The sequence below is a fragment of the Chenopodium quinoa genome, unplaced genomic scaffold, assembly GCF_001683475.1.
Source record: "Chenopodium quinoa cultivar QQ74 unplaced genomic scaffold, ASM168347v1, whole genome shotgun sequence".
Classification (NCBI taxonomy): domain Eukaryota; kingdom Viridiplantae; phylum Streptophyta; class Magnoliopsida; order Caryophyllales; family Amaranthaceae; genus Chenopodium; species Chenopodium quinoa.
In genome coordinates this window covers 2,173,250-2,245,338 of record NW_018743955.1, presented here as the reverse complement: position 1 = coordinate 2,245,338, position 72,089 = coordinate 2,173,250, and the positions used below count along the sequence as shown (strand labels likewise).

General features: G+C 35.4%; 6 protein-coding genes across 10 annotated transcripts; 3 read left to right on the top strand and 3 right to left on the bottom strand.

The window, feature by feature from the left end:
* Positions 1-1,648: 1,648 nt before the first annotated feature.
* LOC110689111 lies at positions 1,649-2,684 on the top strand. The gene is made up of 2 exons (XM_021865840.1): positions 1,649-1,828; positions 2,184-2,684. The coding sequence occupies exons 1-2, from the start codon at positions 1,649-1,651 to the stop codon at positions 2,682-2,684; spliced, it is 681 nt and encodes a 226-aa protein (XP_021721532.1).
* A 13,831-nt stretch (positions 2,685-16,515) lies between these two features.
* LOC110689173 (splicing factor 3B subunit 3-like) lies at positions 16,516-30,651 on the top strand. Its single transcript, XM_021865903.1, has 15 exons — positions 16,516-17,559; positions 18,360-18,494; positions 18,584-18,663; positions 18,808-18,891; positions 19,495-19,582; positions 19,721-19,953; positions 20,097-22,083; positions 22,635-22,945; positions 23,152-23,467; positions 23,553-23,708; positions 23,890-24,031; positions 24,181-24,257; positions 27,201-27,340; positions 28,915-29,023; positions 30,002-30,651. The coding sequence occupies exons 1-15, from the start codon at positions 17,383-17,385 to the stop codon at positions 30,194-30,196; spliced, it is 4,230 nt and encodes a 1,409-aa protein (XP_021721595.1). The 5' UTR covers positions 16,516-17,382; the 3' UTR covers positions 30,197-30,651.
* A 5,714-nt stretch (positions 30,652-36,365) lies between these two features.
* Positions 36,366-37,959, bottom strand: LOC110689110 (protein FAR-RED IMPAIRED RESPONSE 1-like). The gene is made up of 3 exons (XM_021865839.1): positions 37,891-37,959; positions 36,847-37,697; positions 36,366-36,702 (listed from the first exon to the last, which is right to left on the bottom strand). Exons 1-3 carry the CDS (start codon positions 37,957-37,959, stop codon positions 36,366-36,368), a joined length of 1,257 nt encoding a protein of 418 aa, XP_021721531.1.
* Positions 37,960-37,995: 36 nt separating this feature from the next.
* On the bottom strand, positions 37,996-38,550 carry LOC110689109 (protein FAR1-RELATED SEQUENCE 5-like). Its single transcript, XM_021865838.1, has one exon. The coding sequence runs from the start codon at positions 38,548-38,550 to the stop codon at positions 37,996-37,998; it is 555 nt and encodes a 184-aa protein (XP_021721530.1).
* A 5,464-nt stretch (positions 38,551-44,014) lies between these two features.
* On the top strand, positions 44,015-58,000 carry LOC110689172 (mediator of RNA polymerase II transcription subunit 7a-like). Of its 5 annotated transcripts, none has more exons than XM_021865902.1 (6): positions 44,015-44,218; positions 48,354-48,514; positions 48,675-48,744; positions 49,656-49,822; positions 49,916-49,989; positions 57,460-58,000. In XM_021865902.1, exons 2-6 carry the CDS (start codon positions 48,380-48,382, stop codon positions 57,518-57,520), a joined length of 507 nt encoding a protein of 168 aa, XP_021721594.1. In that variant the 5' UTR covers positions 44,015-44,218; positions 48,354-48,379; the 3' UTR covers positions 57,521-58,000. The 5 variants fall into 5 exon arrangements, with proteins under 5 accessions (XP_021721594.1, XP_021721593.1, XP_021721592.1 ...); XM_021865901.1 differs by lacking the exon at positions 44,015-44,218 and adding an exon at positions 47,215-47,560 and having other exon boundaries at positions 48,351-48,514; XM_021865900.1 differs by lacking the exon at positions 44,015-44,218 and adding an exon at positions 47,228-47,560.
* A 2,932-nt stretch (positions 58,001-60,932) lies between these two features.
* On the bottom strand, positions 60,933-61,445 carry LOC110689108. The gene has a single exon (XM_021865837.1). The coding sequence runs from the start codon at positions 61,443-61,445 to the stop codon at positions 60,933-60,935; it is 513 nt and encodes a 170-aa protein (XP_021721529.1).
* Between the last annotated feature and the right edge of the window lie 10,644 nt (positions 61,446-72,089).

Sequence of the window (72,089 nt, the reverse complement as noted above, 5' to 3'; positions counted from 1 at the left end):
ATAGATTTATCATTCCTAATGCTATTAGAAATGGTTTTAATCTTCTAGATTCTTCTAGAAGGTTCTTTTCATTCCTAATTCAATTAGCATTGATAAACTAATTTTTGTTGACTTTTAGAGTTTTAATCAGAATAAAAGAATGTTTTTGAGAAAAATACGATTTTAATCCTCCTGTATGACAATTTCTATCTGGTTTTAGAAAACGCGTCAATTTCTTAGTCAGCGTCAAACGCCAGCATTAGCGCCTGACGCTAAGCTTGGCGCCTGGCGCTAGCGTTAGCGTCTGGCGCTAATTTCGTTTTACGCGTCAGAACATTGTTTTGATTTTTTATCTTTTTGGCTGATTTTCTTTATAAATAACTTCCTAAAAACTCCGTTTTCATTCACCAATTCTCTCGATTCATTCACCAACTCTCATCAAGATTCTCTTGATTATCCTCTCTCTCTCTCTCTCTTTTCTAAACTAGCCTTCTCTCAAATACAAAAATTTCGCATTCGCAAGACTTAGAAACACCTAGCCATATTCGAAGTTGCCTTCGCCCTAGACATGAAAGGTTTTAATTTCTGAGGGTTTGGTCCCAAATCTCTCTTTCAATTATTTAGTTATTTAATTTAATTGTTGTTTATTATTTTCCTTGAAGTTACTAACGTGTGTATTTTGTTATTAGAAAGAGGTACGAGGCATCCAAGTAAGTACTTTAATGGTTTAATTAATATTATGATATAGAAATCATGCTTAGATTGTTATTTTGATTCCTAGTATCATGTTAGGATGTTTTCCTTAATTTGATGTTTAGGGTGACAACAATAAATTCCTGGTATCATGTCTAGGGTAACTTTAATATCAAGTATGATTAAAAGTATGATGTCTTTTATGTTCTTCCTAATATTCATGTTAGTATCATGTTAGGGCTATATATTTGATTTTTGATGTTTAGTGACATGCTAGGGTTTGTTATTAATCTTGTTATTATCATGCCTAGGATCTTACTATTATTATGCTTTAACATGATTATGATTACTTTTTTAATTATTATTATTATAATTATTATTATTGTTATAATTTGATTATTATTATGTTGCTTGATATTTATTGTTATTGCTTGATCACACCTTTTATGCATGTTTAAAGGGAATTGGTACTTGTAATCACGCTTATATAAGATAATTAATAATCTTGTTTAGGGTTAATTTGATTATAATTCAAGTGATCGCCAATAATAGATTTATTTGTGCATTAATATTCAACCAACATAGGTAAACAGGTTTAATTAGGGTAATCCTATTGATTGCATGTTAATCAGAAAGCGCACATGAGTACGATCAGAATAAAGTAGAGGCCTATTATTAGGGTAGGTTCAATCTCTTTTAGATTGGATTTGTACCTTCATCCCCGAACTACCAGTCTTGGTTCCAGACCTGTTGGAGTTGACGATCTCTTGGATCGTTAAGGGGTGTAACCTTCACCTCGTGAACGGTTTACAAGTTCCTAAAACTTGTTGGCGACACTTTTGCTCTATCTTCTTTCCCTTTGGACGCCACTGTACTTTAGTGTATGATCACAGTGGGGTTCAAGCTAGGGGTTAATGCTTGAAATATTCCCTACAGGCGCTATGAGGTAATTGATGAACATTTCAACGAGAGGAATATGCGCAACATTTTAGCTATTCCTCTTTGTGAAATTGGGCAGGAAGATAAATTAACATGGGTGTTCTCGAAGGGTGGGGAGTACACTGTAAAAACCACATATCTCCTAGGTAAAGGGTGTGATCTTGATAACTTCCACCAAGCTTGGGTGGAAATTTGGAAGGCTGCAGTTACACCAAAGGTGAAGCACTTTTTCTGGCGCCTATGTACAGGTACACTCCCTACCCGTAGTCTGTTACTTCATAGACATTTGGTTGAGGACGCATCTTGTCCTTGGTGTGGGCATGAGGTTGAATTTGTCGAGCACACCTTTGTTGTTTGCGCTCATTTTAAGGATTTGTGGGTGGACTGTGAATGTGAGCAAATGGCATATTAGGGCAGGGTTGTGTCAATTTGTGACTTGGTGGTAAGTTGGAAGGATCTTGATAAAAAAAAAAGTGCAGCAACGTGGTATGTTCTTGGCCTGGTGCATTTGGGGTGAGAGGAACCAAAAAGTATTTGAGAATAAAACAACACCAAATGCCATATTGTCCCAGAGAGTGTTCAGGTGGGTTGAGGATTTTGACAAATATGCTGCTAGAATATACAAAACTATTGGAATGTATACTAGCCGTAGCCCTTCTCGCTGGTGTGCTCCTCCAAATGAAATTGTCAAGATCAATACCGATGCTTCTCTTGCGATCGAAGGTTGGATTGGGCTGGGAATGGTTGCTAGGGACAATAAGGGTCAGGTAATTTGGGCAGCCTCTAGAAGAGTCAGAGCATTCTGGCCACCTGAGGTTGCAAAGGCTAAGGCCACACTTCGTGCTTTGGTGTTGGGAAGCAGATATAAGCTCAAGGATATCATTGTAGAGTCAGACTGCAAGCTAGTCATTGATCGATTGTCAACAGGAGCAAGGAACACAACATATATTGATATTGTTCTAGGAGATATTCTCTTCATGTGTACGAAGTTTAATTCGGTTAGTTGGTCCCATGTAAAGCGAGATGGTAATTGTGTCGCACATTCCCTCGCAAAAGAATGCAATATACTCTAATCTTGATTTCATTAAATTTATACCCATGTCCCGCATTAATTGATGAAGTCTTTTCAAAAATATCATTTTCCAAAAAATATTTTCTCTCCCTCCATAAATTCAGCTTCACATTTTTTTTTGACACAAAAGTTTAAGACGTGACACATATCATGGTTATGGGGGCTGCTAGAACGGTGGTGGTGGATTTGCGTGGGTGGGGCTTTTTATTAGTTTTCATTTTCATGTGGTGACACGTGTTAAATTAAAAAAAAAATTACATACCTCTTTAACAAGTTACTAGTCAATGGGACCAATAAAAGCAAATGACCCCCAAATTCAAATTATTTAAAAATAATTTATAGTTGGCATTATTTTGAGCGAACAAGCAAAAGTTGAGATCATTTTTACTATTTTTCGTAATAGAAAAAAAACACAAAGGATAAAACAAAAGAACATAAATACTCATACGAGCCAAATTCAAAGAGCATATGGGATAATTCAGTGGCATAACCAGAAATTTTACATTAAGAAGGCCAAGATCAAATACAAATCATTTATTAGTACATACTAGGAGTCGAACTTTGGTCTCCGGAATAAACCTCCTTCAATTTCCTCAAGGTAAACCAACTTAGCTACAATGTATAAGGTATAAATTCATGTATATTTAATTTTTAATTGAATCATAGGGGGCCATGGCCTACCCCAGCTACAATATACTTTTCAAAAATGCCCAAAAGAATATTAATATTGAAGAACATATAAAGCAATTGAAATGAACATCATTGTATTATTGGAAAAAACCTAGTTATTTTTTAATTATGTTTTTTTACACATCTTACAAAACATTTTTTGTAACGTAAAGAACATATAATTTAGACCTATAGAACATAATGGTCATACTCAAAGATTATATTCCATTCCGATTAAAAAAATGTGGATTGAAAAAATGATAAAACCCTTAAAAAAATTTAAATGAACATATACACTAAAATATGATGAACATTGATTTTACAACGTAACTAATAATTATAAGAAACATAATCACACTATATAAAGAACATCATCTTCAAGCTTAATTTGGCCCGGAAATTGATCTACAGGTCTCATAATAAATATACAAATCCAATAAATATCAAAATTGAAAGGAAACAATGACATTCACGATAATCATGCAAAACAATGTAATTATTATAACATATATAATGATAAAATTCTGAAAAACATAGTTAATCAAATTAAAAAGATTAATTGAATCAAAAAATTTCACTTTCATCTTTATCTATGAAATCCTCAAATTTAGATTGATATAATTTGCTCTGTAAATCTCTCTCTTTAAATATCTCTCTCTAATATAAAAAGGCGTGCCCATGTTGTAAAAATGGTGTCTAATACAAAAGTCAGCGAAAATAAACAAGAACAAGATAATAGAGGAAATTCGGTGTGGCGTGATAAATCACTGCCTTTGAAAACGAATTCCGGCGTAACCAGGGTGCACAATTGTGATCGTCAGATTGTCCCTTAAGGTTACACACCACTCTCACACTATGGCACTTTAGAGTAAGAGGTGGAGTCAATGTAAACTTATGTCCTAAGAACAAAATGTATTTAGCTATTTTTTGTGCGTTATTCTGATTTTTGCACCATGAATATACAGCATAATCATGGATAGATGAAAAGAGGAGGGAGATGAAAATGAAGAGAGTTTAATTAGAATTAAGGAAGTAGATTAAATTCCAAAACATCAATCTAGAACAAGAAAATAATCCGAGAAGAAGGCAAAAAGCCACTTAAGAACTTGTAATCCCATGTGCCCGACGGGGCGAGCAAGCCAGCAACACGTTGCTGCTCGCGCCCAACTAGGCGAGTGACAGGGTTAAGTCATATCCCCAAATCAAAAGTAATTCCTAAATCCTCTAACTAAAGTAGATAGAGAAGTAGGGTTGAATCCACAGAGAAACGGATCTTTCTATTCCTAATTAACTATTATAATCTAGATTATGAGGTAACCAAAATTTATATTTGAATAATAAACTAAACTACGGAGATCAAGAATAGGGAGAAAATAATATATAAAAAGATCTAGGGCATAGATTCACCAATAAATAATATTCCAGGGTTGAATATAATAATCATTCATCAATGCAAATATTAATCAGATTATAAAGGGCTTTTGCTACGTATTATAATCACACAATTAATTTACCGGTAATAAATCTCAACTTTCAAATCTCACCCTAACCATTTATAAATTAACCTGCCTATTGAAACTAGACCTAAACATCAATTCTCATCTGTCGAATCTCGAATCAATATTGTCAAACTCATGCATAAAAGATCTGTGCAAATCTAGTCACATAGCATTAAATCAATCAATAGGAAATTAATCTGGCATTGATAATCAACAACAATAAATTACCCCTTCATATTATTTATGGATCCCCACAAACCCTAGAAATAAAACTACTCACACATAATAGAAACTAAACTAATCAAAGCGATAAAGTAAGACATGATTAAAGAAATAAAATAAACAACTAAGATTAAGAGAAGAGAAATCGTTACCAAAATAAATCTGGAATTAAGAGTAGATTAAGAACAAAGGTTTAAGAGAAATAAAATCTAAAAGAACAATTAAGAGAGTAAAAGGAAAGAGAGAGAGAGAGAGAAAATCGTATTACAGAGGAGTATTTATACTCCGTACAAATCCTAAACTAGAACAAACTAAAACGACGCTAATCGTCTCCTAATAAATACACGCGCCCTATCGGGCGAGGCACCGCTCGATCGGGCGCGCCTTCTTGCTCTTCAATACGCTTCTCGCGCCCGGCCGGGCGCGTCACCGGGCGCCGACCTTAGCTTCTCCCGCCCGGCCGGGCGCGCCTCTGGGTGCCAGCCTCTTTGGCCGGGCGGCTCTCTTGGGCCATTATTTGGACTACAATTGGGCTCCAATTCTTCGGGCCAATCTGGGTTTCCTCTTTTGGTCTTGAATACTCGGTCCAAATACCCCGGTATCACCTATATCGAGCCCTTAATCACCGGTTCGATGGCTCTAACCGGCCCTGGGCTATAGAATCTGGTCGTGTTTCTCCAATGCTCGTGATTGCTCCAAAATAACTCGGGAAAATACTCCAAAAGCATAAATCCCTGCAAAAGTCAACCAAATCTACGAAAACACTATAAAACACCAATTAGTAATAAAAGTGGCTATAAAGATCCAAAAACACTACTAATTAAGACCAAGGGACGGGGGTAAAATACTATATAAAATAGACACATCAAACTCCCCTAAGCCAAACCTTTGCTTGTCCCTAAGCAAAGATCTCATCAATGAATCAATAAATATGCTTCACCCCAAAAGTAAAAACCAAGCACAAACGATCCAGGGTAAATCAAATAAACATGCTTCAAAATCAACCAATCAAATCCATCTAATTACCAATCTTCCCTAACAATTGTCAAACAGAGCAAACCACAAGAGCATATAGAATTCAAGACTAGTGCTCACACACTCAACTCTCATTTTTTTGTGGCGAGTAAAAGATGTACTCGATCGCTCTCCATCCAACCCCTTTATGTGAACAATGCCCTCCCAACTCACACTCTCGTGTGTATAAAACAATGAACGCTCAATCCTACTAGTCGACTCGAAATATGTCAAATCATAACTTGCATTGATAAGCAACACTTTCACATTCATACAATTCTATGCACAAAGGTCGGAAGGTCTTTAAAGCTTGTAATGTAGGCTAGGGTAAAGGGTAGGAATCATTTAGGAACAAGTGAGAGAAAAGCTATGCGTAAGGGAGAAAATCCTATCAAAACCCATGATCAAAATAAATAATGATCAACATCTCCTACATAACCAACTCTAACATCAACCAAATATACTTCAATCATAATAAACAATCCCAACTCTTACGTATCACTCATAAGATATAATAATGAAGAAGTGGAGTGAATAAACAAACTTTATTTCCAAACTTGAATTTCCTTTGAAGCTCTATCATTTTTCTTTTGATCAACCTCCAACTAGAACATTTGAACATTGAACAATTTTTTCCATTTTTTTTTATTTTTTTTTTTATTGAAGTTCACTTATTTTTCACTTTTTTTTCTTGAACTTCTCTTTTTTTTCATAACATCATGCTTTATTTTTTTCAAGAAAGTATAACTCTCAAACTCATAAATAATAAACATGATCAACAACAGAACAACTTCTCAAAAGCCCACCCAAGCTGTGCAAATAATAAGCACACTACAAGCTCCCTCACCTCACTCACTAATAGCTCCCCCAAGCCAAGCTTGGGACTAGTAACCAATGGGGAAAAATAGGCTTGTAATATGGCTAATAAAACAACAAAAAGTCAAGGCAACAACATGGGTAACAAGAAGGGAACAAATGTATCTACAATATTTGGAGGCTACCTAAAAAAACAAATGTCTTCGTCCTCCACAATGTGCATAATAATGAATCACATAAATATTACTAATAGATGCAAACCAATACTCAAATTCATTGACATACCAGGAACTATGGAACTATCACACATTCCTAACCAAATCAACTAGTCAAGCACTATATTCACAAGTAGTTGGACAAAATTGACGCATGTTTAGGTTTCAGGGCAATCAAACATCAAATCATGATCAACTAATCCACAATGTCTATCATCAAATACCAAGAATCAAAACAATAATTCATTGGAACGTATTTTTGTATTTTTGTATTTTTCAATTTTTTTTTTTATTTTCTCATATATAAGAAAGCAATAAAACTAACCTAAAAAGCAAGAAATCTAACCTAAGAAAACATACCAAAAATAAAAGAAAAGAGGAAAAGAAATATACCAAATCCAAAATCTCCCCCAAGCCAGAATCAGACAATGTCCTCATTGGCTCGGGAACTAGCCCAGCAATAGTCCTGATCATCCTCATCCATCGAGCCGAAGCCCGCACCTCCACTGCCACCTGCACCAGAAGAGCTACCACTAAAATAATCAGCATGAAAACTCCCCCCCCCCCCGCCGGTCCCCCAAAAGGAATATCCTGGTCGTACCCATAGAAGGAAGAATAGTCCGTGTAAATACCATGGGCAGTGGGATCCCTATCGTATCCCTGGGGTGGAGGCTGAAACCAGTCAGGGTGAATAGCGTCGTCGGGAATGTTGTCACGACGAGCATAATCATCATACATAGGATAGAGAGCTCTACCCTAGTTCCTCTCTAGGTACCCTAACCTATGGTCTATGGAGCTAACCATCCTCCTAAGGTCAGTATGGGAATGCTCAATACGTCCTAGGGCCTGACCTATACTCTGAAGGTCCCAAACTGGGTCAGAGTCAACATGAGGGACGGAGTGAGACATACGAGGTGGAGAGAATGCCACCTCGGGCTGAGGCTGGGGTGGTGGAACTGGTGGTGGTGGTGCCTCCCCCCTAGCATTGGCAACTAAAACATCATAAGTGTAAGATGGTTGCCCTGGGGGAAAGGCGGTCAAGTCAGGACTTGGTAGGGGAAAAATGGGCAAAGGTTGCTCGCTCCCAGTCCTAATACACCAAAAGGGTGTCTGCTCGCTATCCGGTCGAACCCACCCCAACTCCTCGAAATACCTAGCAGTCATATAGGTATCTGGTCCACAGTTGGTCAGCTGATGGGGTCCATCCACTGCAAAACCGACCTTTTTCACTGCTATCCGAGTGATAAGGCCTCCTAAACGGATGGGGGTTTTTGATGTGGTGCTAGCCGTGGCATGCCTACTCAAATAATGAACAATAAACCTACCTATGTTCAATTTCCCGAACCCATACACATAGTGCCCTATGACAGCTAGTTCGCTAGTTTGGGCATTATGGGGCTCGTTCCTACCTAAAAAACACAAACCCGCAAATCTTTGCCAGATTTTTGGGACAGGGTGGTGAATAGGTTTGGTACTAGCATGTTGGGGGTCGGGAGTAGGCAAGCCAGTCAAAGCATAATATATGTCACCCATTTTATAGTCCGCATACCATTAGTGAGATAGTTCAGAATTTAATTCAAATAATTTACAAAATTTTATAAAAGTTAAACTAATATTTCTATTGTTTAACCTAAAAAATAAATTTGGCCCATTTATACTACTAACAACATGTAAAGAAGACAAGAATTCACAAGTAAGTTCTCGGAATGTAGGATAGTGCATATCAACAAATTTTCTCATGCCAATGTCATTTAAAAATCGTTTTACAAAATTATACAAACCAAATGATTATAGAGTAGGGCAGTGTAACCACCGAGAAGGAATTACCTCCCGACCGATTAAGTGTTCTAGCCGCTCCTTTTGCTCTCGGCTAGCAATACGGATCGTCGGCCAGTACGGAAGTTGCAAATCCGGGTCGTATTCCTCCCTCGAACTGGAGCTCCTATCGAAAATGGACCTAGCCCTCTTTGAAGCCATGGTAGAAAATGGGTTTGAAACTTTATATGAATAAAATCTGAAAATTTTATATGGAAATGTAGAGGATGAAGAGAGAATTACAAATATGTAAAAAGTTTTGAATTTGGTTAAGGGATGAAGGAGAAATCTTAGAGAGAAGGTAGAGAGAATTTGAGTTTTAGAGAGAGAAAGTTATGGAGAAATAAGAGTGAAATGAGAAAAGCTGAAGAAAGAAGAAGAAAAGGAAGGGTCGGGTATGCCGCGCTCGGTTGGGCGGCAGATCGCCCGGTTGGGCGATCTAAATTGAAAATTGCGTTGTGCTCTCGCGCCCGGTCGGGCCGCATTCGCCCGATCGGGCGATCTAAATGCCCGATATTCTTCAATTCTCGCGCGCCCGGTCGGGCGCCTTTCGCCCGGTCGGGCGATCTATCGCTCCAAATTTTGCCCCTTCTCGCGCCCGGTCGGGCGGACAAAATTGTTCGTATATGACGCTTCTCGCGCCCGGTCGGGCGAAAATGCTCAACTTTTGGACCTAGGTCTCGCGCCCGATCAGGCGGACTTCGCCCGGTCGGGCCCGAGACTAATTGTCAGCTTTCGTATTTGCTTATTTTCTTCAAAATTTGTCTAACTCTTTTCCTTCAAACCTGAATAAAACTCATTAAATTCCCTCATCTCTCCTCTCATAAGAAAAAGAAAAGAAAAACTAGTCTAAAAAGCGTTAAAAATACGGGTTGCCTCCCGCAAAGCGCTGGTTTATCTAGGTCCCGCACGACCTTCTTACCAAGAATAATAACTAGGAACTTTGGCCTAACACTTGATCGGGTGGTTTCTCACCCGGTCTGGCGGTGTTTCAGCTGTGAAGCGGCTTCTTGACATGACCTATGGGATGCCAATTCACCTTATCTGGTGGATCCTCCTTGACTTGGACTGGGGGATCTTTAATGCTACGCACTTATGATCCGTCTTTGATCGAGGGTTGCTTCAAATTGTCATTGCATTCAACACTTGCAACTCGATCTGGCGGACCACTTACCGTAATTTGCACAACTTGCTTGATTGATTCCACCTTTTCGTCCTCAAAACCAAGACCAACATTGTAGAGTGCTCTTTCTATTGCATCAACTTCCTTCTGCCATTTATCTATCTCATCTGAAAAGGATGCAACACAAGATACCGCCTCCAAGGGACCTTTTTCAAGAGCTTGAGGCTCATTAGAATAATTCTCAACCACATTAACACTGAAACATTTCTCCTCGGTCATGGAGCTTTTAGGGGTATGATTAAGATTAAAAACAATTTTATCATCCCCTACTGAAAGTGTTAACTTACCACTTCTCACATATATGATTGCTCCTGCTGTGTTAAGGAATGGTCTACCCAAAATAATTGGGGTTTGCACATCCTCAGCCATATCAAGAACAACAAAATCAACAGGTATATAAAATTTACCTACTTTAACGGGGACATCCTCTAAAACACCTGAGGGGTATTTAAAAAAACGGTCGGCCATTTGTTGAGTAATATTAGTAGCTTTTAATTTACCCATATTCAGTTTGGAACACACGGATAATGGCATGACACTAGCACTAGCTCCCAAATCACATAATGCATTATCAATCATTAGATTGCCTATATAACAAGGGATAGAAAAACTACCCGGATCTTTTAATTTAGGTGGAGACTTATTTTGAATTACGGCACTACACTCTGCAGTGAAAGCTACTGTCTCTACCTCACTAATAGACCTTTTCCTCATCAATATTTCTTTCATAAATTTTGCATACGAAGGAATTTGTATGATTAATTCAGTGAAGGGAACTATTACCTTCAAATCTTTTACCATCTCCAGGAACTTACCAAACTGCTTATCCAAGCTTGTCTTCAATTGAAGATTGGGGAATGGAAGTTTGATAATTGGGTTTTAAGTATTGTTTCTCATGTCTGGAGTAGCCACCTTCTCTGGAGTCGTACCCTGCAATGTAGAATTAGATATGTTAGTATTATCCTTTAGCCCTGCAGGGCTATTAACTACATTGTTTGGTTTAACGGAATCAAGATTAGCATTGTTTAATAAAACAGGTTCATCAACTCTAGGCATAGGGGGCCCTTCATAGTTTGAACCACTCCTTAGAGTAATTTCAAACGCTTGATCCGTAGGCCTAGTCGACTGTGCCGGCAGAGCTCCCTGTTGGCGAGCTTGTAGAGTAGCGGAAAGTTGCGCAATTTGATTATCTACAATTTTATTATGTGCAAGAATTTGATCAATTGTCGCATCTCTACTCTCCATGCGCTTTTGCATATTAACCAACATTGCTCTAATTTCCACCAGAGAAGGGTCGGAAGATGAGGAGGATTGTTGTGGTTGGTTCTTCTGGCCAACATTGGGATGGTAATATTTTTGTTGCTGTTGTTATGGCGCCTGTGGTTCTTGTGGTGGTGGATTCTGAACATTAGTACTCCGATAGGAAAGGTATGGATGGTTCCGATACCCAGGATTGTAGGTGTTGGAGTATGGGTTATTCTGCCTATAAGCTTGAAAGGCATTAACTTGCTCCACGGAACTCCTGCAATCTTGCTCCCAATGACCTATAATACCACAATTTTCACAGAAGGCCTCATTAGAATTATTATTAATCGCAGAAACATTAGCTACATTAGCAGTGCTCAGATTATCTAATTTTTGGCATATAGAGGTCAGTTGAGCTTATAAAAAGGATACAGAGTCAACACTATGTTTCCCCTTGTTAGCAAATCCTCTAGGATTCCCATATTGGGAATTGTGTATCGCCATATCTTCAATAACCTGACCTGCATCTTCAACATCAAGATTCATAAATCTCCCACTAGCTGCAGCCTGCAGAATCTAAAATTATTCGAGAAGAATTTCCAAGGCCATTATAAAAGGCTTGGATTAGCTGCCATTGTGCTAAATTATGGTGGGGCAGTCTCTTTGTAGATCCTTGAACCTCTCCCAAGCCTCATATAAAGATTCATCGGCTTCTTGGGCAAAGTTCTGAATTGCACTCCGTAGTACGGTTGTTCTCTCTGCAGGATAATACTTGTTATAAAAATTCAAAACAAGAGTTTCCCAGTCAGTTATGCCAAGTGCAGTTCTATTTAAGCCATTAAACCACAATTTAGCTTTTCCAGTTAATGAGAAAGGAAAGAGAATCTCCCTGATTTGGTCTTGAGTGACCCCGGCTTGCCTGATGGTGTTGCAATATTGACAATAGTCGGCAATGTGAAGATTTGGGTCTTCACCCTTGGCTCCACTAAATTGCTTCCTCTCTATCATCGTTATAAATTGAGGTTTAATTTCGAATTGAACCCCATCAAGAGCCGGAGTAGGGGTGGGATGTGGAAAATCTTTAAGCTTGGGTTGTGAGTAATCACTAAGCTTCTTTGGAACCGCCATCTCTGATTCTGGATCTGATGATACCTCTGAATTGCTAGAACCAATTGGAGGACCGCGGTGATTATTATTATCACCAGAATCCGCCAGAATTTTCTTGTAGAGATTTTTCTGTCTATGGAAGGAACGTTCGATCTCAGGATCGAATGGGATGTACCCTGATCTGGAACACCTGGGGATAAACAAAAACTAGAAGCAAATATGAGATTTGCCTCAGAGAACGAAACGTTCTTTGAGACAAAAAGAATTAACCTAGACTACAAAAATAATCAGAAATAAAAATAAATCCGTTTCCCCGGCAACGGCGCCAAATTTTGACAGGGTAAAGTCGTATCCCCAAATCAAAAGTAATTCCTAAATCCTCTAACTAAAGTAGATAGGGAAATAGGATCGAATCCACAGAAAAATGGATCTTTCTATTCCTAATTAACTATTATAATCTAGATTATGAGGTAACCAAAATTTATATTTGAATAATAAACTAAACTACGGAGATCAAGAATAGGGAGAAAATAATATATAAAAGGATCTAGGGCATAGGTTCACTAATAAATAATATTCCAGGGTTGAATATAATAATCATTCATCAATGCAAATATTAATAAGATTATAAAGGGCTTTCGTTACGTATTATAATCACACAATTAATTTACTGGTATTAAATCTCATCTTTCGAATCTCGACCTAACCATTTATAAATTAACCTGCCTATTGAAACTAGACCTAAACATAATTCTCATCTGTCGAATCTCGAATCAATATTGTCAAACTCATGCATAAAAGATCTGCGCAAATCTAGTCACAGAGCATTAAATCAATTAATAGGAAATTAATCTGGCATTGATAATCAACAACAATAAATTACCCCTTCATATTATTTATGGATCCCCACAAACCCTAGAAATAAAACTACTCACACATAATAGAAACTAAACTAATCAAAGCGATAAAGTAAGACATGATTAAAGGAATAAAATAAACAACTAAGATTAAGAGAAGAGAAATCGTTACCAAAATAAATCTGGAATTAAGAGTAGATTAAGAACAAAGGTTTAAGAGAAAGAAAATCTAAGAGAACAATTAAGAGAGTAAAAGAAAAGGAAAGAGAGAGAGAGAAAATTGTATTACGGAGGAGTATTTATACTCCGTACAAATCCTAAACTAGAACAAACTAAAACGACGCTAATCGTCTCCTAATAAATACACGCGCCCGATCGGGCGCGCCTTTTTGCTCTTCAATACACTTCTCGCGCCCGATTGGGCGCGTCATCGGGCGCCGACCTTAGCTTCTCCCGCCCGGCCGGGCGCGCCTCCGGGCGCTAGCCTCTTTGGCCGGACGGCTCTCTTGGGCCATTATTTGGACTACGATTGGGCTCCAATTCTTCGGGCCAATCTGGGTTTCCTCTTCCGGTCTTGAATACTCGGTCCAAATTCCCCGGTATCACCTATACCGAGCCCTTAATCACCGGTTCGATGGCTCTAACCGGCCCTGGGCTATAAAATCTGGTCGTGTTTCTCCAATGCTCGTGATTGCTCCAAAATAACTCGGGAAAATACTCCAAAAGCATAAATCCCTGCAAAAGTCAACCAAATCTACGAAAACACTAGAAAATACCAATTAGTAATAAAAGTGGCTATAAAGAGCAAAAAACACTACTAATTAAGACCAAGGGACAGGGGTAAAATACTATATAAAATAGACACATCAGCGAGCTTGCCGGGTCTGCCCGGGCACATGAGATTTCCCCATTTTCTTGAATTCTTGTTTTCGCCTTCTTCCGCCCAGAAATATTCACAAAAATACTCCTTTTACTTGATATATGAGAATGTAATCTTCGTTTTTCTTCCTTTAACACAACACAGGTTACCCAATATGAGTAACAAAATGTATTACTAAATACTAATGAGACTGTTGTAATTCTACAAAAAAAAATTATCCTTCTTCCTCCTACCTCCTCCATATCTCAACAACAATGACGAATACGACCTAGTAGCACATCAAACAGTAAACCCAACACCATCAACCCCACAACAAACCTCAACCCCAACCCAACCATTTCAATGGTGAAACAAAGAAAATCCTGAGAATAACATACAAATTACGGCATGGTGAACCCTAAAGGAAAGATATTTATCATTTTGCGTGTGAGTTTTCCATCCTCCATTGATATTGATCCTCAAATTCTATTGTTGCGAAATTGAGAACTCCTCAACTTCCATTGTTGGGATTGAAGATAGCGTGAAATTATCAATAAATGGATTTTTTTAGGAAATTTTGCCATTTGCTACCAGGGAAAACACCTCGCTTTATGTTTGCTACCGGTTTATTTTTTTTTTTTTACTTTGCTACCACCTAAATCAGAGTTTGTTAAAAATCACTACCACTTGTCTTACACCGTTAGTATTTCCGTTACCACCACCCAACCACCGTCCAGCCACCACTCATTCCCACCCACCAACTGCCCAATCCACCGCCACTGTTCAACATCAAACACACCGCAACCACCACCCAACCACCATCCAGCCACCAGTCCTTCCCCACCCACCAGTTGCCCAAGCTACCTCCACCGTCGCCTGAGCGCAATCCTCTGCCGACGACTCCAACCACCCAACCCCCAACGACAATAGTGTCGACGCCGGTGTCGCGACCCTCCCTTGAAAACCACTTCCCAGCCCTTCCCCTCCAAGCCCCGATCCTAGCCCCCTCCCCTTAAAAACCCGATCCCAGCCTCTTCCCATCGAAAACCCGATCCCAACCCCATTCCGACCGATCCTATGCCGCGCAAAGGAGTTTTTGGAATCCCCAGCCACTTAAATCACGATAAGCGAATTCGGGCTGGTGGTTTAGGGTGAGGGTTGTTGGTTTTCGTTGGGGAAGGGGAGGGGTTCGATTCCGACATAAATCACCGGCGCCGCCTGCAGCTTTGGGCGCTGGCCACCGGTAGGGAAGGGGGGAGGATGGTTGACGGGGAGGGGCTAGGCTTTTTTGGGTGGCTGATTTTTTTTTTTTTTAATTTTTTTTAATAAACTTAACGGAATCTTAACGGAGTGGTACTGATTTTTAACAAACTATGATTTAGGTGGTAGCAAAGTAAAATAAAAAATTAAAACGGTAGTAAATGTGAAGCAGGGTCCTTTTACTGGTAGCAAATGTCAAAATTTCCTTTTTTTTTATAGTAAAAAGAAAGGCCCTACCGGGCCAGAACCTCTCACAAGTCAACCCGACTAGGGTTAGCGGGTTAGGCTCTTTGGGGGGGGGGGAAGTGATTATGAGATGACAAACCTTACCACTAGATCAAGCTGCGTACTCAATGAAGTGGAATTATAAAATTTAATCTTATTTTCTAAGATTAGTCAAACTAGTATTATTACACATTTAGGGCCTTTCTCATTGACTGAACTGAAATGAATATTTTATAAGAAAAGAAAATTAGGAGTTGAACTGAGCTGAGCTGAATTGAACTGAATTGAATTTCAACGTATGAGAACATACCCTTACAATCGCGTAATAGGGAGTATTCCAAAATTACAAAATTGGCAATTTTTTTAGGAAATTTTGATTTTTACCACCTTCAAATAACGACTTTGTCGAATTTACCACCTCCAAAAAAAAAACATTTACTTTACCACCTCATAAAAAAATTAAACATCAGTTTTACCACCAATCACCTCCAACTAACGGATTCCGTCCAAAAATCCGTTAGTGGGGCCTACCTTGCACACGTGTCGCCATATTATTGGTTAAGTTTTAAAAAAATAAATAAAAAAAACAAAATAAAAAATAAAAAATCCCCATCAAGCAACCGATGGTTGCTGCCACCGTCGGGACCCCCACCGCCGGACCGGCTACGACCAGCCCCACCACCTAACCGTTACAACCAGCCCCCACCACCTAACCACTACCAGCCACCGTCGGGACCCACAGCCACCGCACCGATTTCGACCTCAAAACCCTAGCCACCACCTAATAGCTACGACCAACCCCACCACCTAACCGCTACCACCGCACCGCACACCACAGCCGCGCCGATTTCGACCCCCTTTCCACCAATTTCCGACCTCAAAACCCTAGTCAACACCTAATAGCTACGACCAACCCACCACCTAATCGCTACCACCGCACCGCACACCACAGCCGCACCGATTTCTACCCCTTTCCACCAATTTCCGACCTCAAAACCCTAGCCACCACCTAACAGCTACGACCAACCCCACCACCATCCAAACCCAGACCAGAAACAACCGCCACCCAGACGCGAAACCACCCCGACTCAAAACCACCACCACCCAAACCCAGACGCGAAACCACCCCGACTCAAAACCACCACCACCCACCAGAAACCACGCCAGCCAGACGCGAAACCATCGCGACTCGAATCCACCACCACCCAGACGCGAAACCCACACGAAATTCCGACCAACCGAGGTAGTTGATTTCGTTGCTGGTTGGTTGACATGGAAGATCGGGGAAGATGAAGAAGAAACGTCAAAAATGTGGGCCCTACTAACGGATTCATGGACGGAATCTGGTAGTTGGTGGTAAAATCGATTTTTTGGAAATTTTGGTGGTGGTAAAGTAAATCTTTTTTTTTTGGAGGTGGTAATTTAATTAAGTGGTTATTTGAAGGTGGTAAAAATCAAAATTTCTATTTTTTTATTTGAAAAAATAACTCCTACTCCGTTTTCGGTGTTCTTGTTGAGCTTAGCAAGCAGGAAGAAAAAGAGTGAGAAATCCAACCAAATTCTTCTCTTTCCCCCTAAAAATTCTTCTCTCATCTCGACACAATCAAATCAAAAATCCAAATTCTATATTTAAGTAATTTATCGTCAATCTATTTAATTCGATATCAAATCATGTATGAACCCTAAAAAAAAGTTGCAGAAATTTCCACAAAAATGGCGGTCACTGAAGCAGAATCATCATCATCTTCAACACCAGCATCAAATTCTGAATTTCAGCCTTCTAATGGCGCTCACTACCTTGCTAAATGCGTTCTTCCGGGCTCCGTTGTTCTTCAAGTTGTTCAAGGCCATATTCGTTCTCCTTCTTCCAATGACATCGTTTTTGGCAAGGTCTTATTTAATCAAATTCAATCAAGCTTTGATATGATTTTAGTTTTTAGTGTATTTTTATTCCTGTTATTGTTTTTGATCATAATTTCTATTCGTTTTTGTTCAGTTTTTATTGGGGTTGAGTTCAATATTTTGAATTGATTTCTGTGATTGTTGTTACTAGGTTTCAATACTAACAATGGTTGGTTTGTGACATATCTAGTGTTAATTGTATCGATTACGAAAACCGTGTTATTGTCTGTTTAAAGTTCTTTGTATTGGACTATTGGTGATGAAAATGAGCCAGTGTTTAAAAATTCAGGGGGGAAAACTCCCAAATTTATGCAATCTTTACTCACTGGCATCATGAAACACAATTATTTTTCTTTTGTTGATAATTGAAATCTCTACCATTTCGTTTGTTTCGGTTGCCCTTAATCGTATTTTTTTTTTCGTGCTGTGTACTTAAATGGCAATGAGGGGATTTTGCTTAACAGTTATCTGATTTTCTTATTTGCTACTGATATCAATCATTGTGAAATGAGGTTGTGTTTTTTTTTTTTTTTTTCTTTTTTTCATTAGGCTGTTTGTTTCTATACTACGGTCTTTTTTGTTTATTTGTCTCAAATGTAGTGGTCATCTGCAAAAATTCCGTCTTCATGCATATTCCGTATGATTCTATTTTGAGTTGCTCACAAGTCAGAGTAAGGTGTTATCATGTAGAAATGAAGCAATTGTGTCTTATGCATATCTTTAAATTGAGTAAGAATAGCCACTTGGTAGTCGATTCAGAATATGTCTAAATGGGTTGTATCGTGCAGGAGACATCTATTGAGTTGGTAGAAATGAGTGAGGATGGCGTGGTACAATCTATCTGCGAGCAACCAGTATTTGGTATAATAAAAGACATGGCTATTCTACCCAGGACTAAGAAACTTCGTACACATAACTCACAGGTTTTACATGATATAAGGAACCCTCATCTTAATGGCTACATCTCTTTTTCTTGCGGGGTAATTGAATGCATATTTTATTCCTTCTGCAGGTTATGGGGAAAGACATGTTGCTTATCATTTCCGATTCTGGAAAGCTCTCTTTCCTAACATTTTGTAATGAAATGCACAGGTTCTACTCTCATCTAGAGCCTTCCTATATGGGTTCTCCTCTGCTTTTTAATAGTAAAATTGGATGTATTTATGGTTTCTCATTGTTGTGAACTAATTATGGTTTAGTTGGTGACTTATATTTGTGCTTCCGCTGACTGATTAGGTTCTTTCCAGTGACTCATGTTCAACTTTCAATCCCTGGCAACTCAAGACACCAGATTGGTAGAATGCTTGCTGTTGATGCCTTGTAAGTATTTTCTTTGGAGTTATTGCAATGTAATTTTGCCACCTCTTCATATCCATATTTGGAGACTATATCCAGGCCATGCTTTGCCCTGATGCAAATGTAGGGTGCCTCATCAATAAATAGATTCTTGCTACACTCTTAACTGTTTAAATTAGCGTGATGGATTCAATGCTGGATCGTTGGTCAATTAATAGCAGAGGACTTTTCTGGTTTCCATTTATCCATGAGTGGTGCACTAGAAGGATTATTTAGTAAATGCATCTCTACTCACCGGTATCACAAATGACACGAGAGTCCTAGTTTGAGACTTTGAGTGTTGGATGCCTAGATGTTTGATCTGGTTAACCTGACTAATACATTGGCACACTATAATCTTGTGTGCGTGTTGTGTGTGTGACCATGTGTCAATTTCCTGGTTGTAATTTTAATTTTGTGTTCCATGAACTTGATATTGTGCTTAAATTTCTCTTCCTAATTTTGCTTCTCTTTCAATCTTTGTTCACATTCTTCCTCCCTAATTCACTACCCTCTTCTTTCTATTGCTTTCCATCAATTTCTTGTTTTTGATTGTGTTTGTGTGTTTAATTGTGCTATTTGTTCCAGAGGGTGTTACATTGCCGTTAGTGCTTATGAAGAACGTGTTGCTCTTTTTTCTGTTTCACAATCAAGCGATGTTGATATGATTGACAAGGTATTAGAGTTATTTGAGTTTACTATATGCAAATGATCCTTGATCCTGGAATGTACTGCAAGTTTATTCTGCTATATTCAAGTATATTCTGTTTGGGGTTTTCTTATGAAGTTGAAATATTCCTTTGCTTTGTTCTAGCGAATAAGTTATCCTCCTGAACCCGAGGATGATTTGATTGACATAGAACTCCAGCAAACCAGCCAGTCTATCTTGGTTAATTCATTGCCTGTAGAGGAAATAAGTGTAGAGTCTGCTCCAACACCTCCAATATCATATATAAATGGAACTATTTGGAGCATGTGCTTTATTTCAAAGCATTCTGACCAATTGAGCAAGGAGCACAATCCTGTACTAGCAATTCTTGTCACCAGGTATGATGATAAAAAATTCCAAATAAGAAAACATTGCTGTTTTTTTGTCTATGCTCATGGATCTTGTTATTTGATTACTAGTGAGATGACTAAGGTCATTTTTTATATGTGCCTCAAATTTAAAGAAAGATAATAATCTGCAGGAAGGAATCATCCTTGAATGAGCTGCTTCTTTTGGGTTGGGATGTCAGAGAGAATACAATACATATTCTTTCTAGGTTTGTGGAAAGTGGACCCTTAGCTCGTACTATTGCTGAAGTTCATGGATCTCCGGGACTTGCATTATTATTTAGGGTTGGTGATATCTTACTTATGGATCTTAGTGATGCTTGTAATCCTTTTTGTGTGCAAAGAACAGACCTGAGTACTCCAATCAACCCAAGTGAGGAGAAGAGTTGTATGGAAGACCCTTTCAAGATGCAGGATGGTGACGATGAAGGTTTCATTGCTGCTCGTGCTTTGCTAGAGTTGCAGGATTATGGGATGGATTTTAATAAGGGTAATGATCCCATGAGCATTGATGCGGATGTGCACAGTGCTAAATCTGTACCTATGTTTGTAAGTTCATGGAGTTGGGAACCAGGAACAAATACGAAACCAAGGATGATATTTTCGGTGGATACAGGGGAATATTTTTATATTGAAATCACTTTTGGCCCTGATGGTCCTGAGGTCTTGTTATCTCATTGTCTTTTTGTTGGTCTTCCCAGTATAGCATTATTATGGACCACTGGTGGCTATTTGGCAGCAATTGTGGAGATGGACGATGGCATGGTCCTAAAATTGGCAGATGTTGGTGAAATGAAAGATGAATATCTGGCTTATGTAGGTCCGATTCAAAATATTGCTCCCATCCTAGACATGTCAGTCATGGATTATCACGATGAAAAGCAGGATCAAATGTTTGCTTGCTGTGGAGTGGCTCCTGAAGGATCATTGAGGATAATCAGAAATGGTGCAAGTCTGGAAAGATTAGTAAGGACAGCTCCTATATATGAAGGAATAACTGCTATATGGACTGTTAAGATGAGAATAAAAGATTCAAATCACTCTTTTCTTGTGCTTTCTTTTGTTGAGGAAACCAGGGTGTTGTCAGTTGGTGTAAGCTTCACTGATGTAACAGAGTCAGTTGGTTTTCAGCCTGATGTCTGTACATTAGCATGTGGTCTTGTTGTTGATAATGTATTGGTTCAGATTGATCAAAATTATGTCAGACTTTGCTTGCCTACTTCAGTTGCTCATCCAGATGGTATTCCGATGTCTTCACCAACATGTACTTCCTGGTCTCCTGATAAAGTTGGTATTAGCTTGGGAGCTGTTGGACACAACATGATAATTGTTGCTACTGCAAATCCTTGTTTCCTTATAATTCTTGGTGTTAAATTGCTATCATTGTATGACTATGAAATATATGAGATGCAACATGTTAGACTTCAAAGTGAATTGTCTTGCATATCTATTCCACAAATGCACAGTATAAGAAGAGATTCTGGTCCTATCCCAGTTGGATTTGATATCGGTAATACATTTGTGATTGGTACACACAAGCCATCTGTGGAAATTCTATCTTATGTGCATGGTCAAGGAATACGAGTTCTTGCCGCTGGAATGATATCATTGACAAACATGACTGGTACCGCTATCAGTGGGTGTATTCCGCAGGATGTAAGGCTTGTGCTGGTAGATAGGCTGTATATTCTCTCTGGGTTAAGAAATGGAATGTTGTTACGCTTTGAGTGGCCTACAACATCCTGGGAATCTGATCTACCCTGTTATAGGACTACTTTGTGTTCAAAATCTGGTTTGTTAAAGGCATCAGCTCCAGCCATTCTTGGTCCACAGCTTAGTGGTGTCAACTCCTATGAAAGGCCAAAGGATAATGATCCTGTTCATCTCCTATTAATTGCTATTCGTCGGATTGGTATTACCCCTGTTTTCCTTGTTCCTCTCAGCGAGTCATTAGATGCTGATGTTATTGCTCTCAGCGACAGGCCTTGGTTAGTCCAAGCTGCTAGGCACAGCCTTTCATACATTTCAATCTCGTTTGAACCTTCAACTTATGTGACTCCTGTATGCTCAGCTGAATGTCCAAAGGGACTTCTATTTGTAGCAGAGAACTGTCTACATCTGGTGAGTGTTTGTTTCTGTAGTATATTGGATCAACGGGGTTAGGGCTGTTATTAGATTTTTTTACCCTTTATAGTCCATATGCTGGGTTAATTAAGTCAGATTGATTTTCTTGGTAGCTAATTCATTCCTACATGGGGCTGTGTTAAAGAGTGTAGCTGTCAATGAATAAAGAGTTTGATAGGAACACTTGTGATAAGGACACAAGGATCCTCATAATGAAAGCCAACTGTCATTTACCTCAAACAAATTAAAACCTCTGTTTATATCACTGAAAATCTTTCTTCATTCAGTCTGGTGATTAGGCGGTTAAAGCTGATCTTTAGACCTATGTCTAAAATATCCTTACTTAAAGATACATGGACATTTGTTTCTTCTGACATTGCTCGGTTGTCTATTTAATTATAGGACCTCATACCTATATTGGTCCAACATTAAATTTTTTTATTTTATTTTTTTATTTTTTTTTATTTTTTATAATAGTAGTATTTTTGCTATTAGACACATCTTTTGCTGGTGATAACTAATAATATAGAAACAACTTGATGTTGTAGGTAGAGATGGTGCATAGTAAGAGGCTTAATGTGCAGAAATTTCATCTTGGTGGAACTCCACGAAAGGTCTTGTATCATAGTGAGAGCAGGTTGCTGCTCGTTATGAGAACTGATTTGGATATCGATCCGTTTTCCTCTGATATTTGCTGTGTAGATCCCCTTAGTGGGTCTGTAGTCTCTGCTTTTAAGTTCGATGTGGGTGAAACTGGAAAATGCATGGAGTTTGTGCAGGTTGGGAATCAGCAGGTACTGTTGGTTGGAACCAGTTTATCTTCTGGGCCAGCTATAATGCCTAGTGGAGAAGCTGAAAGGTTAGTCGTATCTTGGATTCCCTTATCTTCTGACCTTTTTTTTTTTTTTTTTTTTTTTTTTTGGCTCTTTAAGTTCAGCTTTAAAACTGTACTTGGATCTGGTTTGAGATAAATTGCCCTTTTGCATTTCCGTTCTTATGACTTTCGAGTTAATAGTTTAATAGTCCTGTTTATGTGTGCATCCTAACTGGACATAACTTTGGCAGTACAAAGGGCCGATTAATTATGTTCCGCCTAGAGCACTCGCACAATTCGGATAGTGGGTCAATGACAATGCGTTTGAAATCGAGTTCATCTACGCAACATATTTCGCCAGTTTGTGAAGCTGCTGGATACACTGCTGAAAGGATGTCTAATAGCAGCCGTTGCAGTAGCCCAGAAGATAATAGCTGTGATGAAGTGAAGCTTGAAGATTCTGAAGCTTGGCAACTAGAATTTCTTAGTGCAATTACTTGGCCTGGAGTGGTGCTTGCAATATGTCCTTACCTTGATGAGTACTTCTTAGCTTCTTCTGGCAACGCTGTAAATTGTTATCCTTCCTCTTATCCTGATGATTATTAGATGTACTTGATGATGTTGAGTATCCAATCTTCTTTTTATTTTTCAGTTCTATGTATGCGGCTTTCAAAATGATAATCCCAAGAGACTTAAAAGGTATGCTGTTGAACGAACGCGGTTTATGATAGTCTCATTGACAGCTTACTTCACAAGGATTGCTGTTGGTGACTGTCGTGATGGTGTGCTATTTTATGATTATCATGAGGTAAATACTGCTGGCTTCTTCCAGTAAATTCTCCATTGTATGTTTGTGATTAGTGATAACCTTTTCTTTCTTTTTTTATTTTTTCCCTTTTCTTTTGGGTATGAAAAATTGATTCTCAACATTATTTTGGTAACTGTTCTATGAATGTGCTAACACTTGTCTCCGTGACCAAAAACACAAGACTGCAAAGAAACTGGAGCAGATCTATTGTGATCCTGGTCAGAGGTTAGTTGCTGATTGTCTCCTTACTGATACCAGCACTGCCTTTGTTTCGGATCGTAAGGGAAGCATTGCTGTTCTAACATCCTCAACTCATTTTGAAGGTTAGATTTATTTTTTCATTATTGTAGGCAATAAGCTTAATTTTTTAAATCTAGCTAATCAGGTAGGGGTTTTTCTTCCTATAATGTATCTTGTTTTTGGAGATGACATGTTTAGGATCATTAACATCGTGTTTCCTCTAATGCCCCAGACAATGCGAGTCCTGAATGCAACCTAACAGTGAGCTGTTCATATTATACAGGCGAGATTGCAATGAGCATCAAGAAGGTAAGTCAAAGGCTGTTTTTAGTATTTGTTATTATTCCTTGCATTACTCCGGAGACTATACTTTTTACAGAAGTTTCACCTATAAATTTTAAACATAGTTCAATCTGTAAAAGTGTATAGTGTACTTTTTTATTTTTATGAAGTATCGTATTCTATTTTTTATTGAAGTTTTGGGCTGGTAGTTGAGGAGAAATTCCGACCGCAGTAAATTTATTTTTATATGTATATCCATTTAGATTGGCCTAAAAATTAAATTTCCTTTTTGTGATGCTTGGACTTAGCACTTGCCCCTGTCATATTGTGAAGTACTGACACTAGGGAACCTTCATACTATGTGAACTGCTGACACAATGGTACCTGCATACTATGTAATTTTATAATTGTTTTGTGGAGACAAAGTTTTGATTACTTTTATGTAGAAATAAGGAAAATTGATGTTTGAAAATTACACGTTGAGCCAAATCTAATGAGACCCCCACATGATAATGTTTTCCCTAAAAATTAGTTTTAAATAATGGTCAAAGCTTAGACTAGGAGATAAGACCAAGAAGATTCATATCAGAATCGACCAGGCCTTAATAAATTTATGCCAGATTACCTTATTTCAGATACCTCAAGTACCTTAAAGGTGTATAACCTTATTTTAGATACCTACCCTTAAAGGTGTATAACCTTATCTGTAGAAGAAAAAATATTGCAGTCGTGCTATCTTGGTCCTCAAGACATTAGGGCTGATTAGTACTTTAGCTCTCACGGATACTAACCCTAGGGCAGCAAAACTGGATCATCGTTTGGAGCTGAGCTACTCACATGAGGCTTTACTTTCATATAATTGTTTATTTTAACATGTGTATTGAGCTTTATTGTAAATAAATAAAAAATCAAAACAGTATTATTTTGATTTATTCTTTAATTCTCTTTTATATCTATACTTTTTAAATTTATCTTAGTATTTACTCTTATTATTTTATCCCACATTCCCATTAGTGTTTTATGAATTGTATTGATTTCCTTTGCTAAAGTTTTCTCAAACCTTGTATGTTTTTTTTTACTCCAACGTTTTAACCACTCTTTTAAAACTTTCTTGAATTTTATTCTTGGTTCTCTTTTAAAACTCCCTTAATATTTTCTTGGATGCTCTTTCTTTTTCTCACTTTACTCACCTGTTTACAAACTCTTTCAACTGATTATCTTGTTATGCCCCTTTCTTTTATATGGTACAATTCCTTATGACGATTCATGTTAGCCAACTTCAAATCATTTTGGATCATCATGGAAAATCCAAAACATATGTACTTGGAAGATGATTAACAAAAGAAACAAAAAAACCACTGTTTGTCCTGATTAAGGAAAATTTTGATGATGTGAAACCAAAGGATGGTATCAAAGTGCATAAAATGCTCACTCCTTCTCCGGTTATTCTCCTTTAATTAGTCTGGCTTAACAAATTTTTTAGACTGTTTTACAAGGTTAAAGAGTTAAGCCAAGTACGGTAAGTTTGCATGATTTCAACCTCCTAACCAGTCAGCATCCGGCGCAAGTCCTTCTCCCAACACTATACTGCCTCCTCTAAGTCAAGAAGAGATAGGATTTTCATATCTCTATCAGCAATTACTGATGAAAAAAAGAAATCTGGAAGAAGATTTAGAAGAAAGCTATGTTTGAAAAGAAAAGGAAGAAGGAGTGGGAAACACATGATCTACTATTATAGAGAAAGAGAGGGAGAAAAGAAAATGTAGAGAGAAAATAGTCAATACCTTTGGCAAGTTGATGAGATGGATTAAAGACTGGAAAGCTTCCAAGATGTGCAAGAAGGGAAGCCTTGCACTTGGTTGAGGCATCCTGTGGTGTGTGCCTCTTGATCTGCGTTGTCTGGAGACTACTCAGATGCTCTTTTGTTGGCACCTTGCAGTGCCTTGTGCTTTAGTGTATCTCAGTTGTGTTTTTTGCCGGGAAGCTCCTTGTAGTGAACCAACCTAGGGGATGGGCATACGGGTAGTCTAATATTGTTAGTACTTAGATGTCATCAAATTATTATAAGTATAAATAAGGGAGAATATGCAATGAACCGAGAGACGCCACCTGTGCACATGAGACAAAAGCTCAGTCTAGAATCATCCTAGGATTGAAACCATGTATGTAAATAGTGAGAGAGAAAAACTGATTAGGAAGGTAATTGTTGTTTAAAGTCATCACCTTGGTGAATGGTTGCTTTTCACTAATTTGGAGAGTGGTACCTAAAGCTACTAGTTTGTTAAAAGAAACTTAGTCTATTAATGAAAGATTCAATCTTTCTCTCTATTTTCTGTCTTCTTTGTGTGAGCCAAATAAGTCGGTCATGAATCCATAACAAAGGAGTAACATTGGCTCTATTCTCATTAGCTTATTTTTGCTGAACTTATCTTTGTTAAATTAAAACTTACATTTACTTATATTTAGTGGTAATGGAGCAAATAGAGTTAACAAATTTAGTGGTGATGAAGGGAAACTAGTGTATGCAGCAATTCATTTATTCTATGCAGTTGGGCCGCTATGACTCTTATGTTTGTCTCATCTTTAGAGAGAATGGTTTGGCGTTATTTGAAAAATGGCATTTCTAGGTTTAAGGCTGCACATCTGAATTGTTATTTTCATGTAATTACTATGTCTTTTCTTCTTTATAGATTGTTTAATGGAAACTATTTAGGCATTGAAAATTGCATATACTCTATCATGTTGTCACTATTGATATTGTGTGCCTCTTGGGCGTTGCTGTGAAGTTTTCTTGAATGCTATGTGATTTTCATTGTCACTTTTAGTGCATGGCATTCTACCATGTTGTCACTATTGATATTGTGTGCCTCTTGGACATTGCTGTGATATTTTTCTCTAATGCTATGTGATTTTCATTTTGTCACTCTTAATACATGGCATTCTATCATATTGCTGTATGTGTTCGTGTAGGGATCATTCTCTTATAAAATGCCTGCTGAAGATGGATTTAAAGGGTGTGACGGTGGTAATAGTGTTGTTGATTTGTCGCGCAATGGTATCATGGCCAGTACTCTACTTGGAAGCATTTTAATTTTCATCCCTATATCCAGGTACCTTTCTTTTGAATCTGGAACTATATTGTTTTCAAAACTATTTGATTAGTAGTGAACTTTACTGCCTCTTTGAAAAATTTATTATAGAGGAGACAAATGTAAAGTTTACCAAGCTATTATCCTCTAACCTTACATAAATATCTCATTTACCATTTTAACAGATGAATTGCTTATTTATTTGTATTATCATTAAATTAGCTAATAATTCCCTCCCAGTTAAAATGACTGGCAGATTTATAAGTTGTAACAGGATATACTATATAGAGCATACACTTTGTAATGGACTGATTATCTAGCTTTGAAATTCAGATTTAACAATGCAAGTATTTATAAAAATAGAAGTTTGAATATCGAATGAAAATTGCAAGGTATACAAAAGATAGGTTAATAGCTTAAGGCTATCACTCTCTGACAATGGCTTGAGGCCATTACACTCTTAAAAATCTAAGTATATTTTCAATCTAGATGGTAACTAGGGCTATTCTAAACAATTACGAGGCTCCGTGCAAATTTGATAATTGAGCCTTAAAAATCTTACTCCATACTAAAATGGCTACGTTCATGAGTCTGCCTAGAGCCGTAGAGGAGGCCTAGCAAACTACTGCTAAAGGATGCTCAGAAGCGAAATGTTCCAAATGTTCCTGGAACTTTAAATTATATATTGAGTATTAAAATAAGACATGTGTTACACTGTTACATATATTTCCTCTGTATTTTCAGATGGAACACAATAAAATAGGGTAAAATAAATCAAATAAAATGAGATGGAAGAGCAAATTTTATTTATTTATTTATTTTTAAGACAAAAAAAGGAATTTAGGTAAAAGAAAATTTATGAATACGAAGGATATGGGAAGAGGAAGGTGCAGACAAGAGAAATGATATGAATTAGCGAATCCTAAAAACGTAAGGTGAAAACATAAAAAGGAAGTAGCAAAGTATAATACTAAATCTTATAAATTAAAAAATAAATTGCAAAGCATGTATATTAGGATTTGATCCTGCTACTTGTGGTAATATGGGTTATCTTATCTTGCTAACAAACAACCATGGAGTCATTGCTAATAGTTTACGTATTATTTTATCGTGAACCTTCATATGTTGTGTTTGGTTTGTTTTCCAAAAACATGGGCCTTTTGAAATCGGGGGCCTTATTTCGTTGCACAACTTGCGTAGGGTATTAGCCAGCGCGCCCTGATGGTAGCTGCTTTTAAACCGTCGAACCCTGCAAAGTGATGTACTTCATTACATAGTAGCAAGGAAGGTATCCCTTATTGAAATCCCAATTTGAGACACTAAGCAGTCTGTGGAATTGAAGGGAAAAAGAAACCTGTTTTGTCTCAGCTGATTTCTTTTGTTTAATCTCTTGATTGTCTTCATTTATTTGACAATTTAGCAAATTTATGTACCTGTTACTTATAAATAATGTTATTGAAGGTGTTCAAAGGCCGGTTTAGAGGAACAACTCCATGAAATTGTTGTACTTCTTCAGTTCTGTGGGTGTTCTTTGTAGTTCAGTGAGTTAATCTGGTTTTAGTATGTCATTTATGCTCTCTTTGATATTGCCACAGGGAGGAATATGAGCTTTTGAAGCCTGTACAAGCCAGACTTGCAGTTCATCCTCTTACTGCTCCTATACTTGGGAACAATCATAGCGAGTTTCGTAGTCGTGAGAACCAGGTATAAAAATCAGGATATTTCTTTTTCGTGTTTGATTTGGTCTATTAAAGGGTCTTCTCATTAACTTATTTTGACATCTTAATGTTTTAAGTTAAACTTTTATGGATTTTATTGAACTTGTGTGTGTAAATTTATAGCCTTAACTATATCTGGTGAAATGAGGAAAACACACCGTAAGTTCATTCTCACACGTTTAGCAATTATTTGTCATTTTAGTATCTAGCACTGAACCTTATCATACTCTTCTAAGACACTACTTATAAAAACAATTACCTGATGTAACCTTAATACAAACCGGCATTTATAAATATATAATATACAAATATAAACAGATGCACAGGGTAGTAGAATGGGAGTGTAAGATACCTCTAGAGTCAATTGTATCAAAGGGTATTTTTTTGTTCATTAGGAGCTCTCTTCAAATGAGCATAAAAGTCCGAATGAGTAAAAAGTTATCAAGTGAAAAGAAACGTTGGGTTTCATTAGAGAATTGTTATTTTCGTAATCCCCTTTATGTTGTTTGTATAAAGTATATATATGAAAAATGGATTTAATTACAAATTTCATGCTCTTTTCATTACTAAATCACATTTAAAATTTTGGATTGTGTGAAAGAAGTTATGTTTAAATTACATATTATAACCATCATAGCCTTAAGGAAGTTTTCTGTTAGATGAATTGCAAGTTTCTAACATGAACGGCGAAGTCATATAAATATAGATGGAATCACCAAGTTACCTTATAAACTATACCGCAGACATTCCAGTCCAATTGTCCTGTCATGACATCCCATTTTTGTAAGAGCACAGCTACTTATATTAGTAAGAGAGAGGGTATTCTGGTGACTTTAATTGGCCCACACCCAACCCTCTATCTATTTAGACATTTAAAACTTAGATAAGAGTTTTTTTTTTGTTTTTTTTTTGTTTTTTTTTTTGCAATTTGCTCTGTTGGTTACTTTTTTCCTCACTTGATCAGGTTGTGGTGCCTACAATGCTTGATGGAGACATGTTGGCTCAGTTTTTGGAGCTTACAAGCATCCAACAAGAAGCTGTGTTGGGATTACCTTGTGCAACTGCCGAAGTGTCATCAAGCTCCAGATCACCTCATTCACCTGTATCAGTTGACCAGGTGGTGCAACTCCTTGAACGAGTTCACAATGTACTTAACTGAATACTTGTTAATCTGCATTTATAAGGTCTCAGTCTGGAACATCAATCTGCTCAGTTGGTCCAGCTTCTGTATATATGAAGCTGCATTGCATCATATATTACTGAAGGATTGTACTGCTGAACAGCAGCAATGCTGTTAAAATTGTGGCACAAATTTTGCAAGTTGAAGCAAAATCTCAAATTATTCATCATAGTCCTATGACTTCTTTCCGGAGCTGCAATTGGATGTTCATTGGCTCTCTGAATTCTGCTTCGTCTGCAGAAAAGATAATGCATCACCATTCTGAGCGAGTGGTTCTTGGGCAGATTTTTTATATACCTTTTTTTCAACTAGCTAGTGGATAGTATATGATGTATATCATGTGGAAATTCGTGTACAGAATATGTAAAATAAACTTATTCCCTATCTGATGAAATAGATGAATTTCTTGGCCTGGTGATATTCATTGAATCTAATTGAGCTGCTGTTTTATTACCTTTTAGGTTGTACTGATGTGAAGTGACTTTTTCGAAAACAGAAGGAAGAAAAAAAGCCTCCAAAGCAAACTTGAAATAGTCGCACCATTTTAAAACCACTCTCCATCAAAAAACAGGAATGAGGTTGAGGTTGAGGTTGAGGAGGTGATGAGGTAGTGACATTGCTCCCTCGTATCTCTAAGGTCTAGGGATCAAATCTCATGGGACTCATTTGAGGGATTTCTCTTATCTCTCCCTCAAATGAGCCCCGTTCTTCTTACCGTTATATATAAAAATAATAAAATCAAGAAACAGTTTATAGAATGTTAAAAGTATTACTCTACCCTCACAAGATCATCACCAATCACTAAAAAGGGGGATTAAACTAGGAGAGGTGGTAAGGATTTTAACGTTTTTTTTTTTTTTTTTTTTTTTTAAATACCGAGTAAATCACCTCTTACATAACTCAAAATACAAGAACATATTTGAATTTTTCCAGACAATATAAATTATTTTGACACCCTTCCATGACCAGCACCAAGTACATTAGCAACCACTCTACACACAGCTAAAATTATTATCTCTGCTCTAAAGATAGGTATCTGATGTGTTTATAGACAAGGTTCATACAACAATGATATTATGCCTTAGCATTATCTACACAAAGAACCAAATACTCACTGCGTTGACTATTAGTCTATTGCCTTCTTACTTATTGATAATGCTAAGAACCAAATGCTTTATTGCGTTGACTATTAGTCTCTTGCCTGATTTGATTGTGCTAAGGAAACGCAGGAAAATGGAATGACAAATGTTACTTTGATACTTGGTGTTAAAGCTCGTCCTTGACTTACGTTTTGTATGATTTGTTACTTTGTGAATTTGAAGTTGTAAGCTCAGATGCCAGTGTTACATACTTCGCTGTTTTTGCTTTTAATCACTTTGTGCTGTCTTTCTAAGTTCCATGTTTAAGACTCATTTTGTATGCCACATTTCAACAATTTATCCCTTGATAGTTAACTACGTGACTGCTAATAATTTTGTAGATTTGCTACATTTTTTTTAATTTTGATTTAATAAGGTCGTTTTTATGTGTTCTTTTGCTATTATATAGGTGTTAATTTGTTGGATTTTAGGAGTTTGTTCAATTAATAAGCTATGTGTTACTTGTTTTTGCTTTTAATTATCACAAACTATTGCGTCAGTCCAGTATGGCCAGATGTTTCGTGGGGTTTTTGCTTTATACCAATGATTGCTCCCATCGGCGGCGTTGTTATTGGCGGTGGTGTCGTCGATGATGAGAAACTCGTTGATCGTTGATTATATTTGCCCATGACTAATGCTTGAATTGGCTTAATAATTGCTTGAAATTGTCGGATATTTCGAAAAATGCCAAAAAAAAAAAAATAGATTTGGGGTTTTCTTTTGTGATGTATAATTGTTGAAATTGATTGTCCAATGTGATTGTATGTTGAATTGTGAGCGTTTTGATAACAAGTGCATGTATTTTGGTTTGGAAATGAGCGTGCTATGTTATACCCATGAGCTAAGTACGGGACCTTTAATGGTGGTTCCGCCATTGCTGACCTTCAATGGTTGGAAGACGAAATTCAATGCCAAATTGACGAGAAATCAAAATCAAATATACTTTGTATAATTTTTTGTTGTACTGCCACAACCCACAAGTTACTCCTCCGTATAATCTTTATTTGTATCTAAAAAAAAAAAATTAAAGACCACCTACTTTTTAAAATAATTTAGTTGTAATGTAAAGTAACATCTGTACATTTACTGAGTAAATCTAATCATCATATCATATAACTAATATATAAGGTAAAAACTAATATAAACCCGATCCACATTAATATTACTGTGGACCGAGCTTCCCACGTGACTATCACAGATTCTTTTTTGGGAAGCTTCCTTTTAATTTGCTCTCTCCTCCTGACATATCATTTTCTCTCTCTTTTTCTTCTTTTTCTCTCTCCTCCTTTGATGTTCTTCTCTGTACACTTCAACAATGGTGAAGGCGAGAGAAGGAAGTTCATTAAAATCAACAATGGTGAAGGCGATACGATCATCAAATTGGAGTAAACGAAGAGGATTACGATCATCAGTTGGGCGGCCTTGCAAAGGTATTTAATTAGGTTTTCGATTAATTAGTTCAATTTTTGTGTAAATCATCCGATTCTGTTTAATTTAACTTTAGATTTTCAATTTTAGTGTTTAAATTTCATTTTTAAGAGGTATTTTAGTATTTGATTTGATTTTTAGGGATTAGTTTTTACAATAGCTTAATTCTACTGGTTTTCCTCTCTCCTGAGTTCGTTGTTCGTAGTTTTAGTGTATTGATTTTAGTCGAAAAGCTTTAGAAATTGCAGAATGTGTGCTTATGCGTGCAAATATAAGAAAACAGTTACTGGACGAAATATTAAATAATATATAAGATATCAATTGTGATTATATCAATATAAATATGATTATAAGTTTCAGTTGTGATTATATCAATATAAAAGTGACTATATGAATATAATAAATATGATTAAAAATTAAAAATTAGATTATATCAATATCAAAATGATTATAAGATTTCAATTGTGATTATATCAATATAAATATGATTATAAGATATCAATGGTGATTATATCAATATAAAAGTGACTATATCAATATAAATATGATTATAAGATATCAGTTGTGATTATATCACATCTTTCATTAATAATAATGATCCTCATATTTATTTTGTATGTTTCATTTACAGAACCAAATCATGATATACTATAATGATGTTTCTTGTGATATAGTCATGTTTTTTTCTAATATAATGATATTTCTTGTGATATAATAATGTTTTACCATTATTAACATGCTTTTTGTGATATAATCATGTTTTATTTAATATAATGATATTTCTTGTGATATAGTCATGTTTTACACCTTTTAGGTTATACTTGTGTTTTATCTAATATAATGATATTTCTTGTGACATAGTCATGTTTTACAACTTATATGTTACCTCTTTTTTTTTTTTTTTTTTTTTTTTTTTTTTTTTTTTTTCAAAAATTTAATGCTCAATGGTTGATCATGAAGAGGGATGTAGAAGTTGTTGTTGAATATCACCTTGAGGAATTAAAAAAATTGAAAAAAAAAATGATTGAAAATTTGGTGCATGATTCTTCCTCTATTACTTCTGCTCTTGAACCATCCCAGAGAGATTTAGATCTCATGTCAACTACTCTATTCCAAAAATTTATTGATGAAATTGTTATGATTTCAACACTTGTTAGTGATTTGCCTGGTGGTTGGGATGATCTTTCTGATGTTAGAGGTTTCTACAAGGACGGTAGTTTGTCATCTGCAGCAAACAACATAATAAGTAATGTTGTTCATAATATAATGGGTAATGAACAAAATCTTTGTGGGAAACCTGGAACATGTTGGTTTGTTTTCCAGGAGGTTCTAAAAAATAATCAATCAAAGTGCAGTCTTGATTTTGGTGAACTAAATGTTGGGGAGAGTGGTGTTGTGTTTGTTTCTGATTTTATGGTTAAGCATGCTGAGGTTATGAAGGAAATGGATTTGTTTGTTCAAGAAATTGTTGATTATTGTTTTATCAATGAACCTCCTTTCAACCTCAAGTAAGTTGATTTTAAAAATATAATTATTTCTATATCTATTGCTTTTGGAATTCTAATTTTTAATTAATTACTTTTATCTGTTTAGTGAAGAAATTTTCAAGACAAGTGATTTACACTGTGTTTCAAGAGAAGAATTTTGGACAATTGGATCTGAATCAAAAATTAGTGAAGCTATTGTTGATTGTTGGGCATTCTTGCTCAATGAAAATGAAAGAAAAGCCGATCATAATCCTAAGAAGTTTTTCCTTGGATCTTCTCTAAATGTACGAATATACAATATTTTTTTTTCACTAGCTTTTCTATCTTTTTATACAAAGTTTTAATTTTCTTTTCTTTTTGCAGGAAATTTTGATGAAAATTTGTGAAGATAAAAATGATGTCAGTTTGCAAGATCAGTTTTCAAATTCCTTGAACCAAATAATAGAGTCTTACAATTATATTACTCTAGATGAAAATATTGAGATGGTAAATATATATTCTATCTTATATAGTCATATCATATAATGATGTTTGTGTATATATAATGATGTTTAATATCATATAATGATGTTTGTGTATATATAATGATGTTTAATATCATATAATGATGTTTGTGCTAAATATTTCAGGTATTTTTTCTAGTCTTATTTGAGCATCATTATTTTCTGTTTGTGCTGAATATTAAAGAGCAGAATATTCAATATCTTGACAACAAGCTATTGGTTGATCCTTCTTATAAGAAAAAAGTTGAAGAAATTGGATTAGTATTGGTATTTCATACTTCACTTTTGTTCTACAGTTTTTCAGGTTTTCATATTTGTATTTTATTCTTATTTTAAGAATTCTAATTATAATTTTATTTATTTTTTATTGTAGGCTGATTTAATTGGAAATTTTTCCGAGTTAATCCACTTAAATATCGTTTGTGATATTGGACTCTTTAAAATAAAAGAGATCGAAGGGAGGTGGAAGACCAATATGTTGTTTTTGGATTTGGATTGTGTTGATTTCGTGTTGACCAATATGCTGTTGTTTGACGGTTCAAATGTGTTTGAATGCCCTTTTTTGAATACTGTAAGTTCTATTACTTTATATCATTTTGTGTATGCTAGAAAAAAGTTAAGAGTTTAGGTAAGGAATAATGTTTTATATGATTATTAATTTTCAGGAGAATGATAGAAAGATATGCAGAGCTTGTATATGTGCAAGCCTTATTTTATCAGACATGAATAAAGTGAGATCTCAGCTGTTGGATAATGTGATTGCATTCAAAGATAAAAGGTCAAAGACTTTGCAGACAATTGAAGAGAACAGAAGGAAAAAGGCCCGAAAAGCAAAAAAGATGAAGAAACCCGAAGCCAAAAAACAAAAAATTGTAGCAGCTAAGAAGAAGAAATAGTTGTAGAGTTCTAAAAGTAGATAATATGGATTAATATTTTTTGTATGTAAAGACATTTACACGTGTAATGTCTAACAATGTCTAACAAGTAACAATGTAATGACATCTATATAAATCAATGAATCAAGTTCATAATAGTATTCTAGAGTTTAACAGCTTATATATGATTATATAATATTATATGTGATTATGAGTATACCAAATATGAGTATATAAGATGAAAAGCTAACAGATTCATAACATCCTCCTCTTTTGGGTTACATAATAGTAGTATTCAAGTGTTTAACAACTTATATATGATTATATAATATTATATGTGATTATGAGTATACCAAATATGAGTATATAAGATGAAAAACTAACAGATTCACAACACCTCCTCTTTTGGGTTACATAATTAAGTACATGGCTGACAGATATATTTGATTTACTTTTGCATGAGAAGATTTTTTATATGGTCAAGTTTGTATGAAATATTGACTCCTATTTTGGTCACTATAAAAATTGAAATCTGATTATACCCAATCAAAATGGACTATCAAGTCAAAACTAATTATACCAATACAAAACTGATTATGTCAAGTACAAACTGATTATGCCAAATCAAAACTGATTATGTTGTATATGAGATAGAAAAGTTATTAAACTAAAAATTCTAAACCAAATGAACTTTTGGAGTTGTGGAACCAAATTCTTTATGTCTTTTTTTCCCTCTTTTTGTTGGCTTTTTTGTATAAATCATAATTCCCCTTGATTCTCTTGTTATCTTTCCCTTTGGTAGTTGCTCTATCGGGATCCAATATAGTTAGTCCTGACGATGACAATGCTTGATGACTTCCATCAGTTGTTGTTGCTTTTGCTTGTTGTGCTGCTGCTTTTGCCTTTTCAACTGCTTTTGCTTCTTCAGCTGCTCTTCTTTGTTCATCTTCCTTGATTATTTTGTCAACAATAATGTTGGTCTTTTTGAAATTTTCTTCAAGAAATTTTCTTGCTTTTGCTATTTTATGGCTCTTCAAAACTAAATTGTATTGCCTGCAAGTGAAAATATAATAGCCAAGATAAAATTGATTATATCATTATAAATCAGATTATATTATGATAAATCAGATTATATTATTATAAATCAGACTATATCACTAAAAATTAGATTATATCTATATGTGAACATACTATTACCTTCTAATCCATGGTGTGTAGTTGTTGAGTTCTCCTCTTTCTCTTTTCTTTTTATCATGTCTCTCCCAAACTTCTTTTTTTGCAAACTTTGTTAACCTTGCAGATATATAGTGATCTGGAATTTTATTGAAAGAATATAGATGCAAAACTCTTATGCAATGGAAGCACAACCATCCCAATTCTTCAAAGTTCTTGCATTCACAATGAATATCTCCAGTTGAAAAGTTTAACCAAACTTTATGATATGAACCTGATATGCCATTGATGTAAACTCTATAAGTAATGTTGTTTTCTTTGGGATCTAGAAGTTCAACATTGCTTGCCATGGCATACTTGAATTCTTCCTCAAAGTCTCTGAATAGTGTATGTGTATATACCATTGAAGCATGAATCAATAATGGACTCATACAGAGGTCAGATTTAGGAATTCCTTTTGTACAGTTGAAGTCATCCATTTCTTCATCTTTTCTCCATCTCCTCACTGTTGCTTGAAATATAGAAAAGAATTCTGTCAAGCTTGTGGTTTTACTTGCATTGAATCCAATTGCATGGTTTGTACTCTCACTTCTTTGTGAGGATAAAATTCCAGCAGAGAAAAAATCCTTGCTAAGTGTTGTACACCACTTTTCCTTTAGTGAGTACAACCTATTGAACCAATCATCATTTTGAAGGTTATGCTTTGTGACCATTTTATTCCAATTCTCTTCAAATTCTTTCTCTGTTATGCAACCACTTAAGCATTTGTGGAACTCATTTTTGAAGTCTCTATCAGCCTTTAGTAATCCAAACCTTGTATTCGCATTTTGACTTAAGTGCCACAAACATAGCCTATGTCTTACTTCTGGAAAAATCTGTAAAGCATAGAAAATAAATCAACATTATAATTAGTATAAAAAAAATATGATTATACTACATACAATGTTATTATATTGCAAAAAAGAAGATTATACCAAGTGATTATAGCACAAAGGCTTTTGTAAAAAGAAAAAAAAAAGGATTATAGCACAAAAAAAAAAAAAATTATACTTGACAGAAGACATGTACCTCTTTGATTCCCGCAACAATTGCTGCATTTTGATCAGTAAATATACTAATGGGGCATTTTCCTTGCATTGACTTCTTGAAAGTTTTGAACACCCATTCAAAAGATTATTTAGTTTCATCACCAATAAAAGCACATGCAAACATTGTGTTCCTCCAATGATTATTGATTCCTACAAATGGAGCACAAATAAGGTTGTACTTATTTGTCCTATATGTAGTATCAAAGACCATAACATCTCCATAAATTTTATAGTCTTCAAGCATCATTGCATCCCTCCAAAATAAGCAACAAACTTTTCCATCTTCACTCAGTCTCACTCTAAAAAAGAACTCATTGTCCTCTGTCATTTGCTCATACAATTTGTCAACAACAGTTTGAGAATCACTTCCATTTATTGGCTTCATTTTGAGTTTGTAGCAGCAATTGAAATGATCTTTCTTTGAATGTCCCAATAAATCTTCTCCACCGGCTTCATAACTCATACAATTATATGAATCAATTGGTCTTAAACCACATTCTGTCATGGCTTGTATAACTTGTTCCTTGGGGGATGTCATTCGTCGCTCTGATCTATGTAGATAATTAAGTGACTGTCTTGTCAAAGGATGATTGTGATGCATCACATGACGTACTATTTCAAACTCTTTATTATCATTCATCTTTGCACGTATTGATGTTAAACAACCTGTTCTTGTTATCATAACTCTTCTTTGCCTTCTCTTATTTCCTTTTGTTGAAGTACTTTCTTCTGTCATGACTTCTTCTTCAACCTTTGTTTTTCCAGTGTTTCTTTTCCCTTCAGCAGAACACACGTAGTATTTCTCATTGACTATTTTGGTTCCCTATATTTGTCTATCTTTAGGCTTTCTCACACTAAACCCTACTAAAGCAGCATGTTGACAATATAGCTCATATATTTCCTTCAAAGTTTCTCTAGTTTCACCTAATAAACAACCACCAATGTCCTCATTGATTGCTGGTGATGTATGAGATTCTGATTGTACATAAAAAAAATGTCACTCTTACGATTTTAGTATGATAATACTGTGTTAAAATAGATAAGCTCATAAAAGGTTATTATAATTACCATAATATGATTATGATGCATAAAAAATGATTATATCACATACACATTAGGACACACAATAAGGTTATTATATGTCAGCACTATCTCAACTGATTTTTGACAATATGATGCTATGTGTGGGTTCCGCCTGATTAATGAGTGAATGTTATATGTCTCTAAATGCTCTATAAACCTATTCATGCTATTGAGACTATTGTCAGCTATGTCTCCCCCCTCCAAGCACCCCCTTTGTTCAAGTTGTTACAGCAAAACAAGAGGCCATTGAAAATGTTACAGCACCATAAGACAATGCCCCCTTTGTGTAGCAGTGCAAAATACACTAAATACATTAAATCACCACATAAGAATTAATCAAACTCTCACAACCGTACCCCTCCCCTGCCTACATGCAGCACACAACTCCCTCCCCTTCCCTGCATTACACATGATTATAATGCTAAAAAGAAGATTATAGAGTATAAAATAGGATTATATCACATAAATGATTATTGAAATAATTATTATACCGTACACCAAATGTAAGATTATTATTTTGCAGAAATTTTATAAAATTGATTATATTACATGTAAAGTGACAATATCATAATTAAAGTGATTATACTTATTATTTTATAAAACGTCTGACTTACATTTAAAGTGTCAAACAAGTGTTGCATGAATTGATACATGTAGATATTGGAGAATAATTGACTTACATTTTATAAATCCTATTTAATATTATGAAATTGCAGCAATTGCATAATTGATTCATTCACATTATCGAATTCTAAAACCAATTGTATAACTTGCATATACTCTAAATCGCATAATTCGCATAATTCTAATACCTTGAACTTGTATTACATGTTGATCATTCTCATCCTCAGCATCAATAATTGCTTGTTCTACATCTTCAACAACTTCATCTTCTTATTCAGGTCCGAATTGATCAATAAATCAAACAATGATCAATAAATTAAATTTGCACAGTTTGATCAAAATCAAATAGATAATCATTTATTTTTATAATTCTTACCCTCGTAGTAGCATTCAATTTGAGCATCATCGTTCAGATCAAAATTGATTACGTTGATATCAAAATTTTCTACATTGTCCTGTATATTTTGATTTAGATCAATTTCAACTGAATGTATAGAAGAATTTGCCATGATTTTCGGAGAAATTAATTGATTATAGAGAATTATAAACCCTAGATTGATTAGAAGGAGAGAGAAAAAACTTCGAGCTCTGATGATGAATTGTTAATGGCGTCGATGATGAAGAAGATGCATGAATTGTTTGGGGTTTTATGGGTTTAAGGGTTAGTGGGCTGGGCTGGAGACTTTTTACTGTCTTCTATTTGGTGGTTGGTGGTTTGGGCACGTGAGACTTTGGGTCCACAATAAGTTTATTGTAGACCGAGTCCACCCAAGATGAATTAAATATATAAAGCTAAACTTTTAGCCAGGTTACGAGATTGCGACACTTGGCGTTCTAACTTTTTGTCAAGTGTCGCGCTACGTTGGATAGATTTAAATAGGCTATATAAGATAAAAAAGTTAATTAAGAATTTTATTTAGATAGAATTTTAGGATAAATTGTTAATTTAGAGTTTTATTATCGATAAAATATACAAATTGAATTATAATTTTATTCAAAAATTTATTAGATTATAATTCTAAAAAATTATCATATAAATTTATTTTTTGTATCATGATATTTTTTTGGAGCAAAGAAAGTAGTTTAAAGGATAAAACATCCATTTCTAATATATACTAATCAGTTTTAATTATATACTTCACAATCTAATAGAATGGAGACCTGTCAATTAGGGTTGGGTCATGAGTCATCTTGGATTGGGTAACTTCAGATTATGAGTCAAGAAATGTTCAACCCTTGCCCAAAGTTTAAATTTTTAATGTATTAAATCGAACATTTTCATCAACGTTATTATTAGTCGTTACATACCTACTAGATAGCAAATCGTGAGAAAAGCATAGATTATAAATTATCTTAAAAATTCAATAAACAACTCGGGCATCTTACGGGACACAAACTAGTATCATATAACTAATATATAAAGCTAAACTTTTAGCCAGGCGACGAGGCAGCGACACTTGGCGTTCCAACTTTTCGCCAAGTGTCGTGCCACGTAGGATAGAGTTATATAGAATTCAATTTGTAGGATAAAAAAGTTAGTTTAGAATTTTGTTTTCAATCAAATTTGAATAGAATTTTAGGATAAAATTGTTAATTTAGAGTTTTATTTTTGATAAAATACCAATATTTCATATACACAAATTGAATTATAATTTTATTCAAAAAATATTTAGATTATAACTTTCATAAATTATCATACAAATTTATTTTTTGTACCATAATATTTCTTTGGAGCGAAGGAATTAGTTCAAAATGTACCACATCCATTGTTTATAATATATTCTAATCATTTAAAATAATATACTTCACAATCTTATATAATTTTATTACTATGTGTAGACCTGTCAATCAGGTCGGGTCACCAGTCATTTCAGACAGGGTCATTATTTCAGGTTATGGGTCAAGAAATATTTTTCACCAATTTTATTATTATTAGTCATTACATGTCTACAATTTTAAATCGTCACAAAAACATATCGATTCCTAACTAATTTTGTATTAATGTTATGTTTTAAAATTTGACATACAGATTTAAAAATATATCTTAAAATTCAATAAACAACCCGGGCATCGCATGGGCACAAAACTAGTATATATATAAAAGGGAGTTTTTTCCAGAGTTCTTAGAGAGCCACATAGGATTTAATTTCTTAACGCGCCATGTAGGATTATAAATTTAAGTTGTAGCCAATTAAATAAGAGATTATTAATTTTTTTTACAATTATAATTCAAATGCCACGTAAGCCAAATTGACGAATGAGATACTAAAGTTTAAATTAATTAAATAAAAAATATTATTTTTTTGAGATTAGGAATTTTATCTAATATTCTAAAGCTAATATAACAATAAAAATCACATAAATATGAAAAATATTTTAAAAAAAAAATATTAACAAATCGTGCATCGCACGGGCTTCATCTAGTACAATATATATAGGAAGACAATTATTGCATTTGTTTATTTTAAAAATAAAGATTACTATATATATATATATATATCTAATATTCTAAAGCTAATATAATAATAAAAATCACATAAATATGAAAAATATTTTTTTAAAAAAAATATTAACAAACCGTGCATCGCACGGGCTTCATCTAGTACAATATATATAGGAAGACAATTATTGTATTTGTTTATTTTAAAAATAAAGATTACTATATATATATATATATATATATATATATATATATATATATATATATATATATTGGTGAAAGAGAGGGCATAAACCCAAAGAGAAACAAAAAGAAACATGAAGCTAAACAAACAGACTAAAGAAAAAGAAAAGAAAAACAAAAACACAGCAAAACTAAAACAAGTCACTCGAACTAAGCCCTATCCATAGGAACAAGTCTAGCTCTCGCAACTCCACTGAGGTCCTTCAATAAAACGGCTCTGAGATCCTTCGGGATCGCCTCAAAAATGACTAGTTTTTGCTCTGATCTCACCCCAAAATTAGCTAGCCAGTCTGCAGCCCGGTTCGCTTCTCTATAGCAGTGAGAAATCTTCACTTTCCAACCTTCATGAGCAATCATAGCCTTACATTATTCATTTGGATGATATCACGCATCCGATCTAAAGATTGGATGATATTATGTAGTGTGTCTATAATATTATCTATATGATGAATGATATATCCTCTCTCTCTCTCTTTTTTTTTTTTTTTTTTTATCCTCTATTGTTTTTATGATATAAACATCTTTTATGAGTTGGATGATATCCTCTATTGTTTTGATGATATCTTCTATAAGTTAGATGATATCATCTATTAGTTCTATATCATCTATTGTGTAAATGATATCATCTATAAACTGGATGATATCTTCTATTGGCTACATATGATATCATTTATAATTGTGTCTGTGATATCCTCTATTGACTATATGATATCCTCTGTTGGCTATATGATACTATATATAACGGTGTCCATGATATCCTTTATTGGCTATATGATATCATTTATAATTGTGTTTATGCTATCATCTACAGGCTAGATGATATCCTCTATTGGGTATATATATATGATATCATTTATAATTGTGTTTATGATATTATCTATAGATCGGATGATATCCTCTATTGGCTATATGATAATATCCTCTAACAAATTGTTTGTATCCCCTATCAAAGATAAATTGTATATATCCTCTATCAAATACTACATATTATATAACAAACAATATAATAATATATATCCTACAACAAAATGTATGTATCATCTATCAAGTAACACATATCCTCCAACAAGTTGTACATATCTACTATCAAATAATACATATCCTATATCAAATACTGCATATCATATACTTAACGCACGAATTATTTGATATGGCTTGCCGCACCCAATACTTTCTCTTTAATTATATGTGCATGTTCATTTTTTCATGTTTGTGCTACTTTCAAATCAAGTACATAAAATAACCCTTGGAATCATCTAGAACCTACGTTCAGAGTGTAAAGTTATCATTCATATCAACACGAGTGTTATTTATATAGAGGGAAAATCGAATAGTAGTATTGCTTGGATCAGTAGAAATACACATGATGATATCGTTGATCAATGATCCAAATGAGTTTCTGGTGTCATTGAGATAACATAATGAACATTATAAAAAATTATTCATAGACACAATCATATAATTATATATAGAAGATTTATGTAATTTGTTAATGTACGAATAATTTAAATATAATTTATTTCATGTTGATTGAACACACTAATAAAACACTAATATAAATTATTTAAATGATGTCACATTCAAATCTGAAGATTTGAGGCTAAACTTGATCTTATACAGTTTATATACTTTACCAAACATATTTTTTGGCTGTTTGACCACCTAAATAAGCCAAAAGCTAATAAAAAAAGCCATTAAAAAGCCAATTACCAAACATGGATTCATTCATCACATATTTTGAGACATTGCCCAAACACTCAAACTTCTCTCTAGTATTTTTTTTTTGAACGGTCTCTAGTATCTCCTCCCTCTTCCTCTTGCTCCCCTCTTTCTCTCGGTTCTCCATTAAATCGCACTTCAAGTTCTCCATTGATGCGCCTTCTAATGCTTGTATTCCCCAATTGAAGCAGCTTCTGAGGTGATTTGTTGTTTCTTTTTGTAATCATCATGTCAATTTCGCAATCTAGGGTTTATGTTTGATTTAATTTTACTACTAATTTAATTATCAGAGCAGTAAGTTTGGGGTTCGAAAATCTGAACTATTGGTTCTAATATCTAAGATCATAACCAGCGATTATATATGTTGTTAAATAAGAAAATTATCAGCTTGATTTGATAATTGAATCAAATATCACTAAAATTATGAGACTAATTTGATAATTGAATCAACTATCCCTAAAATTATGAGCTTTTTTTATAATTGAATCAAATTTGGCTCCTAATGTATTGCAGAGCCCTTAAATGTTAGGATTGAACTATGAAATTAGGCCTCTTCTCTCTCCTGTCCTGGCTCAGGGCTGAGCCTGGGTAAAACGGATCATAAAATTTTTATGAATTATTTGGGTAACTTTTATCCCAATTTAAGTTTTATTTTTTTTCTAAATTATTGATTTTCTAATTTGATAGAGTATCCTTTGGTTAAATTACAAGGGTCACTTGTGAAATCTGTAAAAGTCACAAGAATATATATTTATAGAACAAATGATTGCGAGAAAGTGTTAAATTAGTGCAATCTAGCAATAATAAGAGGATTACAATTTTTTTCAAAAATATAAAAGACATTTGATTTTCTCATGGCTTGATTTCTTTTGATTTCCTTCCTCATTAGGGCCTGTTCACATTTACTGAACTGAACTGATTGGAGCTAAACTAAACTAAACCGAGCTGAAATGAATATTTTATAAGAGAGGAAAATCAGGAACTGATTGGAGCTGAACTGAACTGAAATTAAGTAAACGTGAACAGACCCTTAATTTGTTAAAACAAATGTCAAAACTCAAAATAGATGAATGTAAAGTATATATAGAATGTGACAAATTTGGAAACTATGACAAGTTTTTTTTTTTTTATTTTTTTTGCTAGGATTAGGAATGTTTTCTTCACATTCTAAATGTGACAAGTATTTTTCCTAACATGGCTATTTACTCTTATTTTCTCAAGAAACGTTAGCAAATAGTATTTCTTGTAATAATTGAACCCATCTTATTAATCATGCCCATATTGGTTTTTATCATTCATTGACACTAAGCTATATTAAACATCTAGGTCGTGAACTTTTTCTTACTTTCAAAACAGTAGACTTTGAAACCCCCTAGGTAAAAAGTATTTTATGTTCTCATGCAGCATAGAAATAGCCTGAACATTCAATTGAAAAGAAGAATATCTTGTTCAGGCTGGTTATGAATGGCAATTTTTGTGTAGGTTGCTTAGATTAACCTCTCAAATAGTTTAAAGTGCTTAGAGGGAGGCGATGTACATCTAGACCCCCTCGAACCCTATCTTAACAGGATTCACACAGCATTGCTCATATAAGATCAGGATCTTAGTATTTATTTCAAGGCTAATATGTTAGAAACAAAGTCAAAAGGACATTTAGTTTGGAACAATTCTACCCTAGTCTTTATTTGATATTATAGGATCATGACTAGTTAGAACTTAGAACCATTTGCTGGTATGTGTGATATTCACATGTCTTTGAAGTTAAGGTGCTTTTTATTTTATTTATCTAATTATCTATTTTTTATTTTTTAGGAAAGTTCTATTGATTAAGTTAAAAGAAGATTCAAATATTACTATACTAGTGTCGAGCAATTTGACATCATCGTGTGAGATGTGTGGTACTCATTTAATTATACAATAGGACCTCATGAAGAGTTACAACCTTTTTGCTAGTGCCTGTAGTATTTACGAGTCTATGAAGTTGGAGGTGATTGTTTCCCTTGGTAATTACGGTAAAAAAAAATGATTTAATAATGAATTTGATTTCATCTAAGACTCGGTCTTTAATTATATATCTCTTCCTTAGGATAGCATGTCCTTTGACTTGACTTTAAGATGCATTATTGTTATAATTGTGTCTAATACATTTTCTCAAACTGTCACTTGTGACGTGGCGCCTTTATTTTTGTTTCCTTATTATCAATCTATATCTCATATCTTGATTTGGTGAATGGGAATTATTGGGGACTATTAAGTACTTCCTCATTTTTTTTTGCTTGACCTACTTTGACTTTTACAGTGTTCATATATGCTTATTTGATCGTCTTTCATGAGTTATATGTAAGGAAAAGCATATTATCTTGTTAAAATCGTCTCAAAAAATATTATTACAATTTCTATTTTTTACTTGTCGATAAATAAAATTATTGAAGGATAAATTTATGCATCGGTAAACATTATAAATGAAACAAGTCAAGTAAAAAAGAATTTCAATTTTCATTTCTTAGCTAAAGATTGATATCAAACTTATCCTTCTCAATCTTTAGTTAATCCGTTGTCGTGTAGAAGGATAAGTTTGATATCAATCTTTAGCTAAGAAATGAAAACTGAAATTCTAAGAGGACTCAAAATGGGCTGCATGGGCGCATGGATTAAATTTAAGATAATTTGGCATACATCTTAGCAAACTAATGGGCCGCATGGTCGCATGGCTACATGCATTAATTTTTACCTCATTGTCATCAGACCATCTCCAATGGTGAGACTTAAGGGAGTTTCTTTAGGTGAGAGAGAGTATTTTTTGCAAAGGATATTAATAAGTTGATATCTAAACTTAGCAACTCCAAAAAAAAGTTGCTTAGTTTAGATACTCAACTTTGAGTCTCATTTGACAAAAAGTGTGGGCCCTTATCAATATTATAATATGTTTTGTAATTTATTTAAGTTTTAATTTAATTTTTTTTCTAAAAAAAACTTATAATATGATTTGGTGGGCCATAAATTGAAATTAACATTAGTATACTTTAGAAAGCCTCACTATTGGGAAATTAGATGTCACATGAGTTGCTAAATTGAAAAGTGGGTTGCGTATCACCATTGGAGGTAAAAAACAACTCATTTTGTATTTCAATAATCATTTTGTTTACCAACTTGGTCCATTAGCCGAAGTCCACAATTGATAAAAGTTTTTTTTTTTTATTTACAAAATTGCCCCTCGTAGTGGGGTTATTAAATACCGCCCTCGAAGATCTAACTAACGCCCACAAAATAAAACATATTTACGAATTTACCCTCACGTATAAAAACAAAGAATTTAATCGTACAATCACAATATTAACCCCCCACCACTACGGCAGTACCACCACTTACCACCATTTACACTCTTTAAAAAAATTCTCTCTAAACCACCACCACTCCCATTTTAATATTTGTCCATAGTACATCACTTTGCAGCTTCTGCGTCCCTTGATTTCACACTCTCTCTTACAAATCCAGCCACCACAGACCGTCGTTGCTATCACCGTACTACAATCTTGCTCCGGTAACACTGAATTTCATTCCTTCTCAGTCGCCGGAGATTTTTTTTTAATTTTTATTTTCTGGAATTGGCGGAAACGCCTAATTTTTTCGCCATGTCTAGGCTGAAATGCCTAGATCTTTCGAATCACCGAGTGGTTAATTGAAATTTCTGGGCGATTAATCGAAATTTCTGAGCTTAAACGCGGAAATTTCTGGGTTAAACGCCTAGAAATTTCGATCACCCATACGGTGATTCGTAAGATCTAGGCGTTACACCATAAATCTGGCGAAAAATTTGGGCGTTTCTCATTGTTATTATGTATTATTACGAGTGGAAAATTGAACTATTAATTATTGTTTATAAGAATGCCCAACAATTTGTCAGTAGTTTCAGACAGTTTCAATACTCCATTTGGGCGATACATCTGCCAACTCCATTCTATTAAAAAGTACAATAACATTTTTTTTTTTTTTTTTTTATACTTTATAGGAAATAAAGTTTAACGAGGAATCTAGAAATTAAGTTCCAAGGTTTGATTTTTACAACATAAGGTGGTTGGTGGTTGATTTTGGTCATTGGTGGCTGTTGAACACAAAGAGAACGGTTTAAATTTTTAAGTAGGATAAAATTGTTAACGAGGTAAAATTAATTATTTTTATAATAAGGATACATATGTAATTGATAGGTTATTTTGCGGGCGTTATTTAGAGATTCGAGAACGACGTTTAGCTTTCACATAGAATAATGTACTTGAATTTTTTTTTTTTTTTTTCTCTAAAATCACCTTTCTCTCTCATACCTCCGCCCAAAGCAGCAGTAGCCATCATCGCCGCCTTGCAAATGGCGACAGCAACATATCCTCCTCCACCACCATTTTACAAGCTTTACAAAGATTACACACAAAATCCTAAATCGGCTCCTGAACCTCCTCCTCCTATTGAAGGCACCTACACCTGCTATGGCGCTACTTACACTGTTAGTATTTTCACTCTCTTCGATATTTTCTGATTTTGCGTGTTTTTTTTTTTTTTTTGCTTATTTTGTGAACTTATTTGGGTATTTGATTGATTGAGTTTTGATTTTAATTAAGGTTTAGATTGATTGAATTGTTTGTATAATTTGAAATTAATTGTAGACTGATGATGTGCTCCCGAGTTTGGAAGATCAAGGTGTTCGACAGATGTACCCTAAAGGGCCTAATATAGGTATTCCTTTATTCTGTTTAGTTTGTCCAATTTTCGGGTGTATTCCGCACGATTGTTTGATTATAGTTATGTACATTTTCTCGAAAATTGTTTGATTTTTGGAACAAAATGGGGGAAATTGAACGAGGGACTAGTAAATTATAATGCTGATGAAAGTTGTGGAATCCTGAATTAGGAGATACTTGATTAGTTGATTATGTGGCTGCTGGGAGCGTTTATGTTATTAGAAAGAAGGTTGAAGGGAAGTGGATATTTTGATGCCAATTTTGTTCATTAGGAAAAGAGAAACGATACGCTATATGTGCTGGTTATCTAGTGTAGTCTTGTTATTAATTTTAGGTTCGATCAGTGTTTTTCGAAAGGGTTTAGTTGTCGTAGAGATGATGCAATACATATATAAAATGGAAGATAATTTAAATACTTTCACGGTTCTTTAGAAAGGAAACTGGTGTTATATGTGTTTGTAATTTGTTAGGGGTTAGTGGTTATAAAATATGTCCTCATTCATGAAATTGGAAGGTATTGGGGTGGAAAAAAAAAAACTCCTTGTGGAAATCAATTGTCATCTGTTTTTGTAGTTATTAATCGTACATGTTGGAATTAGAGCATGCACCACTCTATTCATACTGTAATCTTTATTTGTTTATGTCATTCATTGTATTGATCTGAGCTTGAATTGATCAGAGAACAATTGATGCTGCTTGAAAGTCTTCATCTTATGTGGCATAATCCCAGACAGTGGCCATTCAGGGAAGAGTGAAATCAGTTTTCGTGTCATGCTGTACTGTAGTCATGAACTGTCATATGAGATTGTGCGCCGTATAATTCTTAATCGATATATACCGGAATAGCTGGTCTTATTTTTCCTCTACTTTGTTTGTAATATTAGTGTGCCTAATGATGTCATATAGACTTCAAGAAAGAATTGAAGACGCTCAATAGGGAGTTGCAGCTGCATTTGTTGGAGCTAGCTGACATTCTTGTTGAAAGACCATCACAGTATGCTAGGAGAGTGGAAGAGATATCGCTTATGTTCAAGAATCTACATCACCTGCTCAATTCACTACGTCCTCACCAGGTACTACTCTAATCGTTGAGTTTCTTTATCTTACTACGCCTTTTTATTCTCCCTGAGCTATGCATATTTATGCATTTACTTTGTTATTCATAGGCTAGAGCAACACTGATCCACATTCTAGAGCTTCAAATACAACACAGGAAACAAGCTGTTGAGGATATTAAAAGGTATGCTTCTTAAAATGCCATCCTTTGATTTATTTTACCCGGAGGCTGAAAATAGAAGTTTGTAGATCCCTTCACCATATGTCTACTTAATACTCTATAGAAAAAACTACAATATTAAGAGTGAAGAATTAGAGTAGGTCTTGTGTATTATACTGTTATACTCTCTAGTGATTTAATAGTTCTTGTTCTGTGAGGGTAATGATCACACATTTTCATTTTGCATCTGGAGTTTTCAAGATGATAATATATTTTCTACTTGGTCAATCTTTCATTTTTGTGTGGGTAACAAATGCATGAATGTTAGACATTAGCTAAATCAATCAACTCTCACACCTCACACCATCCTAACATCCAAAGAAAGGCAAATTGATTTAAAGACCATTACAGTACTACGAAGCTTCTAACAAAAAGTCAATGTGAGGCTAGCCTTTTAGGAAGACTTTTATAGGATACCATTTGTGCACCTCATGTGCATGCATCAATGCCATCCTCATACCAAATAAGTTGCTACCTATTAACAAACAATAGAATTAATCTGATTTTCTATGACTCTAGGAGCTACGAAATTCCCCTATTTATAGACTAAAAATAAGCTAATTCCATCCCTACAAGGATTAGGACAAACCCCTAACCCCCCCCCAAATCCCTACAAGGATTAGGACAAACCCCTAACCCCCCCCTCCGCGTATCCTAACTAGAAAACTACTTCTAATTAGACTAGGAATACTAATCCTAAACAAACTCTAATTAACTAAAAACTTTCCTAACAACCTTAGGAAGTTTATAGCAATTAAATAATAGAAAATAAACCTTATCTTAAGTGCTTAATCCAAGAAAAACCCTCTACAAACAAAACTCTAGAAAAAAAAACTAAGTATAAAAAACCTTCCATTTCACATCGTCGCCGTTCCACCACCACACACGCCGGCCCATAGTGTAGTTGGGTTCAAGGTGGTTCCGGGAAGGTGGCGCATGGGCCTTGTCTCGGCGCGTGGCACCCGTCATCCTCGCAAGAAGTGAACTGCTGCACACCTTCTTCCTTGGTGATCAAGCTTCCTTCTTTCTCTATTGATCTAGTGGACCTTTTCTTGTTTATTTCTTTGTTTGGGCAGCCCATAATAAAGCTATCTAGACTATCTTAAAAGTGTCTTGGACCCTTCAAAAGAATTAGCCTATTGATTAATATCAGGATCCACCTCTAAGCTAATTGGCTTCTTTAACAACTCTTCTCGAGTAACACCTTGGCCTTACCTTGTTGTAAGTTCCACCACCTTAATTCTCGGGTCTCCTTGAATTGTGGTAGTCCAAAAGCTTAACCTCATATGAACATCCTAGACCAAAACCTTATGTTGAGTAGCTAGTTTCCCAAGTTCGGTTGAGATGTGTTTTGTGTTATGGGCAACTCACATGTGAGGAGGAGTGTTAAGCCTATTAACAAACCCACATGTTAATGTTAGTGGAAGTGTTGAACCACATTAAAAAGAGTACTCCCTCCGTCCCTAAATTACATTCCTCCTTTCTATTTTTGGTATTCCAAAATTACATTTTCATCCTTTCTATTTTTGGCAAGTGTTTTTTTAGTAAATCAACTCTCTTTTTCTGTTTTATATTTAATGCTCTCACTCATCCTTACCTAATCTCACTCATAATCCTTGTGCCAAATAACAATGAATATGATTGGTTAAAAATTTTCAATTAGGAGCATGTGATTGGTCCTTTTTTTTTTCAAAGGATTGATGACATGTCATGAGTAATAACTAATCTATCTTTGTACTTTCCACTGCATTATCTAATTATTGTTATTTGTCTTATTCTTCCCTCTTTAATTCCCGTGTAAATTTCCAAAAAAGAAAGTAATTTAGGGACGGAGGGAGTATAAAAGTAAAGGAAAGTGTTGAGATGTGTATCCCACATTGAAGAAAAGTGAAAGTTGTATCCACTTTATGTGGCTAAGGGGCCACCCCTCTTGTTGCCATATGATTTTGAGGTGGAATCTCCTTGGACTTGTAAAGTGAACACTTGTGACTCGTATGGACCAGGCTCGTTTATCAAGTTAGGGATTTAAATAATGGAAGGACCAAAAGTTGATGTTATAACAATTAGGGGTTCAACCTTTTCACCAAGGAGAGTTGAACTCTTTCCCAAAAGAAGAATAATACATCTTATACAAAGCATCAACTTTCTAAATCAAGGGATGTCTGATGTATTAAACAAAATCATCCAACATTACTTTATAAATGGAATGCAAAATAGTTAATGCACTAACATGCTTAGTTTTAAAAAGCGCGCCTAGGCGCAGTTGAGGCGCAAGGCGACACGAGGCGCAGGCCAAAACGCCTCGGCCTTCCTAGGCGTCGCGCATTCCAGAAGGCGCGCGCCTTAGACCGCCTCCACCAAGGCGTAAGGCGCAGCGCCTTAGCCGCCTTACGTTTAGAGGCGTGAGTAAAAGGGGATTTGGATTAATTTTTGTAAAAAAAAAACACATTTTTTTCCAAATTAAAGCTTACCCAGTCTTTAGAGAGATAATTCGAGCAAAAGCCCCTTGTTAATTGAATGAAATTACCTCAATTTGACTTCCAATTTAAAAGCCCTAATTTTTGAAAACCCTAATTTACGGGTTGCTTTGCAATTGAAAAATTGGTGGGTTCTGCTACGGCAGACCGGAGATCAATCCCTGGTGGTTTCCGGCTGCAGATATACCCGGCGGCCTACACCGGTGAAGCAACCCAGGTATGTTTTTTTTTTTTTTTTTTTTTCCTTCTATTCATTCTTTCTTTTTCTGCTGCTGCTTATTCTCTCTCCTCTACGGTCTCTGACTCTCTCTAGTCTCTACCCACCTACAATAAAGTAAATTTTTTTATTTCTTTATTACTTTTTATTATATTATATTATTATTATTATTACCAAAAAGCCTGCTTTTTTTTTTTTACTGTTAATCACGTGACCTTACCACCTTTCCTTTTCTTTAACCAAAAAAAATAGTTTAAATTATTTATTATGCTTAAATTTAAGTATTTTAAGAAAAATAATAACAAAAAAACTGTAAAAAATTTTCAAAACAGCACTACGTAAAATAAAATGAAAAAATTATCACTTTAATTTGATTTTTAAATAAATTTTTAATGTCAAAAAAGAAGTTAAATAAAAATAAATTCACATTAAAAAATTTGCGCCTCATATTCAAGAGGCGTGCACTTTCGCTTTGCGCCTAGGCTCTAGGGACCCTCTGCGCCTCGGTGCGCCTCGCGCTTTTTAAAACTAAGCTAACATGTACAATGAGGATGGGCAGAAAAGTAAAGGAAAAACGTTACTCCCTCCGTTTCACTTTGTTAGTCTCATATACTATTTTGCTTGTTTCAAAATGATAAACCCATATAGAATATATTTTTAGCATTATTAAAGGGTGAATAATTTTCATAATTTGTTAATAATTAATCTAATTGGGTGTTTAAAAGTCAAATAATTCTGATTGGTTAGTATATGTGCTAGTGGATTGTTGACAAGACAAATTCTTCCAATCAAAATTTATTATAGGCGATTAGTTAATATCAATATCTTTAGCATATTAGTCATAGTCTATAGTAGTAACTTTTGGAATAAGCTAGATCTTTGTTAGGGGGTATTTTCTTTAAATAGACCTCATTAGGAGGAATTAAGTCATGTTGAAAGTATTATGAGGTTAGTTATTGAGAGAGAGTGAGCCTTTCGAAAGCTCATATTTGAAGAGCATCCACCTCTCAAAAGTGGAATTATCATTCTATTAGTGTAATTCACATATTATCAATATCATTAGCATTTTTCTTCCCCCCTGCCATAGTTAGAGCTGTAATCATGTCAGAATCCATGCTAATTCTTAGCAGATTCTTACCTTAGTTTTACAAGTAAAAGGTGCAAGGCGCACCAAGACGTAAATGGTCCTTGCAGCCTAGGCGCAAGGCGAAGGCGCGCGCCTTTTGTATGCAAGGCGCATGTATTTATATATTTATTTCAAATTATTTTTTACTATGATAGTACTTAATACCAATTAAAAAGATTCATAATAAATTAAATATTGATATATTTAAAGCTAAAGTAGTCTGAATTTGAAAAAATGTCCATCATTCTTCACTTTATAACTTAAATCTTAGTTATCTTCCTTGAGGCGCAAAGGCGCGCCTTACCAAAGGCACTTTGAGGCGCGCGCCTTCCGTAGGTGACTGGGCCTCGCCTAGCTAAAGCCCATTTCGCAGAGCCCGGGAGGCGCGCCTTTTAAAACCAAGATTCTTACTGCCAATTCCCATAAATAAAACATGAAAAGACAATATTAATTACAAAGCTATAATCAAGGTTGCACGGATTCGCCAAATGGCTGTCGTCTCCCGTACCGGATATGTTTCGGGGACGGGTACGGTATGGGTTCGGTTGGGAAACGTCCCCAAGGCGTCCCCTTCGAAAGTGGTACGGCAAGCTAAGAAGTCAGTGACTGTAGTCTGTAGATGGCAGTCCAGTAGGTAGAAGCCACTTTCCGCTTTTTATTTTATTTTTTCGTTTTAACTAGTACTATATTTTATTTTATTTTTTTTTACATTTTCTGAATTGTTTTTTTTTAATTGCCGTATTCAACCCGTAACCGTTTTTAGAAATTTTGATTTTGTGGTTTCCCGTCCTCGTATTCGTACCCGTTTTTGTCCCCGTATCCGTTTCAGTGCAACATAGGCTATACTCAAATTCCAAATTAATAGGATTCCTTCTTTTCTTATTTTAAGTGATTGATTCCAAATGGGACTAACAAAGTGAAACGGATGGAGTATTAAATAAATGGTAAAGGAATGTAAAAACTGTAGCCAAATAGTAGCAGAATAAAGCCTCAATGGAGTATGGAAGCGGCCATTAGAGTAATAATTCCAAAAAAAAAAAAAAAAAAAAAGAAGCAGCAGCATGGATATGACTTGAATTATAGATTTGGTTAATATATTGGTTCTTGATAAGCAGAGCTGAACAACTTTATTAAAAAAACAAGAAATGATAAGTGGTTGATGTGTTTCAGTTAAAGTTTTGATGATCTATGGTCATTGCCAGCGTAAATTCAAAGGTCTGGTTAATATAATGTTTCTAGTTAGGCATATAGCTAGTACAGGGAATGAACAATTTTAATCTAGAAAAACTTAAGGCATCAATTTTTGTCTGAAATGTACATTTGGCTGATAAAATTCTTAATCTCTACCGGCTTAATTTGAATTGTTTTAGTTGTCTATGAAAAGATATCATGGTGATGTTTTTGTTAAGCTAGTATACAATGTCAGCACTTTGTTATTGGTATTGCACTAGGTAACACAATTGATTCATGGGCTAAGAATGCAACTTTATATATACATTATATAGGTTCAAGTCTGATATTTGAAGCTTCAAAATTATAAGCCTACCTATCTCTTAGAATATATGATGTTAAGGAGTTTTTTGGTTCTGCTTGTTTAAGCCTGAGTGTTATTCAAAGCTGCAAAATTATCTACTTACCAATTCCCAACAAAGTAATCTAGTGCAAAAAATTTATTGTAGCTATCACATATATATGATAGTTCCGTAAAATTATCATCATAATTTCAGCCTGCCGAAAAAAAAGAACGTAGACTGAATGATACACAAAATAAAAACATTTAAATGGATTACTACCATTGAAAAAAAATAATAATATTTAAACGAAATTACACCCAGCCCACAAAATAGAAACAAAAAAGACGATTTTTAGTTATTCAGAAAAATTAATGCAACAAACAGAAAGGAATTGAGTAAGCAGATTGTAAAAAAAAAATAAAAAAAAAATTATGTAATGGAGCCCAACAATTTAAACAATTATGAGGTTGAGCAATTCAAAACATTAAAAATTTAAGAGAATCCTAAATTGATTGGGACGAAAACATACTGAAATGTTGTTATCTATCTTATTCCCTTTTCGCTTTGAAGCGACTACTAAAATCTTCAAGCTGCAACCAGCAAAAGTACGAAGCTCAACATCTTTAATAAATAAGGCGAGTGTTGCTTGAGCTTCACAAAACACATTCTGTGTTGACATCCTGCATTTCAGCCTTTTTAGAGAACATGACTTGTCAAACCAGAAAATCTCTGCTCAAACCAGAAAATCTTCTGTTTTCATTTCCCATCAGTATCTTCATGCTGGGAATTAGTTCAGAAAAACAGAGTAAGCAAAAGAGATAGAGAAGAAAAATAGCAGCTAAGGTAGATTGTATTGCAAGTCAAGATAGCCACAATACACTCCTTTCTTTCGAGAGGAAAGGATGCTCTCCCAAGGAATAATTTCCACTACAAAATTCTCAATGCCTTTCCCCTCTACAAGCTTCCCTTAAATACCCAAAAATAACTACCTAGCTGACATAACAGATTCATCCCCCCTCCCAAGGACTAACAAACTTATTTCCCAATTTACTGATTTACCCCCTTCCCAAACTAACTTCCAGCTCACTTCTTCTTATCCACCCCTTGCTTGGGCCTCCTCCTTGCATAAGTAAAACACACCCTTGGGCTAGGCCGATCTCTTGCACTTCATTGAACATATTCTCTAATTAAATTCCTTGACATTTGATAAGACAAAATCAGCATATAATCTATTGCCTCTACCAAAACTTCCTTGACATTTCCTACCACATTGGCACATCAGCATATGATTTAATGCCGCTACCAAGACTTCCTGTCTTGGGTGTGGTTTGAGGAAGGGGAGGGTGTTGGCTAAACCGATTGTTTTATAAAAAAAATGTTGTTTTTAATTGACTTTGAATTTAACATGTAATAGCTGTCTCTTGTTTCACAACAAACAAACAGTGCTAGTAGTATAGTCCTACTGTCCTAGAGTTGGGATTGACGTATCTGATTTTAGCTATTGCTCAATAGAAGCTCAATGAAACTATATTTGGTTTAGCTGGGATTGCTGTATCTGAGTTCAGATCGATATTGCTTAAGAAAGCTCAGTGATTCTGTATCTGATTTACCTGGGATTGCCAGGTAAGCTAAGTGCGGAGTATTGTCTAACATCTAATGAAGTCAAGGGCAACTGAATCTTGTGTTGCATGCTACAGACGTATTATGTAGGAATTGGAAGCAACTTTCCATAAGATGTCACCGCTAGAAAATGTGATACAGTAGCAATGATATTAGGGCCTTTGAATCTATTTTCAATTGACTTGTATTGGTACAGTCTTTTCTGATTGCCAGTTATGCTCCTCGTAAATTAAAAGTAATATCATTGTCACGTTCAATGATAACTCTTGAATCATAATCATATTAACCTATAATAGTCTTCGCTTAAAACCTTTCATGATGGTTCATGGCTAAATACTTGGACGTAACAAAATAAATGACATGTAATGGTAACTGATTTTTAAGTGATACTTCACGAATATATACACTGTTGAATTTGATACTCTAGGTTTCAATTTATGATATACGATATATGTATTATTGAATTTCTAACTTGTGTAGGAGGCGAGAAGAGGCACAAAAACTTCTGAAGGAGGCTCTTGTTACTTTGGAAGGACAGTAGCACTTTCTTAAAAGGAATATTCTAAAGTGAGAGCACATTTTTTTAAACTGATAAGCACACGGTCTGATGATCTTGATCTCTAATTTGCTTCTGTTCTGTGGTTACATAAGAAAACATGGAAGGATCCACGTCAATCTAAACAATGGCTGCGTTACTGGATGGGTATGTTGATCTTGTTTTCGAGTCTAGTCATGATGGTATGCTTATAAGGAAATTAACGTGAACAATCTGATCTTTGTATATTATGCTCAATTTTTGTTGTTGACGAGGTGGAGGTTAAGAATTTTGCTGCTGCTGTTTGATTGAATGGAGGGATGTGAGTGGTGTAGTTTAAGGGGGTTGTGGTGTATGATAAGATTAGGCAAGCTGACTTGTTTGTTGGTGCTGCTCTGTTACTTACCAAGGAAGTGCTCTGTTGCTTAATATGACTTTGATGAAGAGTTTTGAAAGTTGTAAATGAACATGTACTTCTTTGTATAATGTGTTATTGTGTTGTATCTATACAATGAAGCATAAAAAATAGGGAAAAAGAAATTAATGTGACAAGGTTGGAAATAGTTCCAGAAAATACAGAGAATTAAGGAAGAAGAAAAGAGGGGAAAAGAGAATGAGATCAGAAAATCTAGAATTAGAGAGAGAAAGAGAAAGAGAGAGAGGGAGAGATGTAGAGAGAGAAGTTGTTGTAATCATTCTTGATTTTTGATTAATCATTACAACAAACTATATAGCATTATAGCTGTCAAAGCTCATTACAGCCACACAAAACAACCCCGTAACAACTTGTAACAAATTGAAGAAAAAGACAAAATAGCTAAATTGGCTCATAACTAACTTTCCCGCCAAAATTTAACAAATAATTAATCAAACAATAAGCTGTGATATAATGTCCTGTATCATATCCTCCCCCATCAAAAAGACTTGTCCTCAAGTCTGAGACAAGAACCCAGGAAATTGAGCCTCAAAGTCAGCTTTAGCCATCCAGGTAGCATCATGAGCAGGAAGATTAGACCAATGAACCAAGGAACAGTCCTTTCAAACTCATCATATAGGGAACACAATTAAATGAATTAATTAGCTATGCATAGTGACCCTTAAGATAATATAGCAACATTAATGTCAAAAAAGCCATAGTGCCTTTTATAATACTCCGTGGCTTTAATAGTAATATTAATTAGACAGTTACACAATATGTCTATAATCTTTCTCAGAAAAAAAAAATTAAAAAATTAAATCAAATCAAAACCACAAAACAATATGTTGAATATCATCATACTAAATCTAATCGAATCAACCAAATGCAATAAAATAGCATTCGATCACCATCAGTTACAGTAGAAATAGCACTCAATTGAAGATTATCGTTATCCGATCCTCTGGTTCGTCTTTTTCAAAATCATCAACCTCGTGTTGTTCGGGTCCATTGTTGTTGAGATCTTCAATTGTAATTTGCGAATAATCTGAAATATATTGAATATTTGTGTAATTTAATTGTAATTGTAATTTACTCGATTTTTTTGGCCAAAGTAAATCAAATTAAAAGCTTAATTGATACCTTCATTGTTATTTGTGTTTGATTCAAATTCACGAATTGATTAGTTGAGACTGATAGCAACTGAAAATTGTTGTTCCATTGATGAATTCAGCAATTCGTGAATTAATTTGTTGAGATCAATCCTTCCATTGATGAATTTTGCAGCTTTAGCGTTGTTAGTTTTTTTGTATAGAGGTTTATTTTTGGGTTCAGTGGGAAGAGGGTGGGCTGAGAAGTGTATGGGCTGAGAATTATATAACGGGCTGTCTGTGTTGTTGCTTGCACGTGAGACCATATTTTATTGTGGACCAGGTCCACACAAGATCTTTTGCTTCGTATTATAGAGTTCGAGTGTAAAATTAGTATTTGGATCATTCAACCTGTCTTTTCTCTCACCTTTGCTCCACCACTCACTCTCACTCTCGTGGTATTACCGCCACCTCCCTTCCCGTTGCCACTATCACCACCACAATTTACTATTGTCCTCCCTATTGCCGCTGCTCCGCCTCCTCATTCTTTTACTGTTTGGCACCACATAATTAGTAAATTTTAAGGTTTTAGTGGTCAAGAATCTTGTTAACAAACACCTCTTTATAGTTTAAAATATTTCTTAGAATAGTACTCGTATTTATTTGGGAATAAATATCAAAATCACAAGTCGATTGATGTAATTAATGTTCATTTTAAAATTTAAAAATTAAGTTATAATAATATCCTCGGAGCATTATTAGCTTTTGTTAATGGTCAAATTTGAATATGAAATGATCATCTCAAACCATAAATTGATATTTTATTTTTCGAATCTCTTGTCTTGATTTTAAATTTGACTTTTAAAAATATTTTATCTTGATTTTCATTTCTGAAGTGTGTCGGGTGAGTTTTTCCAAGGTTGATGGGTTTTGTTTGAGGATGGTTTAGGTTGTGCGGGTATGGTTTGGGACTTTGGGGATAGTGGTGCTAGTTTTGGGAAAGTTGGGATCTGGTTTCATTAAGTGGGCTGGTTTTGGGTGGGTGGGAACTGGGAAGAGTATTTTTGGTGCTCTGGTGAAGTTTGAAGAGGTTTTGATTAGCAATGGGTGATTATTTATAACTTCTAGGATTATACTCACTCCGTCCATAAATTACATTCCTATTTCTAGCATTTATTTCTCACATAATAGAGAAAAGTAGGAATGTTATTTAGAGACGGAGGGAGTACATTTATACTTTATTATTATGCTTTCAAAACTTTGATTAGATTTTGTGATATTCATATGAGATTTTTTTAGATTTTCTCAATGTGTATGTTTAAAATATAATTTTATTTATTGATAATAAGAGAATTTATAGTCGAATTTGTGCATTAACAAATGTAATAAAAGAAATGTGTAAACTAATTTGAATTGGGAGAAGTATCTAAAAAATCTAAATTCTAAAGCAAGAATACCAAATTACATCAAATGTTAATTACACCCAAAATTGTGTGATTTTTCGTGTAATTTTTTTTTGAATAAAATATCAAATAAAGAGGTTTACTCCTCCTTTCTTATCAGGTTTTGGTACGTGTATTACAGAAATTTAGTAGGTATGATGATAGTCATGAGACCTTAGAGAAAGAGAGGTTAGCAAAGAGGTTAACTTGAAGGTTTTTTTTTTTTTTTTTTTTTTTTTTTTTTTTTTTGGTGAGATCCTAAAGAGTAGTAGAAGAATATTATTTTAAAAAAAGGGAATATTGAATTTTTATAGATATCATTACCCCTTAAAATAAGTTTTTTTTTTTTTTTTTTTTTTTTTTTTTTTTTTTTTTTGAGGAATAGTTTAGGAGCCATTTTATTAATCAATGGACAAAGTGTCCATAAGTACATAGGGAGCAATAACAGAAGGACAGTGATTCTCCTAGACCTATTCACAACCAAATGGTACTAAACTAGCAAGGTAATGGGCAACAGCATTCCCATCCCTACGCACATGCGACCAATTAACATAATAAAAAGAACTACAAATAGAGAGCACATCCTCTAAGATGGAATCTAAATCTGTAAAATAAGTGACTGCTTTTGAGAGGCGAGAGATGATAATTTGACTTTCGGATACAATGATGACTTTCTTAAACCCATAGCGGCTTGCTAGTTTTATCCCAAATAAGACAGCCTTACACTCCGCGATCTCCGGTGGCCAGCTACCCCTGCATCTTCGTGTGCCTGCAAATAACACCTCACCATCTTTGTTTCGAATGAGACCAACCCAACCACTATCTTTCAAAGAAGCATCACAGTTCACCTTCACAAAGTCATCAGGAGGGGGAATCCAAATTTTCGGGCTGCTTGGTTTCTTCTTGCTGGGGAGTGCATAAATTCTCGTAGCATACTTGTTGCAATCCTCAACGAGCCTAGCAACTCTTTCACATACTACCATATGCGGCACATCCTTATTATAGTTAGACAAAGAGAGATGTATTATTTTCTAATTTTTAATTAAAATATCAATCTTTGGTTAGATTGAAAAAAGATAATAACAAAATTGGTTATATAAAATTAGCGCATTTTCTCTGTTGCTGGCCACATCAGCCGGCTGACACAGGAGGAACTCCTTACTGGGTAACCCTTGACAAGCTGAGTAATCTCTGCCTGATCGAATAACTTATGGCGATTAAGTAATCCTTGATCAAGTAACCCCATCAACACGGTGTGGTTAGCCACATATGAAACTTTGTGTAATAAAATATATTTTGTAAAACTTACTAAAATACTACGTAATAAATATTTGTGGAATGGAGAAATCAAGTGATTTATCATACTCCCTTCGTCCCAGAATACTTGACACAGTTCCTATTTTCGTTTGTCCGAAAATATTTGACACAATACTAAAGCTGAACTGAACTGATTAGAGTTGAACTGAATAGAGCTGAAATGAATATTTTATGAGATAAGGAAATTAGGAGCTGAAATGAACTAAACTTGTTTTGGGTGTTTTTGTCCCTCGCTAGAGTTACATCATAAAGTCTGGTACGACTCGAGTTGTAACTGCAAAAACAATGGAGACCCCGGGTGGTTGGAGCTGCGTCTCCGACGATCAAGTTAGAACTTGAATAAGAGAAAAAGGTGCGGAAATTTAGGTGGGGATCTTCTCGGATTCCAAGATCAGGTGTTCTCTGATGAGAGAGAAAATGGATGTAATAAATGATTGAATGTATCCCCAAAATAGGGGAATATCTCCCTATTTATAGGATCTTTGGGAAATGTGCCCCTCCCTAGGTCACTCTGACCTAGGTTTGGTGGGTTGCGCCGTAGAGCGCAGATTTCTCGGGATTAGGCCTTTGAAGGCCGCAATTCTGATTGCTGTCCGAGGTTGCCACTGTCAGCTGGTGAGTGGCCTATGATGACCTGCCAAGGCTAGACACGTGGGCCTCTCTCATTGGTCCACATGTCTAGGGTATTTTAACCTTAAACATTTTCCCCTCACAAGGGTGACGTGGGGGGCCACGTGGAGCTTATGACACGTGTTTCCCCGTGAGAGGTGAACAATGAAAACGGCTAGTAAATTCTGAGGTGTGACGGGGAGGCTCCCGTTTCACCTCTCTATTAATTGAGTTTTACGCCCCCTCCCTTCTCTCACTATTTTCACAACTTGGAATATTTAGAGAGAGAAAGAGAGATTCTTAGAGAGAGATACTCTAATCCTTCCTGCATCAGAACTTTAAGATTTCCGTGTGCGTCCCTGGTCACCGTCTGTAGCAGTTTTCAGAGTTTTCAGAACTTAAGTAAGGTAACCGCCTGTACCCTCTTTCAGCTTTTCTCTTCATTTCCATCTATATATTCTTTTGTCCGTCTGCATACATATTCTTTGAAAATAAAAATGGACTCTCCATCCACACACACGACACTGCCTAGGACTTTCAGTCGGTCTCCTGGTACGACTGAACCTAGAACCGGGGGTACCTTTTCTGGACAGTCGAAACTGCTTTGCTCATCTCCGAATTCCTCCCTCTCTGTGTTTGTGCAGGACACAATGGCAAGAGTAAAACAGACGGTTGTTAAGCTTAGACGACGGCGCGCTAGGGAAGTTTCCACAAATGAGGTTATTCGAGATGAGGACTATAAGGGTCCGGATGAGCAAGACGGTTCCTCAGATGGTGCCCCCTCTTCCCCGAATAGCACAAGTGTAAGGGAGGCAGACGGCGAGGATGTCGTCTCTTCTTAGGAGTTGGAAGATGAGTCAGGCGGTGAAGAGGCCGCCGAGAGATCAAGATCAGAGGCGTCTGGCTCTGATCAAGTGCAATTTTGCGGCTGACTACTAGCAGCCGGCTAAAACATCGAGTTTCCCAGACCCCACGAAGACAAGGATGCTTCCGGGTGACATAGCCTTGCTGAGGAGCGGCTTTGCAGCTTTTAAGGAAAAACACCCCTTTGGAGAGGAGTGAGAAATTGTAGTTTCTCCTGGAGATGTAGTGATGGCCTGGGGGGACGAGATTGAGAATGCAGACAACTACTTTGTCTGCTACGAGGCGGTAATAAAAGTCGGCCTCTGCTTCCTTCTTCATAAGGGGATTTGAAAAATTCTTAAGGGGTATGACCTAGGCGTCTGGCAGCTCACCCCGAACTCATGGGTCAATATTCTGAGCTATATCGTCGCCTGCGAGTTTCAGAATATAGAGCCCAGATTTGCAGCCTTTTCTCACATGCATTACATGAGCAAGGCCTCAGGCGGCCATGGGGCGTGGTATACTCTTACCACCCTGCCCCAATACCTGATGACTTTGGACAAAGTGTCCAAATGGACCGGGGGGAAGGAGAAGTTTTACTTGATCTCCTCCCCCTCGCTGAGACACAACCGGACTCTGCGCCGGTACAATAAGGAGCCGGCTCTCCTGGGCAGGAAATATGGCCTTCCTCAGATCTCTTCTAGAGCCCAAGAGCAAATAATGGAGCCAAGATTTTTCAAGACCACAATTGAGCCCTCGGGGGATGGGACTTAGATAATTGTGCCAAAGAACTAGATCCCCTGTAGACACCCATTTGTGTCTCCCCAAAACCAAACCCAGTGATGAATACCTTTCATGTCATTTGATTATCGAATAAAGCGAAAGTGTGAAAGTCTAGTGATGATGATGTTTTTATTAAAATATCTCTTCTTTCTATTTTTGAAAATATTTCTTTTCTTACCCTATTTTTGAAAAACGTGCATTCCAATTTAGTTTGGTCCATGATATGGGTCCAATAATGGTGTATTTGGATGGGTCTTGAAAAGACCTTTTCCACGATACATTATAAGCCCAATTCTGATGAATAATGAGGAAGTTATGACCAAAATACTAAACTGGGCCCAAACCGGATTTTACCTACGACCCAATGATCATGTGGAGGGTCCAAAGGTCTAATCCTTTTCCTAAAATAATTAGGATTAATTAGAAGATTCTATAAGTTTCTAAAAGATCTTAATTATCCTTTTTGGAAAAATAAGATTAAAGAATTTGAGTTAAATAAAAACTTTCCTTTTTTAAAACTTTCCTTTTTTTAATCCTAATTCTATTCGAATTTAAAGATGTTCAAAGACAGTCAGATTTTATTTTTGTTCCTCATAATATTTATCCAAATTTTATATGGTTGGATAGATCTTGAAATTATCTTTCCAATGATATATTATAATATTAAATCCGAGTTATAAAAAAAAAGATTTGAATGAGATATGAAACTCTATCCAAAACTGACACCGTCCTGCTATTTCGGCTATATCTTTTTATCTATAAAATATTTTAATCTGATTCTAATTGGGTTGGAAATTAGACTTCAAGATCTTTCCAACGACATATCATATGCCTTATTTTGACTTTTGGATCAAAAGATATGATAAAAACAAAATCCGCAAAACTGCTGTCCATCGAGTTCTATTTCGATTCGAATTCGGATTCTTTTCTTATTCTTCGACTCTCTTTTTTCTCTATAAATAGAGGTCATATCTCCTTTTTTTAATCATCAAGTCTCATCAAGAATTTCTTGATTACTCTCTCTCTCTCTCTCTAAACCAACCCTTTTGCATACAAAATTCCGCATTCACAAGATCAAGACACACCTAGCATAATTCGAAGTTGCCTTCGCCCTAGATGTGAAAGGTTTAATATTTCTGAGGGTTTGGTCCCAAATCTCTATTTCAATTATTTTATTTTATTTAATTGTTTGTTTTTTTTAATATTTTCCTCGAAGTTACTAACGCGTGTATTTTGTTATTAGAAATAGGTACAAGGCATCCAAGTAAGTGCTTTTAATTGATTTATTGATATTATGATATAGAAATCATGTCTAGGTTGTTATTATGATTCCTAGCGTCATGTTAGGGGTTTTGATCTTCCTAGTATCATGTCTAGGGTAACCTTAATATCAAGTATGATTAAAAGTATGATGCTTCCTATTTTCTTCCTAATATTTATAATTGTTAGTATCATGTTAGGGTTATATATTTGATTTTTATTGCTTAATGACATGCTAGGGTTTGTTATTAATCTTGTTAGTATCATGCCTAGGATTTTGCTATTTTTATTATGCTTTAACATGATTATGATAATTATAATTATTTTAATTATTATTATGATGATTATTTATTATGTTATTTGATTTTTATTGTTATTGCTTGATCACACCTTTTATGCATGTTTAAAGGGAATTTGTACTTGTAATCACGCTTAATAAGATAATTAATAATCTTGTTAAAGTTAATATGATTATAATTCAAGTGATCGCCAATAATAGTTTATTTGTGCATTAATATTCAACCAACATAGATAAACAGGTTTAGGGTTAATCCTATTGATTGTATGTTAGTCAGAAAGCACACATGAATACGATCAGAATAAAGTAGAGGCCTATTATTAGGGCAGGTTCAATCTCTTTTAGGTTGGATTTGTACCTTCATCCCCGAACTACCAGTCATGGTTCAAGACCTATTGGAGTTGACGATCCCTTGGATCATTAAGGGGTGTAACCTTCACCTCGTGAACGGTTTATAAGTTCTCAAAACTTGTTGGTGACTCTTTTGCTCTATCTTCTTTCCCTTTGGACGCCACCGTACTTTACTGTATAGGTTTGAGCTAGGGGTAATGCTTGGAATATTCCCTACACCCCATCCAGACTTTTTTAAGGACGAGGTGTTCGTGTCCGCTTGCAGGTTAAGCACCATGTTCCCAATGGGTAGACTTGCTATACATCCGACAGATTTGTCGTCTCTGTTTATATACTTCAGCTTTTTCAATTGTTTTGACTAACTTTTTGTTTGCTCCTTGTAGCCGAAGCGCTGAACATGGTGGATCCGGAGAAGACACCGGCTAAGTCTGCTGCGCAACTGCGCAAAGAGCAGCTGCTAGCCAAGAAGGCAGCCGTTGAGGCTAAAGAGGCCAAGAAGGGCGGGGTAAGACCGCCTGACTTGTTTTCTTTATTTTCTGATTTTCCCAAGTGTTTGCCGGCTGTTACTTTTTGCTTTTTCCTTCGTATGATGCCGTCAAAACCATTCCCCGTTCCATCTCCAAGCTTATCAAAAGGCCGGGTGATGAGTTAAACAAAACTCCGGCTGCTAAGACCCCAAGGAAGAACCCTTCCTAGTCAACTTCTTCTGCCAACTCGGACCTACGACCGGGGGAAAATCGCCTTCTAAGGGCTCTGAGTGAAAGCTTGGAGCGCTCTGCGAAGAAAGCGTCGGATGCCTCTGAGGCATCGAAGAGTGGCGAGCCACTCAAATGTTGCAAGCAGTGCTACAACGATTGGGGAGGGGGAGACTCCGCAGCCCCAGACTCAAGGTAAGATCGGTATTGAACTTCCTTGGCCACTTGACTTCATGCGAGTCAAGATTATGGTCGACCCTTCTGGAGGTTCAGTAAGAAGCTGGCAACGAATGAATGCCAACTATGCTGCAACCCTCTCACCAAGTACTTCTTATGGTGCAGATGTTACCTTTGGGCCACCTGACCTGCCGGCGTTCGCCAAAAGGATGGTGAGGGCCCTTACCCGGTCAGAGAAGAATTTCGTGCCTGATCTGCAAGTGGTGAATTTTTACCGGATAATGGGCCAGCTAGCGGAGGTAAGTTGATGTCAACTTAATACTTTGATGTTTTCTTCATTCATTTTGTTAAGTACTAAACTTTCCGGCTGACCTCCCTTTTAGGTAATGCTGAGAGTGGACAGGTTGCAAGGCCCCTTTAAGCGGAAGCAAGAAGAGGTAAATGATGCCAAAAAGAGGGCCACTCAAAATCTCAACTCTGCTGAATATGCTAACTATATGTCCAAAATAAAGATTAAAGCCCTAGAGTTGAAACAAGAGGAGCTGATCCAGAATCTGACGACTGCTAACGATGCTGCCAACAACCAAGCCAATGACCTTGAGCTGCAACTAAAAAATGCTCGATCTGATCTCAAGGAATTGGAGGGAGCTGATCAGGAGAACACAAAGCTCCGGGCAGACGTCCTTCGGTTGGGGATAGATCTGGTTAATCTGAAGAACCATCATCGGGATGAGATTTCCAAATAGCAGGTCCGGCTGGTCGAGGAGAATGAGCGGGACAATGAGGCCCGCCTGAAGATAGCTTGGGGGCTCCTCTACCCAGACGTAGACTTCGAAGTCTACAAGCTTAGGTATGATTACGCCACTTCGGTGTATGATGCCCAAGTATTGGGAGAGGCAGCTCCGCCTCGATTAAAGGCTTGGGCAGCTAAGCTGGGATATGAAGTCTCGCATAAAGAAGGGGAGAAGGCGGAAGGCCAAGAGAACCAAGACATCCAGCCCCAGACGGCTGAGAATTAATCAGGAGCCCTCCCCGCAGGTCAGGACCAGCCGGAGCAGCCACCTCAGCAGCTTTGAGTCAGCCACTCGTTTCTCTGCGGCAGTATGCCATTTGTTTTCTTTTCCATCCTGTGTGTGTAGACACCTAAAAATGTCTCCCCAAAACCAAACACGATGATGAACACCTTTCACCTCCATTATTGGTTGGATTGAGTATTTAATCTTTTGAGTGCTTAGATCCATGTTCTACCCAATACATTTCATAAACCACTCCATTTCCTAGCTCATTTCCCTAAACCATAACTTGTTATCCACTTTTCGTGTCTACATCGCAAAATTGAGAGAAACTAATTTTTGGTCTTATAATTTTCATCCAATTATTATTTGGGTTGATCAGCCCAATTCCGAGCTATAACGAAAACTATATGAGCAAAACACTAAACTCGACCCAAAACCGACACCCTTACACTAAAAAGGCAAATATTTAAAATATAAAAATGATTTTGACCTGATTCTAATTGGGTTGGAAATTAAACTTGATAAGATTTCCAATGATATATTATATGCCTTATTCCGAGTTACGGATCAAAAGTTATCGTAATTTTAAAAACGCGTAAAAAAACTGGAATTACCGCAGAGTAGTTAAACTGTCGCGATGCGGGGCTTGCTGATGTGGCACGGGGCCTGGTACGGTGACACGAGATTTTTCACCGTGTTACGATGCTTTCCCGTGTTTTTTCCGCGTTTCTTTCCCCACGCGCATGAGAAACTGGACATAAAACTTCCCCGCGTCACGGGAAACTGTGCCACGACATGGGTAGAATTGCCGTGTCACGATAGGAATTACCGTGTCACGGTGCCTGTGCTGTGACATGGGGCAACTCCGTGTCCTTTTCGCGTAAACCCTTCACGCTTTTATCTCCCGTAACCTAATTATTTCCCGCGTCACTTTGTTTTCCACCATGTCACGGGATTTTCCCTCGTCTGACGGTGCATGGCACCGTGTCACGGTGTTCTCTGTCGTGTTGCGGTGTTATTTTTTTAGGTTTTTTTTTTTTTATTTTTTATCTTTTTAGGGTTCCATGTGTTCCCTCTGCTCATCTCCCCTATAAATACCCCCCTCCTTTCTACAGTTCGGGGCATCAAGGCATTCTCTCTTCCTCGCTTTTACACCAAAAATTATTCTCTTCTCTCTCTCTCTCTCTCTCTCTCTCTCTAAGGAGTTCTACGACACTCGAGGTTCCTTCCTTAAACCAAGGTGTGAAAGGTATAAATAACTGAGGGTTTGGACCAAATCAAATCTACATTTATTTAATTTAATTTTCATTTGATTTATATTTTTTTATTGAAATTACTAACAATTTATTCATGATGTAGCAATTTAAAGGAACGCGCGGAATGTGAGTAATTAATTAATTTGATTACTCTTATTTTATTTTAATATTTCTAGTATCATGATTAGGTTAATTTTATATTTGATTTGACTAACACTATTATTGTTAAATTGCTTCCAATATTAATGTTTATTTTATTATATTTATTGATCACTATATTTCATGTTAAAGGGAATATGTAATTGAAAATCACACCTAATAAGATAATTAGGACGACTTGTTTAGGTTCCTTTTTAATCTTGTTATTAATTCAAGCTAAGTGATCACAAATATTTTAGAATAATGTGTTGCATCAATATTCAACCAATTTAGCTTAATGATAGTTTGGAGCAAATTGAATATTTTGTTTGCATGCCTTTGAGATCGCAGGAGTCACTTTTCACTACAAGAATCGAGTAGAGGCCAATACGAGCGAATGTGACTCCAAGACTCACTTCGTACCATCATCCCCGATCCTCCTTTCTAGTAATCTGATTGTTCTTACCCCTGGACGGCTGTGTGGTTGGTTTCATCTTAGTTTGATTGCTTGGCTTGGAAACGTTTGATACTTTGAGGAGTATGAGATGTTTGTAAGCCAATCAATCACAATGGTGATTGCCCCAAACCAAGTGCACAGCCGGCCATTGAAACAGACGTTCCAGCCTCTTACCCAGGCGGTAATTAACCGTTTAGGGTGGTTGCATAGCCATTACACAAAGCTCATTTGCCCCATTAGGGAAACCTGTGCAATTTTTGGAATAAATAATCTAATTAGGAACTTTGGTCGATAGCCGGTTGATGTTCCAGGACATCCGGATTCTCGCATACTTGGTCATTCCCTAGATTATTCTAGTCAGACGGCTATGAGTTGACCAATTAGATCGTTCAATCTTTGTCGTTTACATGCATACGTAGAGCAAACAATAGAGTGCTCTCTGTGACGATTGCACCCGGAGAGGTGTCGGCGGACACCAAGTTTCATAGTGGAACAAGCGGTTTTATAAAATAAGCAACCATCCGGCCATAGGCCTCATGTCTTAGTCAAGACCGGTTGTGTAGCCACTAAGCCTTTTTGTGCTTAGCTTATTTGATGCTAAGTTTCAAACTTAGCTTTTTAATAAATGTGAATGGTCCATCTGTGCATTGCCCAGACGGCATAAGATTTCTTGTTTATAAAAAAAAAATTCAAATGATTTGTAAAATATTTTCATTTTAGATATAATTATTGCAACATATTAATATTGAATATGTATCATGATAATATTATTTGTAAATAATTTTTTTTCTATAATCAATAAGCATTTTTTTTTTAAAAAAGAAAAAGAACTAATAAGGACGATTCAGGAGATGACACGTGTCATTGTTGCTGTGTCTATTAGTACTATATATATAGTAATTGATTTGTTGATAACAAGGGAATTTATTCTTAGATTGCGCATTGACAATTGTGATATTCCATTCGTCTTTTAACTCTTAAATAGACCTAATTAACATGAATTTTTAAGTTTATTGCCGGTCACTAATATTATAGACATTGATCGTTTCATTAATAATAAAAAAGTCAATATGTTAAAATAAATGTTAATATGTTAAAATAAAAGTCATTGTGTTATTATAAAGATCATAAGAGGTTAATTCTAATACCCCTTTCGTTTTTTTTTTATATTTTATTTGCATCACTTGAGAATGTACAAAATTGTAGGAGAATAATAAAATATTGTGAGTACGTGGATAAATATTATAGTAAAAGTAAGATAGTGATCATGAAAGAGAAGGTATGTCAGAGAAAATAGATATTTTTATTATTTAAGTAGGGACCATAAAAAAGAGAGAAGTGATAAAATAATTTGAGTGGAATTTAAAGTTAGAGACAAAAATAATAAAATATAATATAAAGTTCCCAAATATAGAAATGATGCATTTAAAAAAAACACCCTTAAAAGGAAAGAGATGCAAATAATAATAAAAAAGGAAATTTTGTCAATAACTACCAATTAAAGCACGTGTTTTGAAAACAACTACCTATTAATTTTTTTTTTTAAAGAACTACCACAAAGATATTAAAAGTTTAACTAACACTACCACTTTAACAATTTTGGCTAAAATCTCCGGTATTTGGGTCTCACTTTTTATCACTTTTTACCTTTATGAAGGGTAATTTAGTTAATTTAGATGATGATTTTATGAGGTAAAGGTAAAAAGTAGAACCTACATGCCGAATATTCTAGTTGGAATTATTAAAGTGGTAGTGCTACTTAAACTTAATATAACTTTGTGATAGTTCTTTTTATTTTTTTTAATAGGTAGTTGTTTTCAAAACACGCACTTTAATTGGTAGTTTTTGACAAAATTTCCTAATAAAAAAAATGGATAGAGTATGAAAGTTTTATATACTGGTCAATATAAATAATAAAGGTCACAATATTAAAATTAGAGTCACTATGTTCAACATAACGTCGGTTGACACATATGTACTTCAGATTAACAATAGTATTATAGTTAACAAAAGTTTCAATAAAAGTCACTATGTTAAAATTAAGTTTATTATTTTATACATAGCGTTACAATTTTAAACCTAGTGTTAAATTAGTTGCGCATGTATGGACCTCAAGTTTGCAATAATATTATTGTGAATCAAGTTCATACAAGTTTTTCTAGAGAGTAATTTTAGGGTTTTGTAAAAAAAAAAAAAAAAAAAAAAAAAAAAAAAAAAAAAAAAAAAAGAATTACTGTAAATAAACTATAGTTATTAATGTTACTCGTTCCGTGGGCGTTGGGTTGGGCACTTGGGCATGTAGAAAACTCGAGTGAGATCATTGAATACATTTGTCTAATGTAGAAAAGTTCCTTTGATTTTTTTTACTCCGTATGTGACTGAATTGTTTCTCAGGCGATGAAAGAGTAAAGAAAAAATACTACTTCC

Coding starts and splice junctions, on each gene's coding strand:
- LOC110689111 (XM_021865840.1), top strand. CDS start 1,649: ATGCGCAACATTTTAGCTATTCCTCTTTGTGAAATTGGGCAGGAAGAT. Junction 1,829..2,183: donor AGGCTGCAGTTACACCAAAG/GTGAAGCACTTT, acceptor ATATTGTCCCAG/AGAGTGTTCAGGTGGGTTGA.
- LOC110689173 (XM_021865903.1), top strand. CDS start 17,383: ATGGCGGTCACTGAAGCAGAATCATCATCATCTTCAACACCAGCATCA. Junction 19,954..20,096: donor CTAGCAATTCTTGTCACCAG/GTATGATGATAA, acceptor AATAATCTGCAG/GAAGGAATCATCCTTGAATG. Junction 29,024..30,001: donor TTCGTAGTCGTGAGAACCAG/GTATAAAAATCA, acceptor TCACTTGATCAG/GTTGTGGTGCCTACAATGCT.
- LOC110689110 (XM_021865839.1), bottom strand. CDS start 37,959: ATGCAAGGAAAATGCCCCATTAGTATATTTACTGATCAAAATGCAGCA. Junction 37,698..37,890: donor TTGTTGCGGGAATCAAAGAG/GTACATGTCTTC, acceptor TATGCTTTACAG/ATTTTTCCAGAAGTAAGACA. Junction 36,703..36,846: donor TACACACCATGGATTAGAAG/GTAATAGTATGT, acceptor TTTCACTTGCAG/GCAATACAATTTAGTTTTGA.
- LOC110689109 (XM_021865838.1), bottom strand. CDS start 38,550: ATGAATGATAATAAAGAGTTTGAAATAGTACGTCATGTGATGCATCAC.
- LOC110689172 (XM_021865899.1), top strand. CDS start 48,284: ATGTACTTGAATTTTTTTTTTTTTTTTTCTCTAAAATCACCTTTCTCT. Junction 48,515..48,674: donor GCTATGGCGCTACTTACACT/GTTAGTATTTTC, acceptor AATTAATTGTAG/ACTGATGATGTGCTCCCGAG. Junction 49,990..57,459: donor GCTGTTGAGGATATTAAAAG/GTATGCTTCTTA, acceptor TAACTTGTGTAG/GAGGCGAGAAGAGGCACAAA.
- LOC110689108 (XM_021865837.1), bottom strand. CDS start 61,445: ATGGTAGTATGTGAAAGAGTTGCTAGGCTCGTTGAGGATTGCAACAAG.